Source organism: Lepidochelys olivacea, assembly GCF_965140295.1.
Source record: "Lepidochelys olivacea isolate rLepOli2 genome assembly, chromosome: 5".
In the NCBI taxonomy this organism is placed as follows: Eukaryota; Metazoa; Chordata; order Testudines; family Cheloniidae; genus Lepidochelys; species Lepidochelys olivacea.
In genome coordinates this window covers 118,554,312-118,626,400 of record NC_140415.1, presented here as the reverse complement: position 1 = coordinate 118,626,400, position 72,089 = coordinate 118,554,312, and positions in this window count along the sequence as shown.

The following is a 72,089-nucleotide window of genomic DNA, read 5'->3' as shown; positions in this document are numbered from 1 at the left end:
TGTTTTTTATCTGACAAGTCCCAAGTGTGACCTGGCGTGTACTGTATAAACTTTCTCTTTTGGATAAATGGAACTCTACAAAAGAAGAGATGGGACCAGATGTTTGCTGTTCATAACTGTTACCATCTCTGTTGAACAGTTACATTGCCACACTTTCAAGTGTTTTTATTTTGGCAGATTACATCCTACACTATATAAGCCCTGGCATAGGCTACTGCGATGACTGCCAAGATTTAACAAATGGCAATGCAGGGACACTCATCATTGCAATATAGTCATCTACCAATCTCAGGAAGGGCATCCAGTGTTAAAGTGTGAACATGGAATAGTATAATGCTAAAATGCTAAATAATAAAAAAAGCCTTACACTCAGTTTTTCTTTGTTATATTGCATACATATCTCTTTTCAATGTCTTATTAATACTACACATTATTACATTTCCAAAGGCAATATATTAAAAGCGCCAAGACATCTAGGAAATGAATTATATCATTACAAAAGCCAAAGGAAATGTAAATTGTCTGAAGAGGAATAATTGGAATTATTTTTCTTTCTGCTTCACAAGAGATTCTTTATTTTTATTACTCAGGCTACATTTCAAGGATAGGTTTCAGAGTAGCAGCCGTGTTAGTCTGTATCCGCAAAAAGAACAGGAGTACTTGTGGCACCTTAGAGACTAACCAATTTATTTGAGCATAAGCTTTTGTGGGCTACAGCGGATGCATAGAATGGAACATATAGTAAGAAGATCTATATTATACATACAGAGAAGGTGGAAGTTGCCATACAAACTGTAAGAGGCTAATTACTTAAGATGAGCTATTATCAGCAGGAGAAAAAAACTTTTGTAGTGATAATCAAGATGGCCCATCTAGATTGTTGACAAGAAGGTGTGAGGATACTTAACACAGGGAAATAGTTTCAATATGTGTAGTGACCAAGCCACTCCCAGTCTCTATTCAAACCCAAGTTAATGGTATCTAGTTTGCATACTAATTCAAGCTCAGCAGTTTCTCATTGGAGTCTGTTTTTGAAGCTTTTTTGTTGCAAAATTGCCACCCTTAAGTCTTTTACTGAGTGTACAGAGAGGTTGAAGTGTTCTACTGCTTTTTGAATGTTATGATTCCTGATGTCAGATTTGTGTCCATTTATTCTTTTGCATAGACAGGCTCAACAAAGAATATAACAGAACACCACTAGCTGTCACCTTCAGCCCCCAACTAAAACCTCTCCAGCGCATCATCAAAGATCTACAGCCTATCTTGAAAAATGATCCCTCACTCTCACAGATCTTGGGAGACAGGCCAGTCCTCGCTTACAGACAGCCCCCCAACCTGAAGCAAATACTCTCTAGCAATCACAAACCACACAACAAAAACACTAACCCAGGAACCTATCCTTGCAACAAAGTCTGATGCCAACTCTGTCCACATATTTATTCAAGTGACACCAATATAGGACCTAATCACATTAGCCATGCCATCAGGGGCTCGTCCACCTGCACATCTACCAATATGATATATGCCATCATGTGCCAGCAATGTCCCTCTGCCATGTACATTGGCCAAACCGGACAGTCTCTACGCAAAAGAATAAATGGACACAAATCTGACATCAGGAATCATAACATTCAAAAACCAGTGGGAGAACAATTCAACCTCTGGCCACTCAGTAAAAGACTTAAGGGTGGCAATTTTGCAACAGAAAAGCTTCAAAAACAGACTCCAACAAGAAATTGCTGAGCTTGAATTAATATGCAAACTAGACACCATTAACTTGGGTTTGAATAGAGACTGGGAGTGGCTGGGTCATTACACATATTGAATCTATTTCCCTGTATTAAGTATCCTCACACCTTCTTGTCAACTGTCTAGATGGCCCATCTTGATTGTCACTACAAAAGTTTTTTTCTCCTGCTGATAATAGCTTATCTTAAGTAATTAGCCTCTTACAGTTTGTATGGCAACTTCCACCTTCTCTGTATGTATATATAGATCTTCTTACTATATGTTCCATTCTATGCATCCGCTGTAGCCCACGAAAGCTTTTGCTCAAATAGATTGGTTAGACTCTAAGGTACCACAAGTACTCCTGTTCTTATTTCAAGGATAAGCATTCTTAACATTTGCTTTAAAGCAGTACTCTGATAGCACTTGTGGTAAATGAACAAATTCAATAAGTTGAAATATGCTGTGCCTGAAATGCTCTTATATGTCCAAAGTTTGGTAGTCTCAGTTATAATCTGTTGGATCAGATAAATTTAAATCATATTGTATATAGATAACATCCCCAATCTAGTCATACTGAGATGCCAAGATTTTTTTTTTTAAATTAGTTCTTAAGGTATAAATGTAAGAATCCACCTTTAAGTACCTATTTTTGAAAATCATAGGTAAAGGGCCAGGTGTAATATAATTTATATTGATATTGTGCATTTTTAACAGCTGCTTCTTAAAAGCAATTTTATGCTTAGCATTTTGTTGAATTTGCAGGCAGCATCATAGACCGGACTGGTAGCACCATCTATTAAGATTTGCCCAACATTTCCTATCTTCAGAGCTTGTTTTCAAATGCTTATAACTTTTCCAAACTCTAACTGCAGGGGCTGAAATTTTCCAGGCTGTGTGTCTGCCCCAGGCTGATTTTAAGTTCGGCTATAACAGTTCAACCATTTCTGAGAACAAGACTAGGGGAAAATGTTGCTTTGCCCATGTTACATCCTGGTGACTTTTTCTTTGAGAAGCTTTGGCATCACCCTGTTTTGAATCAGAGACTTGAAATTTTCCAGAGAGGGTGGCCTTTTGTCAAGGATGTGCCATTTTCTATCCCCTTGAATAAGTATAAAATTAGCCAAGTTACAAGCCTTTGAAAAAAATGGAGTTTGCACCTACTCAGTACACTTCCGAGATATTAACATTTGCTGTTGATTCCATGCACACTGAGCATGCTCCACCCTGGGGCTGAGCAAGACTTTCCCTGTAGTGGCTGCTGTGGACAATGCTGGGTCTGGGTACTGGAACTGAGAAGAGATTATCTCCCTTGCGATCTCAATGACCACCTCGCTGGGCCCAGCCAACATAGAGGAGGAAACTGCATAATTCAAATGCAGATGGAAAAAGAGCCAGACCAAGGGCATGGAAGTAGATTGGGACAAGTAGTAGAATCATAGAATCATAGAATATCAGGGTTGGAAGGGACCCCAAAAGGTCATCTAGTCCAACCCCCTGCTCGAAGCAGGACCAATTCCCAGTTAAATCATCCCAGCCAGGGCTTTGTCAAGCCTGACCTTAAAAACCTCTAAGGAAGGAGATTCTACCACCTCCCCAGGTAACGCATTCCAGTGTTTCACCACCCTCATAGTGAAAAAGTTTTTCCTAATATCCAATCTAAACCTCCCCCACTGCAACTTGAGACCATTACTCCTCGTTCTGTCATCTGCTACCATTGAGAACAGTCTAGAGCCATCCTCTTTGGAACCCCCTTTCAGGTAGTTGAAAGCAGTTATCAAATCCCCCCTCATTCTTCTCTTCTGCAGACTAAACAATCCCAGCTCCCTCAGCCTCTCCTCATAAGTCATGTGTTCTAGACCCCTAATCATTTTTGTTGCCCTTCGCTGGACTCTCTCCAATTTATCCACATCCTTCTTGTAGTGTGGGGCCCAAAACTGGACACAGTACTCCAGATGAGGCCTCACCAATGTCGAATAGAGGGGAACGATCACGTCCCTCGATCTGCTCGCTATGCCCCTACTTATACATCCCAAAATGCCATTGGCCTTCTTGGCAACAAGGGCACACTGCTGACTCATATCCAGCTTCTCGTCCACTGTCACCCCTAGGTCCTTTTCCGCAGAACTGCTGCCTAGCCATTCGGTCCCTAGTCTGTAGCGGTGCATTGGATTCTTCCGTCCTAAGTGCAGGACCCTGCACTTATCCTTATTGAACCTCATCAGATTTCTTTTGGCCCAATCCTCCAATTTGTCTAGGTCCTTCTGTATCCTATCCCTCCCCTCCAGTGTATCTACCACTCCTCCCAGTTTAGTATCATCCACAAATTTGCTGAGAGTGTAATCTACACCATCCTCCAGGTCATTTATGAAGATATTGAATAAAACCGGCCCCAGGACCGACCCCTGGTGCACTCCACTTGACACCGGCTGCCAACTAGACATGGAGCCATTGATCACTACCCATTGAGCCCGACAATCTAGCCAGCTTTCTACCCATCTTATAGTGCATTCATCCAGCCCATACTTCCTTAACTTGCTGACAAGAATACTGTGGGAGATTCCCTTTTTTAAAGATTGGCACTACATTAGCCTTTTTCCAGTTATCCAGGACTTCCCCCGTTCGCCACGAGTTTTCAAAGATAATGGCCAATGGCTCTGCAATCACAGCCGCCAATTCCTTCAGCACTCTCGGATGCAACTCGTCCGGCCCCATGGACTTGTGCACGTCCAGCTTTTCTAAATAGTCCCTAACCACCTCTATCTCCACAGAGGGCTGGCCATCTCTTCCCCATTTTGTGATGCCCAGCGCAGCAGTCTGGGAGCTGACCTTGTTAGTGAAGACAGAGGCAAAAAAAGCATTGAGTACATTAGCTTTTCCCACATCCTCTGTCACTAGGTTGCCTCCCTCATTCAGTAAGGGGCCCACACTTTCCTTGGCTTTCTTCTTGTTGCCAACATACCTGAAGAAACCCTTCTTGTTACTCTTGACATCTCTTGCTAGCTGCAGCTCCAGGTGCGATTTGGCCCTCCTGATATCATTCCTACATGCCCGAGCAATATTTTTATACTCTTCCCTGGTCATATGTCCAACCTTCCACTTCTTGTAGGCTTCTTTTTTATGTTTAAGATCCGCTAGGATTTCACCATTAAGCCAAGCTGGTCGCCTGCCATATTTACTATTCTTTGGACTCATCGGGATGGTTTGTCCCTGTAACCTCAACAGGGATTCCTTGAAATACAGCCAGCTCTCCTGGACTCCTTTCCCCTTCATGTTAGTCCCCCAGGGGATCCTGGCCATCCGTTCCCTGAGGGAGTCGAAGTCTGCTTTCCTGAAGTCCAGGGTCCGTATCCTGCTGCTTACCTTTAGTCTGGTGGGGAAGAAGGGGGACTGGTTCTGGAGGCTGGTGATTGAGGGTGGAGAGAGAGAAGAAAACTGGGACTTGGAGATGGAGTGGGTGCAGATACTGGGCCTAAGTGGGCAAAGAGACTGGAATAAGGAGGGAAATGGAAGAGGGAGACCAACTGGGACCAAACAGGTAGTGGGGAGTCTGTGAGCCGATGAGGGTCCAAGTTAGAGAGAGTGGGGCTGGCCCCCTTGTGAGTATGCAGTATGATGCAGTCTTTAATTACATGATCACATGCTACTTTTTTTCCACAGGACCCCTGCCTCATTTGGTGCACAGAACAGACCTGAGGAAAATAGTATGTAGTTATGTATTTAAGAAGTGGATCATAATGCATACACACAACGACAGTAAATTAAGGTTGCATATGAAACTTTACTTCTGACATTTACTAACTTTTGACCATTTGACTTTGCAACCTTCATAATACTATTGTGAACGGCATGTATAAATTTTGCAAAGATTTGTGTATGAGTGCTTTCCAAGTATAACCTAAACATCTTAAGATGCGATCAGGATTAAATCTGATGCTGTTTAAAATCCACTTCACTGACAGGGGAACAGTTTCACCCTTCTGTCCTGTTGTTCAGTTGGTTTTGATTTTTCTTTTACTGGCTCCTCCTAGTCTAGTCTAATCTAGTCTCTCACATTGTTCTTGTATCGTGCTCATTGCTGCAGTAGCTGAGCACCTGAGAAAGGAGGAACACCAAGTAGCCTTGATTCTGATGTGCACATAGGGTTTCCAAGAGATTTTTAGTCTCCCATAGAGTTACTCAATGCCAGGCATTCAGTGATAAGTACTCCATATATGGTGGTCAATGTGGTTTGATTATTTAGCTAGGCAAATCTGGGGTGGAATCTTGGTGCTGTTAAAGTCAATGGGAGATTTACCATTTGAATTCAATGGGCCAATATTATACCCTGGACACCAGTGGAACAGTATATTGCATATTAATATGACAGACCATATTATACAATAGATCAACAGAAATCAACAGAAGTCAGGAGATTGTTACTGGGAATAAAAGGGACAACCAGGTTGGCTCAAGAAATGTTTGGATTTTGGGGAGGGTTCGAGAAGAAAGAAGGAAAAGCATCTCCTAATAGTGTGTGACATACATTCTATAATTTTCTACTCCCTTACACATATTTAGTTTATAGTTCTTTTGCTTTTCAGTGGCACTATTCAAAATAAGGAGGCAGAATAGGTTAATAAAGGGTTAAGAGCAATTTTCAAAACAATGGGCCCTCAAAAATTACCAGATAGAGGTAACAGTTGATTAATTAGCTTCTGTAACTGCCTGTTCAGCCATTTCTAACTCAGGAAAATTGTAAACATTCATTTAAAAATGATTACAGATTTAAAAAAAAATCCTAAAAGCACTTTTCAATCATTTCTTTATCTCGATTGTGGACTATGTATCTCAGATAATCCCACAGCTGCTATTTGCTTTTAGGAAAATAACAAACTGCATTCTGATTCCATTCTGTTCATAATGATATGTCTTACATATTGTGTGTTAATAATGATACAATATGCAAAATACTTTCAAGTCAATGTCCAGAATTATGTGCTGAATATATGTAATGCTTTGTGATCATCCTCCCAACAGTCAACAGAATACAGTGTTGAGATGAAGACTGTTGTTTGGTTAAGCTCGGAGAGGGGCTGGAGTTTGTAATCAAACAATGTGTTTTCTTAGTTTAATATGAAAGTCTAGATCAAGGGAAGAGTGGTTTGGACTTTGCAAGATCCAGTGTAACGGTGGTATACATTGGCTCATTGTCCTAAAAAAAAGCTTTTGTTTACAAGGCTTTGAATATAGAACTGGTCAGAAAAAAATCTTTAAAAAAAACCCTTTTTTTAATTGGAAAAATTGCTACATTATTTATCCATTTTTGCCCAACTCTGTTGAGCAATAATGAGTTTTGACTTATTTACTGGACACTGGGATAGCTGGAATACATATTTAAAGTGCCTAAAAATGTATATGAAATTGTAACAATTAGTGTTTATATAACTTCAAAAGATTTTACAAAGTAAATGCGTGAGGTAGGCAAATAATTATGCCAATTTTACAGATTTGGGGTGGGGGGGAACAAGGATAAATGATTTGCTCTGGTCCATAGAAGGAGTAACTGTTAGATCTTGAACTAGAACTTAATGCTTTCCAAAATACATTAGAATTACAAGACTCATGTGGAGCCCTGGGGATAAAACCCCAGTAAAGTCAATGGGACTCTGTGTGGACTCGGGTGCACCCAGACAGCTCCTATGGCAGAATCTATTCTGAGGCCAGTAGGTCCTTTCTGAGGATGTAACCTTGTTAAGCGTTATGGTTATTTTGAGGGACTACTAGAAGGCTAACTTTCAAGCTGTGCATTGTAAGCATTCAGTCAGATGCATCTATGTGCATAAGTTGTGTTTCTTAACAGACAGAGATATTTTCATGAATACAACTTAAATGCTGAATGGAAGTGAGGATCAGGGATGTGGCAGGACCAGTCATCTGTGCAAAATATTGTTAGATTAAAAAATAAAATAGGAGGGTTTTTTGTTTTTCACACTTAAAAACCAATCCAGTGCCCCCAGGCTCATTAATACATAATGTGAACCAGCTCTTTTTCTTCTTTCATTGAAGAAAATCATGACCGGTGTAACCAAAAAACAAATTAGTAGCAGGCCAACTTTACTGTTATGGATGCTGAGATTAAAATCTTAATTAGCTGAAAATGGTGGTGGGGGAGGGGGGTTTAAATCTTCACACACCCCTTTTGATGCCAGCTACTAATTATTGTTTAGTCCAGCCTGTTCCTCTGAAGTATTTGCTCTTCTGAAAGACTGTTTTTTAACAAATAATTTACTTCTATTCCTAATCAATAGCCTAAAAATTATTTCTTAGTAATCAGCCCTTTATTACAGTACATATGATGAAATCCTATGAGATCACTGAGACTTTGACTGATTTGGCAGTTATTTCATTTTTCATTATTTATTTGGACTGTGAGAATAAAGGTGCAGTTTCTCTCCCGTGACAGAGCTCTGTTTGGTGTGAGATTTGTGGATATGGGTGGTAATTATTCTCTGTTGGAGTCATGCTATCAGTACTTTCTATGGCCACAGCCAGCTTTCTCCATGACAGAAGGGCTCTGTGGAATAGATAATAGAGCCAGGAACTGTAGGACCTTTCCCTGGGAATCTCTGTGTGGTTGATGATACACATCCCCCAACCATTCATCCTGCACAGTCCTTTCCCACCCCGTAGAACCTGATATGCTGGAGATCCCTTCTCAGATTCTCTGAATGAAGGGGAATGTGCAGGCGAAAAGAGATTTCTAGGTGGGTAGGAGTCTCTGCGTCTAGCTTTGGTCGCAGAATCTGGCCCATAGTGCTTTTCAGTTAGTCATAACAAAATGCACGTGTAAATACATGGCTGAAGTAAGTTTGTTTATTTAAGGATTTGTAAATGTCATATACTGGGTTGGCATCGGGGCCCCTCACACGGATTAAAAAAATACAAAAAGCACAGAAATTAAAATATTCTCTCATCCAGCTTCATTGGCAATCCCTCGACAGATAAGTCTTGCTCTGGTTCCCAACGCTCACCAAATCCAGTCTCTGACAGACTTCCAAACGCAGCAGGTGCCGTCTGTGGTGCCCCTCTGCTGATAATGCTTTGCCACCGGTCGCAGAGATCTCAAATCCAAGAATCTGATGGGAAAAGTGTGGGAATGGAGCTAGATAACTCCTGTGTTTCTGTTTTCTGAGCTCTGCACCATTGTGTTTACCTCAGTCTGGGGTCTGTTTGAAGGAACAGTTGCTGTTTTGTGTTATAGAACAGCCACACATGCTCTGCTATGCTCTCTTGTGGAGGTGACTTTTCTCCTTTCTTATTTTGTTCCTTTCCCTTAGTCTAAAACACATCCGTTATGCTTGATGGCCCTTCAAGTACTGAAGAAACAAAAGACAGCCACCCAAAGGATCACAAATAACATAACAGAATATAGGTAGAGAGATGATCCCTCAGGTAATTCAAACACCGCTTAGGGGTTTATAGATCGTAACCAGAACCAATATGTAGGTCCAAAAGGATAACCAGAACAAGGCCAATTTAGCCTAACAACTTAGGCCCCGATTCAAGAAAGCATTCCTACTGACAGCACTTACACTTTGAAGCCAATCGCACTTAAGCGCGTGCTCCTAAGTGCTGCTCTGAACAGCATGTTCTCCTCTCAGTTAGACTGCTAGGGTTTGATTCCCCCTCTCACTAATCGTATTCCCCAGGAGGAGTTACTCTTGAAGCTCAGAGGTGTAAGTGAAAAGAAAGACAGGTTCCTAATATTTAATGGTTCCCGGTGAGCTACATGGTACTTTTTGTGCTCTGAGGTGTTATCTATGGAAAATGTTAGAATGTATATGTAGAGAGAGGTGAATAACAGATTGTGTTGGTTTACTGTCACTTCTTATATACATTAAAAAGGCATGTTTCAGGTCAACCTGAAAACAAATGTATTTGAATTTTTGGCTCATTACAAAGACAAAACAAATTAGTTTTGGGTCAGCCAAAACAAAACATTTCATTTTGATTCTGAGCCTTTTTAATGTTTTAAAAATAAAATCAAAGGACATTTCAAAATGAGTAGTAATTTCTCATACAAAATTGAAATGTTTCATTTTCACACAAAATGAAACATTGAAAGATTTGGGGATTTTTTTTTATTGAAATAATTTGGTGAAAACCACACAAATTTGTGGAACTTTTCAGTGTTACTGTATCTGCATTTTTTGCTTGAAAAAAAGTTAGTCAAAAAATTTCACCCAGCTCTATTCCACAAGTGCAGTTGTGAGCCCACAGAGCAAGCAACTCAGGCATATCTAATGTTCTTTTAGTGCACTGTTATGCGGATGAATTGTGTGGGATTGAGAGCCCAGGAGACTGCTATTTATCTATAGATTAAGTGTATCATAGGCAAAGCAAGCTTCTCCATTTTGTTCAACCTTGATCTGGGGTAAGAAGTAACTCTAGGGAGTTAGTACAGTGGGGTCATTCTCCTCCTAGCTGTAATTGCCCCTTGGACTCGACTAATGCTACCTACAAGGGTGTCTGTCCAGTAGCAACTCACTTTTTATGGCTCCAATCAACTGCTACTTAAAATGCAATCTTAATTTGTTCTTTAATGTGTGTTTAAAATTACTACTGGGCAGCTCCAATTGGTTGCATAGCAGATATATTTTAGACTAATACTATCACTCTTGCAGAACTGCATGTTGCTTTTTAATATGGATGGGTATATCGAAAGTAGATATCTTAGGCAAAGGATTGTGCTTAGCGTATCTCCATTTTAAAATGGACATCAGTGTCAGGAGTGTTTAGATACCTTATTGTACCTTTATAAATACATGGGGCTATATTACAGTTTTTAAGACACTGCCTGAGTATGGGAGGAATTGTGATCCTAGCCCAGTGTAAAATATACAGGCCTAATTTTCTTCTCCCATGCCTCCATTTCATGCTCATGTAACTATTGACTTCAAAGGAGTAATTTGTGATTTACACCATGTAACTGAGAAGAGAATCAGGTCATGTTTCTGTACTTATTTAATATATTTAGGGCCAGATCCTCAACCAGTATAGTTCAGTGTAGCTCCATAGACTTTGGTTGAGCTTCACCAGTTAACACCGGCTGATGAGCTAGCCCTTAAAGCTTTATTTACTGAGGGTTTGGCATTAGATTTACATTGAATAAAGCTTGTAGATTTTCAATTTCATGCGGTTTCTGCTGATGTTATGCACCACACCGGCCAGGATGCCTAGGGGGAATAAAAAAAAGAATAGAGGAGCTGACTCAAAAGCCTTGCATGAAATGACTGAAGGATTAAACTCACTGTCTAAAATTAAATATTTTTATTGTGTGATCCAGCCCATAGAATCCATCTGCCAAAGAACAAATTGGAGAATGTATTAGGCCAATATAATAGTAACACAGGTATCATCTAGGTGAGGAGATGTTTTTAAATTATTTAAGGCATTCCTATTTAGAGGGAAAAGCTTTGCAAAAGAACATTAATAGGATAGACTGCGGGGAGGGGGAAATGATGAGATTATGGAAGATTGGGAACACAGTGACTTTAACCGAAAGTGGAGGTCGAAGGGAATTAATCTACTGAAAGCTGTGATGCAATTTTATGTAAAATGGGGCATGTTAGAAGCATCTTTTGACTCCGCATTCAAGGCTACATTCATCCAAAATATCTTGAGTTCAGTGATACAAAGAGTTTTAGTAGTTACAATGTAGTTTATTTTCTCCACCCCAACCCCCTAGTCTCATTCTATCCACTTTGGCAGGAGAGGGAGAATCAAACTTTTAGTAGACACAGGAGAGAGGAGAATAACAATGTTATGTGGTAATGCAGGACTTTGCCCAGTTGAGAATATGTTCCAGGGAAATTTCTCCAAATAAGCTAGTGGTTAAAGTTACAGGAATGAGAGCTCACCCATGGTGGTGGCTGCATGCCGTCATGGGGTTGACACCAAGTGGCAAAATGACACTTCATTCTTTAGTGTCATCCAATGCAGCCCAGGGAAGGGAGTGGGAACAAGGAAATAAATGTAGCTGAAAGGATTCCACATGTCCAAGCAGGCCCATAACTAGCCAAACAGGAGTGTGGAGCTGTGTAGGGGAACGTTGCTTTGTGCTCTCACTCATACTCCTCACCTTTATCTCACACCACACCACAGTGGTATAGTAAATGGCAGGGCCATTCTGTCTCCTTGGATTCTGGCAGGTCTCTTTTCCACAGGGTGGGAGGGAGAGCCGGGACGGTGCAAACTCTCCCTCGGGAGAGGAGACAGCAGGAGAGGGAGAGAGCGCCTAGTAGGAGAAAGTAGGTAGATCAAGGACTCCTGGTTTGCACAGTTCTTTCCCCACCAGGTGTCAGTGCTGCTCCGCCTACTGATTGGGAGGCTTGGAGCCTCATAAACTTCTTAGCCAAGCAACAGGTTCAAAATCTGCTCCTGCCTGGTGAGTCCTCATTCCACAAGTCCGCAAAGAGACGGGAGGAGAGAGAGTTCAGTCACACCCAGGCAGAGAGGAATTGGAACTCAACCTCTCCTGTTAAGAGGAAGGGAAGGTGCACTCCCATATGTTCCTCCATTCTTTAATTATTGCTCCGCATCTTTAGTTTGCATTGATGTCACTCTAGAACTGTCATCCTGGAACAAAACCAACAACAAGGAAAAAAAAAACAACATGATCAAAGAGCTCGTTAGTTCATGATTAAGAAAGTTATCAGATGAGGGATTTTTGCCTGTAGGAAAATAACAGACATTACTATAATCAATAGAGGTGTTGGAAAAAGAAGAAGCAACTGGGATTCATGAGGCAATTTAGGACCAACTGGTAGATTGACTGGGTTACATTAAAGATTATATTTTTGAAGCAATTACACTGCACTTCTGGCAAAATCTACTCTTCTAATAGACTAATGAATGTACATTGGCAATATTACAACCTTCTTAAGTGTTGAACTTCTTTGTAAATAGTTTAGGGTTGCCAATTTTGGTTGGATGTATTTTTTGAGGTTTTATCACATGACATAATCTTTAATTAAAGATTAATCTTTAATCCTGGAGATGCAAGGAAAATCCTGGAGGATTGGCAACCCTAAAACAGGCATTTCCAGTTTAAAAAAAGAAGAGGGGAGGAGGAAGATGAAAAGAATCAGAGTTTGCAGCTAAGGTATTTATATATATAGATGTGTTTGTGAGAGAAATCCACAGTGGTGTGGTTTAAGAAGTTAAAGGTTTCAAAAACACTCTGTGTTGTTGACCTACCTCTGCTCCCACTGGCGTGAGCAGTAAATTTAGTATTGATTTCAATGGGAGAAGAATTAAGCTAACATTGAGTGCATTGAAACCCCTCCCCTAAGTTTTTTTTTGTCATGAGTTAGAAATGGGTGCCTTACTCATCAGTGGCAAAGTTCTAACTGAGTGATTGGGCCTAATTTACTATTACTATTAATCCTAATGTAGAATATTCAGAGGGACAAACAAAAGTTAAATGTGAGCTAAAATAGTTTTATTTCTCTACAGAAAATTGCCACTAATTAAAATACATTATCTTGGGGGCCTTTCCATGGCTAAAGGTGAGTGCTGGAAATCTGCACTCACCAGTGGGATAAAGCTTCTATCTCTAGCTCCGCATAGTTGGAATATGTTACCACATGTCATTTACATTGATAACATTGTTAAGTATAGAAAAGCTGTCTTTGACCCCACTGGGGTAATTTGGGGGGAAGAAAATTCTCCTGGAGTGTTGATTTAATGGCAACTACTTGAAGCTGAGGAAAGAGTTTGGAACATTAGGAAAAAAGTCCCAAGGGAGATGGATTGGTGGGAGAGAGGTGGGAGGTGAGGTAGTTAAACACACAGGGTACATTCACAATACATAGCTCTGCATAGCACTTGGTTCTCCTTTTTATCACATGGCTTCATCGCCACATAGCATATACTTGTTAACTCAGTGTTATGAGGTATTATACCTGAGGTGACGCAGCCATTATAAAAATAGTGAAGGTGAAGGATGAGGCTCACTATACTTTATGGTGTTCTGTGCCTCTCAGGGTAAGAGAACAGTACAGCAAATGATACCTGCTTGTTTTTGAAAGTTTCATTGATTAGTTAAAAGTGAAAACGCCTTGCTCCATTTATAATCATCAGTTCAATAAAATAGTTAATTTCATTTTACTTTTTTGAAGACCCTAATACAATAAATGTGATATCTAGCTGTAAGACAAGTAATCTCTTCTGTCTAAATAGAGTCACAGATGCATAGAAATGACTTGCTAATATTTAAAGTAATATTTAAAGAAACATCACACTTTGCAATGACTGCTGTTGATGGGGATGGAAAGTTTCACTTTTTTCTAATCGCTGTCAACAGTGCCCATATAACCTGCTATAAATTTTATTCTTTTCATATGATCAGTATTCTCTCTCCCTCTCAGAAAGTGTTTCCAACAAAGTTTTTATCAAAACCAATTCATCTCTATAGAATGGTTCACTTTCTATTAAACAGCATATTTCGACAAAATTTCATTTAAATGAAAATGTTCTGACTTACTCTATTTACAGCTTTCTATCTTGTCACTGATTACCACTGTCCATGTCAGTGAATGAGATCTAAGGATAACTAGAACAGGTTTCAGACTGGATTGGCAGAGGTAGATCCTTTCATTGACAGTTAGTTGACTTTTCCACCATGTGTTATCACAAGTCCAGGCTGAGACTCTTTGCTGTTTCACTTCTACTAGAGTAATTCATCCCTTCTCTAATATTGACCAATGCTATATTAGGTAGTTCCTTTAATAAGATTTTCTTTCTCTTTCTCTCATATCGATGCTCTATATGCACATGTCCCAAAACTAACCCTTTGATTAACTTGCCTTGGAAGAAAGGATTAGCAGTTAGCAACAAATGTGAGCAAGGAAAGCTGAGCCAGACATATGGCATTAGGTTAGTTCAATCTGTGGGGGTAAACCACATCAAACTGTTGCATGGATTCCAGCCTTGTCACTCTCTTTTTAATGATCAGATCAGCTCAGTCACCAAGGCTGACATATACCATCTCCAGACTATTGCTAAATTGCTTTACTATCCCTTTCCCAGGAGGTTGTTGAATTGCTTATCCGCACCTTTGTCACAATTAGTGTGCATTATTATAATTCTCCCTCCATTTGGAAGACATCCAGCAACAGTCTATTAATCAGTTACAATGGATTCAGAATGCTCCTGGTGGGACTTTTAAACTCCCACTAAAATATATTATAATATTTTACCTGTGCTGATGATGTTACCTTGTCTCCACAGTAAAATATTGGTTTGGTTTCAAAATTCTGCTACATTTAAGGCATTTTATGGGCCCTCTATGCACCTTATCTCACCAAACTTGATTAAACATGACAAATCTGCACTGCTGTGGGGCTGGCTTGTCATCTTCAGCTAAAGTTTCATCACAAGGTAGAGGGATCTTAGACTTTAAACAAATTACAGACTCCGGTGGCTGGAATTCCATGCACATAATTAGTTCCCCACTTCTTCATCCATTTGACATATTTAAAATTAAAAGTCTTATCTTTCTAAATTAGTATTTCATTAGCAATGACATTTTTGGAGTTTTACTGCTTCTTACCAAATAACTTGAGAAATGTACAAAGGATGCTATTGAGTTCCCTTATACGGTGTGGGATTAAGTTGTTTCATTCCTACTATTAGTCTAAAATCAGTGACATTCAGGGCTGCAGATTGTAGAGCTCTTGTGCCATGAAATGAAATCACAGAGAGCCACAAAATATTGGCAACCTGATGTTCTGCCCTCAGAATGTGGTGCTGATTTTGTGACATGACCACATGTCATCGCAATACATGTCCTGATGCATGGTATTTGGGACTTGTTGGTGCTACTGAAATAGAGGTGATGATGCCATGATGTAAACATCAACCCAATTGTCAAGATGCTGCACTCTGACTTTGGTGCTTTGATTCCATTTGTCCTTTTTCTGCCTGACCTTCTCTCCCTCCCCGTCCTTTCTGGGTGCATAGTGCTCATGTAGAGCTTGACAGAGCTTATTCAGCCTCTCCCCATCCCTCTGTCTCCTAGGAGAAGCAAGAAAGGACCCTGCTAACCCCATCTGTTGACTTAGCACCCCAATGTGGTTTCTTGCAGCTGTCAGGCATCATGTAGTGTGCTGTTGTGATCAGTGCTCTGATCACACTGCCTAAGACTAGGAAGAGCTCAGAGGACGCTGAAGAACCACATGGGGCTTGAATTTCCTCTCTCGCTAGTTTCATATCAGGGTAACTCCACAGACTGCAACAGAGTCTCTCCTGATTTACCCCTGTGGAAGTAAGTATAGCATCAGGAATCTGTAAGATTTGAACACATGGTCTCAAATTGCTGCAAGCATCTATGGAGGCATGGGTTGAGTATTGCTATCCTAAATAGAATATGTAGAAGAATTGCCTGTAAGTCAGGCTTCTCCATCTTTCCAAAAGGCTGTGGTACTGTGTTTGATGCCTTTTAAAAGGGAGAATTGTACAGAGTGTGTAATTATATACACTTCCATAGTTTTTAGAAAGTTACTGTCATCACTGTAAAAGTGGTCATAGCACTTGACTGTGTCTTTTCTGAGGTCAGCTAACTTTCTTAAGTATCAGAGGGGTAGCCATGTTAGTCTGTATCCACAAAAACACTGAGGAGTCCGATGGCACCTTAAAGACTAACAGATTTATTTGGGCATAAGCTTTTGTGGGTAGAAACCACTTCTTCAGGTACATGGAGTGAAAATTACAGATACAAGCATAAATATACTGGCACATGAAGAGAAGGGAGTTACCTGACAAGTGGAGAACCAGTGATAACTTTCTTAGTAACTCTGCCTTCCTGATGGGTTACTAAGAGTCATTATGGGCCTAATGATTAGAAAGGGCAGTATTAGAGCACATCTACACTGCCCCACAGTTTGCACTACGGGGGTGTGAATAATAGTGCACACTGAAGTGCTGCACTGTAATGACTCTGTGGATGCTGAGGCATGATGTTAAAGGTTCCTGCTTTGAGTTAATATAGTCCTGTTTGAAAAGGACTAAGTTAATATGAATGAAGAACCTTTGAGTGGATGTCCACAGCATCCACATGGGGGAATGATAGCATAGCTTTTTGGTGCACAGGGCTATCCACATCGCCATAATCCAAACTGTGGGGCAGTGGACACATGGCCTTAAATGCTACTTATGGAAATGGGTTCATTTCCAGCTTGCTTTCATATTTTTCTTAACTCCTTATTTTTTCCCCAGCTGTCCCAGACTGGAGTTATTCTGAGAATAATTCCCAGAATTTTCTGGGGATCAAAATGCTTCCTGACTGCTGAGAGGCTGTTGAGAACACACCAGCCACTGGTAAGCTGGAGTGGAGTGGGGAGACTTGCTGTGCTGCTGTGAGCTTAAATACTGCTATTAGCATGTAGTAAAATAGCTGCCACCCAATGTTTATGGTCACTGTCCTATTTCAGCTTAGGTCTGCAGGAGCAATTCATTATTTATTCATGCAGCGGATATTATAAAAACCATGAAAAAGGTATTGGTGGACTATTTAAAATGAAAACCAAAAACTGCACTAATAAGCAGAGGGCAGGGGAAGAGACATGTTTCTCCTTAACCTTGAATAAGCCCCTTTTTGCTCGAAGTTCTTACAGTGCCAGGAATATCACTGCCTTACCATGCAATGATAGACATGCTGGCAGAGATTTTTGTCAAAGATTTTTGTCTCTCTTCAGACAGAGGTGCTGTTGATATTTCAACATTTAAAAATGATGGAGGTGGGTGTTTGAGCTGCTACAGAGCCAAGTTTTCGAAAGTGGGCACCTAAGCTAGCATGCCAAAGCCTGCATCTGGGTACTTCCAATTGCTATGTAGATGCATAAAATGAGTATATGGTTACCTAAGTAATAGCTGTTTGAGCACTCTAATGTGAAACTGAGAGCTCTAAGTTAGGTAGTCCTGTCTGAAAGTTGGCCCCCAATAATAATTAGAAGTAAAATGATCAAAACTCCCTGAGTGGGAACTAGTGGTAGAAACTTTCCTCTTGTAGATCAACTTAAACTGCTGTTAGCAATCGGGTGAACAGCTTATCTGCCTGAGCCACTTGGCTGGGTACTTTTTTCAAGACCTGTGCAGGTCACTACCCTACAGAGATTGACAGAAAGGAACAGGAGGAGCAGAGAAGGATGGAACACATAGTGTAACCAGCAGATCCTTCCTTGGCTCGTTAGTCCAGGATTCATGTGATGATGCTCCAAAATCTCAGAAAGAGCCAATTTCGTCTAACACTGCACCAGGAACTTTATTAGAAAAAAAAGGAAACAGCATTATTCCTAAAGCTAATCTGTATCTCCTTCTGCCTCAGTGTAGAGATTCTGCCTAATATCTTTCTCGGCACTACAGATTTAAAGACACAATATACATATTTTCATATAGGCCAAGAATTAGGGAGCAGAGTATGTAAAGATTTTCCTTCAGAAAAAGCTGCTTCAAGAGAATCAAAACGTTGTGCAATTCTGTTGAAAGGTTTAACAGGCACCTGGCAGGCTGGCCAGCCTGGGCTCTCCAACTCTGTGGGCAGCTCCTTCCCAGGACCGGCCAACCTCTGAGGCTTCCAGCTTCCTGTGGAGTCAGGTAGCACAGGGAGGTATCAAGGCAAAAATCAGGCAAGAAAGAGCAAGAAAAAAAAAAAAACGCCATGGTAGTGCTCCTGGAATAGAATTTTTCAAGTTTTTTCATCCCATGAAAAATGTCTAAGTTTTGATTTATTTATTTTTTTGGTTGTTAGCCAGGAAGGAAATTCCATTTTCTGGACAACTGTTTTGAGGAGAGCCTCTGTGATGACACTAGGTAACACAGGATGTTCAGTCTAGTTGAGGGAACATCAAAGTTTCTTCTAGTGGCAAATGCTTAGTAGCCTCAGTAAGAGTCCACATTATAGTCATTACAATAGAGCCCCTTCTTTTCCCTACAAAGAGGGGCACTACAGAATACAGAAGAGTGGAGCATCCCAGCACAGAGAAGGAGAGGGGAATGAAGAAGTATATTTTAAAAATTACAAATAGAAGGATATTTTCTTTTTATGCAAACATTTGATACCATGTATTTCAATAAGAACATATTAACTGTGTGTGTTTGTTTTGTATTTGGTAAAGAGGTGTTAGAAATCCCAGTGCTGGATGTTATTTTCATAGGTTAAACCAATCAGCTCCCACTTTTCATTCTTGCCATTTTATAAAATAGTAGAATGCCCAACTTTGTCAGCGTTCCCTACCTGTGGATCAGATCTTCACCTGGCATTAACTGACATAGGGTCAGATCCATTGAGACTTCAATGGAACTATGTGTCACTGTATGTTATTGCAGAAGCAGAGATTTGACATGGATGCCTGACATTTCCAGTTTCCCACCTATTTTCTGGGTGGACATTTGCTGTTTGTAGCTATCTAATTTATTATATAATGAAGCTTATATAATGTACACAGGGAGGAGAGATAGAAGATGATATTGAGTTTCACCCACTTATCCAGATTTGTTTCATATGATTCAGTCACTACCAAAACTATTTGAACTGATCTCTGTTTAGTTTTGAATCATTTGTTTGTAAAGAGAAGCAATGAGAAACCATTCCCTTCAGAAATACTATAGGTGTGCATGGTACTATAGTACATTTTCAGTAAAGAGAAAAGGGTTAGTGCTTTTGTATTTGAGATGCCATACTTTGCCCAATTGGATACAGACCTAGTTTGTCACAAAGGTAATATAATTTTGGGCAAACAAGAACGTTAGTCATTATTTTGACAGTATAACCCATCCCTCCCCAACACACAAATAACTATTTTTTCATTACGTGGTTGATCAGGAACTGCTTGTATGAGTTAGTGTATGACTGTAGGTTACACTCTTGTCTGTTTTAAGGAGAAAAACACTTTCCTATGTAACCCTTCTGCCAGGTGAAGCCAGCAGCAACAAGGACTGCGTTCAATATCTAGGGGTTCCTTTCCATCGATACAACACAGAACCAGCCCGAGTCTCCACCCAGTAACCTGGGAGAACTGCACACCACACCTGGGTGCCTCTGAGAGTCCCCTCTCACAAGCACAGAGTCTGAGTGTAGAAAAGAAACTTTTAATGAAAGGATAGAAGTCATCTGACATTAATTAGGGAAAATACCACAAGCGGGATTCATAATCATAAAACTGTGAGCAGGACACCCGTCCCAGAGTGGGTGGGGAAGTACCTTCTGCCTCATGTTCTTGCGTTCTACAACCAAAAGTTCATTTTCTGTGCCCCTCCTATGCTCTCTCACCATACTCCACTCACAGTGGTTGTCCTTGACCATAGAGGACCCAGGGTTCAGAGGTACATCTGTGTGAGTTCACCTCCCACCTGGGGAAGAAGGCACCTAGCTTGCTTCACCATCTGAGCACTTGCTTTGGCTGGCCGCCGTGCCGGCCACTGCTCCTCTCCACTGGCCGCCCCACCAGCTGCTGCTCCTCCCCACTGGCCGCCCCACCAGCTGCTGCTCCTCTCCACTGGCCGCCCCACCAGCTGCTGCTCCTCTCCACTGGCCCTCATTCACCAGCCAACTTTTCACCTGCCTCTCTGCTGTGACCTCTGCACATCAGTCTCTTAGTAATTTTCAGCTCTTTGCAGGCCGGGCAGAAACACTGCCCCACCACAACTGATTTCAGATCTGATTGAGCATTTAAAGTAACAAAGAGACTCCTAATTAAGCTGATTTAGCTCTTTCTTTGAACAGTGGGAAGGATCCTTGGGGAGGGTTCACAACTTGTGATTGGGATACTTGTCCCTCTTACTTTCACAGGGCTCTGGCATTCAAGCTCCTGGCTTAAAAGGTCCTTTCATCTGAGGGTGACCCCCTCATTTGGGACAGGTTAAGCACAGTCCTGCTTCCCTGTATTCATACAATAATGACAACAGTATTGGTAACAACATTTCCCTACCCCTGCATTCAGTACTAAAGTGATTTGTAACCCAACATCAGCGATAACACTGCTCTGTCTGCTGGATATCTAAGCAGAGTGGGTGTGTTCATGTAAATCCAGTTTGCTCTTGAAGTCTCTCCTGCTCCCAGTGAGCTGTCAGGGAAGAATTCACTTAGACCCTGCTCACACCTGTTTGGAGCAAAACAGCTTAGTTCTTTTTCATGTCCTGTAACTACACTATATGCTAATGGAACCACTCTTTCAATGAGAATTCCTTTTCTTGAGGAACAAAGGGTATGCCTACACTGCAATGACAGGTGTGGTTGCAGCATGTGTAGACATACCTGAGGTCATTTTAATTTAGCTAGCTCGGATACCAGACCAGCCAAGCTGTGGCACCATGGGCTTCGGGGCACACTAACCACCCAAGTAATTTTCCCAGAGTTCTAGGTGGTTTGTACATCCCATGGTGGTGTGGCTTCACTTCTCTGGTATCAGAACTAGCTACGTTAAAACTGGCTCACTTATGTATACATGAGCTGCAATGGTATCCCCTCATTGAACTGTAGACATACCCCAAAAGATCACCCAGGATGTATGACCATACAGGCATCCCTCAGGAAAACTGGTATTTCAAACCACAGCTTCCACACAATTGCTCAGGATCTGGACCAGTATGTTTTATATCATGTCAGGTTATGAAACAAAGGTTAGGTGCAGCTCTACACACCTTTCTCTTACCTTTGGTGACTGGAGCTCAGATCTGGTTTGGATCACAAGTGGAATCTTGAGATTGTGATTCTTGGCATAGCTACTAGTAACTATCCTCGAAGGAAGGTCTTGTGGTTGGATTAAGTCCTTGACCTAGAATTTGGAATGTGTGGGTCCAATTCCCAACTCTGCCATAGATAGCTTGAGTGTCTTTCAAGAAAGTCATTTAAGCTGTTAATGTATCAATTCCCCATCTGTAAATTGGGGACAATAATGCTTCCCTACTTCACAGGGGTCTTTAGAGGATAAAGTCAGCAATGCCTGAAAGACATTCAGATATTACAGTGACGAGGATCATAGAAGTACCTAGATGGATAAAGGTTGTTTTAAGAATGAGCTTACACGTTTTGCCCATCACACCACACTTGTGTGTCAATCTGTTCTGAAGAGATGTCAGGTACGTAATATAAAGAAATATGTATTGCAGATCGAAATTGCAGTGTATTAGCAAGGATGCAGGGAGCTTGCCCAGTCCTTCCCCAAATCATGCCTAGCTCCAAGAAATGTTTTAACTGGTGATCAATCTATCCAGTATCTTTAAGGAAACAAACAACTATGACTAACATTTTTATTGCATTTTTCATGTATCCTGCCATTGTGATGCAATATTTATAATGCTTGTTTTACAAATGCATCCTATGTCTCTGCATGCAATGAACTTCAACTAGTTTTTCATACTTCATCTCCTTTTTATACCTAAAGGGAAAAAATTGCAGTGTCTTCAATCCAAAAATTCGGAAAGAGGCTAAAACAATTTTAAGCTGCATATGTCTGCCTTCATGTTTGTGGGCTTTTTTTAATGTTGACAACAGAGAGAACGCCATTTAATATTCATACCAGGCTTTTAGCTATTTAAAGACAGGTATGTCATACACTTAAGCTAATCCACCATCTGCTTCTTGAAAGTGACTGGGTATAAAGGTGAAAGTTACCTGGCTGATTTAAAATGCTCTCCAAACTCTCCAGAGAAATGTATCTTTAAGGTAAAAATGTCTGTATAAAATGCTTAATGCTGTAAACAGTAAAAGCAGGGGCAGGTATAATTATATTCAGTATATAGCTATTAATAATTATATGGACATTCATATTATTAAACAAGGGCCTGGGGGGGGCATTGTAGTAAATGTGGGTATTTACATATTAAGTTAGAGAAAAGAGTGTGATGTGCGTAATTCGGGGCTTACTCGACAATTGGGTCGAGGGGAACAAGTACTGCAGTAAAGAAGTCTGTTTACACAAGCCGCTTCTGGGTCCTAATGCTCCTTTTTTCCATCTCTAACAATATTATTTTATTTGCTGATATTATCTATTATATAATTTAAATCACTGGCAGAACTCCTACTGCCTTCAATAGGAACAGAATTAGCACATACACTTTATGTTGCAAAAATTTCTCACCTATGTGTTTCAACTGTTATGATCAGAAAAGTAACTGTAAAAATGACACATTGTTTATGCTCCATATTTACTCCTATAAGTGTCTCTGAAACTCTCTGAAATGCAAGGGGTTGTGGTTTCTTTCTCTCAAGCTTCAGAAGACTAAACTCAGAAACTTTGTTTAAGGACTTTGAGCTGTGGAGTCCGGAACAACGATCCTAAGGTAAAGGTCTTTGAACTGTTTTTACAAATCCTCTGTCCGTGAGACTTTATTAATGGAAACACACATATTTTGATTACTTTGTTTTGCCCTCTGATGGCCCAGGTCCTTTACAGGTAACAATTTGATAACCCAATTATGAGAAAACAAAGCAAAGCTCACCTCCAGTGCTACACCTTGCCATGTGTAATTGTCTAGGCTACCTCTGTGCTCCCTTTGTGGATAGTGTTATGGTCATGGCATACACACTGAAAGGTTAGGCAAAATCATAAATACTGTTGCTGGAAGGTTGCAATGGAACACATCTTTATTTCTTAGAATTCAGAATACTACACAAGAACTCAAACAGCAAAACACAAAGCAGGCTACTTCCTAAACTAGAGAGAGACAAATGACCCCACCTTACTCTAGGATGGCTACTCATGTGCTTTCCTTACAGAGCCTGGGACCAGGAAACCCATGAGTCTTTACAATTATAGCTCTACCATTCCAATACAAAAAGAACAGGAGTACTTGTGGCACCTTAGAGACTAACAAATTAGAGCATAAGCTTTCGTGGGCTACAGCCCACTTCATCAGATGCATAGAATGGAAGATATAGTAAGAAGATATGTTCTCTCACACACACACACAGAGAAGGTGGAAGTTGCCATACAAACTGTAGGAGGCTAATTAATTAAGATGAGCTATTATCAGCAGGAGAAAAAAAACTTTTGTAGTGATAATCAAGATGGCCCATTTAGACAGTTGACAAGAAGGTGTGAGGATACTTAACATGGGGAAATAGATTCAATATGTGTAATGACCCAGCCTCTCCCAGTCTCTATTCAAACCCATGTTAATGGTATCTAGTTTGCTTTGTTGCAAGGATAGGTTCCTGGGTTAGTGTTTTTGTTGTGTGGTGTGTGGTTGCTGGAGAGTATTTGCTTCAGGTTGGGGGGCTGTCTGTAAGTGAGGACTGGTCTGTCTCCCAAGACCTGTGAGAGTGAGGGATCATTTTTCAGGATAGGTTGTAGATCTTTGATGATGCGTTGGAGAGGTTTTAGTTGGGGGCTGAAGGTGATGGCTAGTGGCGTTCTGTTATTTTCTTTGTTGGACCTGTCCTGTAGTAGGTGACTTCTGGGTACTCTTCTGGCTCTGTCAATCTGTTTTTTCACTTCAGTAGGTGGGTATTGTAGTTTTAAGAATGCTTGATAGAGATCTTGTAGGTGTTTGTCTCTGTCTGAGGGATTGGAGGAAATGCGGTTGTATCTTAGAGCTTGGCTGTAGACAATGGATCAGTGGTGTCCTGGATGGAAGCTGGAGGCATGTAGGTAAGTATAGCGGTCAGTAGGTTTCTGGTATAGGGTGGTGTTTATGTGACCATTGCTTATTAGCACAGTAGTGTCGAGGAAATGGACCACTTGTCCATCATAGGGCCTAATCACATCAGCCACACTATCAGAGGCTCGTTCACCTGCACATCTACCAATGTGATATATGCCATCATGTGCCAGCAGTGCCCCTCTGCCATGTACATTGGCCAAACCGGACAGTCTCTATGCAAAAGAATAAATGGACACAAATCTGACATCAGGAATCATAACATTCAAAAACCAGTGGGAGAACACTTCAACCTCTCTGGCCACTCAGTAAAAGACATAAGGGTGGCAATTTTGCAATAGAAAAGCTTCAAAAACAGACTCCAACGAGAAACTGCTGAGCTTGAATTAATATGCAAAATTAATGTGAGTTTGAATACAGACTGGGAGTGTCTGGGTCATTACACATATTGAATCTATTTCCCTGTGTTAAGTATCCTCACACCTTCTTGTCAACTGTCTAAATGGGCCATCTTGATTATCACTACAAAAGTTTTTTTCTCCTACTGATAATAGCTCATCTTAATTAATTACCCTCTTACAGTTTGTATGGCAACTTCCACCGTGTGTGTGTGTGTGTGTATATATATATATAATCTTCTTACTATATGTTCCATTCTATGCATCCGATGAAGTGGGCTGTAGCCCATGAAAGCTTATGCTCTAATAAATGTGTTCGTCTTTAAGGTGCCACAGGTACTCCTGTTCTTTTTGCAGAGACAGACTAACATGGCTGCTATTCTAAAACCTGTCATTTCAATACAATTTTCCATAAGCTACAGGTGGAAGTGGGGGAGTGATTTTACCGTTGTTTATAGCATTGGTGAGACTGCTATTGGAATACTGCATCCAGTTGTGGTGTCCATGTTTTAAGAAGGAAGCTGGGGGAGGGGAATGGAAAGGGTCCAGACAAGAATGACCAATATTTATTAGAGGACTGCAGAAAGCCTTACAGTGAGAGACCTAAAGAGCTCAATCTGGTGAGCATCTCAAAAAGATTGAGAGATGACTTAATTACTGCGTCTAAGTACCTTCACAGGGAGAAAATAGCAGATGCTAAAGGACTTTTTAAGCTAGCAGAAAAAGGCATACCAAGACTCAATGGCTGGAACCTCAAGCCAGACAAATTCAAATTGGAAATCAGGCAGAATTTTTTTAATGGTGAGAGTGATTATACCAGTGAAATAGACCACCCACGGAAGTGATGAATTCTCCATTTCTTGATGTCTTCAAATCAACACTGGGTGCCTTTCCCGAAGATGCGATTTAGACAGACACAAGGTATTGGGCTCAATACAGGATGGGTGGAACTTAACTTTCTGTGATACACAGGAGGTCAGATTAGATGATCTAATAGTTCCTTCTGGACAAAAGCTCTACAAATTTATGAGTGACTTGCAATTGTATTGTTTGGTATCATCTGTGGCATATGTACAATCTGTAGCATTGGTAAGACCCAAGGACCAGTGTGATAGTCTATTGAACTCTCTGGTATCTGCATCTTAGATCTTGAGCATAAACTTGAAAAGAAAACATTAATGATAAAAAAGGATACACTGGTGTGGCAGAAGCATGATATTTATAGGGTTAATTTCATAACTGGGAGATGAGCATTTATTGTGTTTGCCATGAAAATGCATCATGAGGTCCAATGACTATGCTACTAAAATAATTATATTTGAAATCTAATCTCTATACAAGTGTTAAGTGGTTAGAGCAAATGCTCACTGAGAAGGAAGACAGGGACTAAAGAAGGTTCTTAAAGAAACCCGTTGACTGACCGATGATGAAGGTGGATCAGTAAGCTGTAATGCTTGCCTCTAGAAGGGGAGAGAGGCTGCACTGAGCATCACGGCAAACCCTAACTGCCTAGAAGTACAGGACCCCCCCGAGGCACAATACATATATATAAATTAAACTAGTTTTATGATGCTGTAGATTTCAAAAAGTTAGTTATCCTGTACCATGCTTGCTATTAGGAAGAAGTGTGTGCGGGGAGGGTTGCGGGGTGGTGGTGGTGGTGGTTGATTTGGAGTTATGGAGTGGCCCCAATCAGCAAAGCACTGCAGGCCATGCTTAACTTTAATGTGGATATTTATATCCTCAAAGCCAAAGGGAATACTCCTGTGCTTAAAGTTAAGCATGTGCCTTAGTGCTTTGCCAAATCAGGGTCAAAGTAGCTACACTTACAAGCTGTAGCACTTATCAGTCCTGACACATCTGAGAAGATTACAGCAGCTATTAAAGCATCTGCACCCAGTGACACCTGCAGCCACACACATGTTAAGCTTGGTGCGTCCCTTGGCAGCAGCGAGGGCGCAGCCTGACAGCAGCGGTGAGGAGAAGCAGCACTGGGTGTCCCACTGCCCTCTGTCATGACAGGGCCAATATTGAATGACTGGTGTTGCAACCTGGTGCATGTGGGTCACAGCGCCACTCAGTTTTGGCCCTGCCGGCTGTCCATCATGATGGGGTGGGTGTCCAAAACTGAGTGAGTGGAATTGTGAGCTGGTGCACAGGGATCGCAATGCTGCTCAGGGTTCCTCTGGCATCATGACGGGGGCCACAGGGCCCAACTAGAGTGGTGCTGTGACCCACATGTGCCAGGTGGCAATGCCACTCACTCAGTTTTGGCCTTGCCATCCCACATCATGTTAGTGCTGCTTCTCCTCACCACTGCTGGGGGCTGGCTCCTGCACTGGGCTCACCTGCAGACCTGCCCAGCCTAGCTCCGTTCCAGCAGCCCATGTCCCCTCTCAGGACTGGGGGGTGATGCTGCTCCTATGTAGACTGGGTTGGAAGGCATGGAGCCTAGCATGGACTCAGCAAGGGAAATGCTGGAGCCAGCAGCTGCAAAGGGGATGGCTCTACAGGGATAGATGGTGTGTGCTATGGAAAAACTTCTGGAGGTGCACCTGTTTGCTCCCCCATCTGATTCTCTTGTGTTGTGGCCCCAAGCAGCACACAATTTCACTCATGCTAATATACATTAATATATGCTAATTGCTTCTATGAGCCCAATTCTGCTTATTATGAAATATACTGGCAAAAGCTACATGGGTGTAGCTGCCTGGCTAACTCTAATAGTGTCTCAAAGGTCGGTCCTCCCACTTTTGTTGCTTCTGCTCAGAGCCAACATGTCTGTTCATTGGTAGCTACTCTCCAAGTGTCTGCTTGCTCTCCCTTCCCTTGTCTTCCCCATCCCTCTTTCCTCACACCCTTTCGACAATGCCCACCTGCCACCCTTTCCCACATGTTCCTTGCTCCAGCTTCTTCCTCTTTATAACCATCATGCCAAAACCTGCCTGCCTCAGGTTAAGAGCAACCTAGGCAGTTCCAAGCTAGGCAGTGCACACCTATCCACTGGGGCCACCCGCCCTGCCTTTCCCACTTCTGTCCACCCATCCTCTAGCATGCACACACTTTGAAACATGCTCTGTCCCCCGTTTGAAAATGTTACATACTGTATATGTACCTCCTCCTTGCACCCAAGAGTGATTGCTAGGTCTGGTTGAAGATTTTTCTAACAAATCTGTTTTTGATGGAAATCTGAGTGTTCAAATTTTTTGGAACATTTTTTTGTTTCCTGCAGAAAATTCTTGAATTTTGGGGGGAAGGGAGAGGGGGGCGAAACGAAACACTCCTAACTCAAATATTTTGATTTGAAGATGCTGCCACAGTGTGTCATAGAAGTGGTAACTTGGGAGCCTTGTGCCCTAATTCTCTTCTATGGGTCCTGCTCCCTGAGACTAGATCTCTCCTGATGCATAGTGGCCAGGGACTCCAATGATGCGCAGCCTCCTCTCTCCAAGAGGAAAGGCCATAGGGTATCGAGAGCCTGCCCTACAGAAGAGAATGGCAGCATGAGGCGTCTGAAGTACAGCTCTCAGGAGCCACTGTGACAGCATTTCCACACGGAAGTATTTTAGGGGTTTTTACATTTCCCCCCCCACCTGGTGGAGGGGGACTCGGGCTGTGGGGGGGAGTAGGAAATAACCCTATTTTGGGACCAGCTCAAATGACTGCGCACATGAGGTCTTCTCCCCCATGCAAGCTTTAGAAAATTTGTCCCTAAGATTTCCACCTAAAAAGGATGGTTCCATTCCCTAACCTCCTAAAATCATTGGTGGTTGGCTGAGACTAAAATGCCTTTTTCTCCTGTCTTGTGTTAAGGTAAGTTAGAATTGTAAAACCTTCATCTTTTTCGTTGGGGTATCCTGCTTCATTTTCAGCTCTGTGGGGAACATCGCCTCCTTCAGGCTACAGTGCCTAGCTGCTATCGTTACTCTAAGTTGTCCTAATTATGGTTGGGGAGTTTAAATTTAGTCATCACTCTAAAATGAGAATGAAATTGCAATATTATCAAGCAAAGGCATGGCAGGTGGAAAACACATCTTTTGTTCCACAGCTGAAATAAGTCCCACTACAGCTGCCTGCTGGCATTCAGAATGGCACTGGCTCCAGGCTCAGAGAATCCTGTGTGCCAAGAAAGGCAATTTCACACAGAGCCGGCCTTTTTGTGCACACACCTTGGATGGCTTTTTCTAAGCCTAATCTTTTAATTAAACTCTGCATGACAATGAGGTAACTATTTGCTAGGCTGTAATGCCAGTGCTGTTTGATGTTGTGTCTGATACAAGCTTGCCTTGGACTCTCAGCTGTCAGAGTCCCTTGCAGTCTTCTCTGGTGCAAGTGGGAAGAAAAAAAAAAAGCTGCTAAAATGCACTATCCTTGAGGGGGAAAGGGGTTTAAAAGGTCATTAATGTTTCTGTTATGCTTGTCCCTCTTATACTGAGACATCTCTGAAATACCAGAAATAACTAGACTCACATTATGCTGGCAATTTTATTCACCCATCAGAAGTATACATTCAGCCAGCTTTTCTTATGCATTTTTTTTAACTCTGCCAACCTCAGCCCATATAAATGCTTTTTAATTTTAATAAATCAAGCCTGGAATCTGCATCCGATTCACTGAAAAATGCACATTTTCCCTCTACCAACTGTACATATTCTGTGACTGCTACTTACTCTGGTGATGGGCACTCTAGAATCAGCTAAGTAGACTTATTAGAATTAGATTTTATAGCCCCTCCTACCTCTTATCCATATTCTTGTTTAGCGAGAGAAACTAGAATTTACATTGAGTCCACAAGACATCTAAACACCACCCTGCTTGGAACTCTCAGATTCTTACTTCCAAAAAAGGCACGTTCCAAGTGGTCATGTCAGTTCTAGGAAGACCAGGAATTGAGGGCCTGTCAGTGGAGTAAGCAGCTGGAACTGGCAAGTCTGAGTTTGCATACAAATGTGTTAATCAGAAAGCATATTCTCAGTTTTTTTGAAAGCAGACAGGATGGCGTTCCTTTTGCTGTTTCTATGATCAATGCCTATAAATGCCATTAGAGATAATCTTACCCTTTTATATTTTTTTGTTCTTTGAGACACAGACATGTGTTTCCAGTAAGGAAATTAGGTGACAGAATAGGAAAGGTAGATGGGAAAACAAGGAGGAAAATATTTTACACTCAAAAAGAATTGTAGATAGATTTATATCACCATCAGCATAGCCTTGCGCAGCACAGACCTAGACCCATGAAGTATCATCTGCCCTGCATGGATATCCTCTACTAAGAAATGAGTTTGTGTAGGAAGATCCTTTTTGCAGGACAGCTGAAATTGTAAGGCTCCTTCCTGCGTGCCGTTTCAATGAACTAGAAAATATATATCTGATGATTTATTGAATTGCAAGCTGTTTGGGACATGGACTGTCTTTCAATACACGTTTAAGGCGCAGACTCCCTTCCACTATGTGCCGAGACAAGACTGTGACCCCATTGTGCTCACAGCTCCAGGCACTACTGTACTACAAAAAATAGAGGCAATCCCTGCACCGGGAGCTTGCAGCCTAAAGAGAGACTGAAAAAGGTGGCAGTATTGTCCCCATTTTATAGATGGAGAACTGAGGCACAGGGAGAGTGAAGTCACTATCCAAGGTCACACAGGGAGTTGATGGTGGTGCACAGAACTGAACCTAGAACTCCTGTGTCCCAATCCAATACTGCAATCCATTTCTTTCTGCCTGTTTGAGCAATTTAAGCCATACATTTTGACGTTCATCCCATGGGAACAAAGCTAAATAGTGTTAGTGTTTTGTACCATATTTAAAGTTTTTTACACTTGAGGTTACTCCATTTAACAATTATGTATTTGTGAAAGTTCTATTCTGTTTCAGAATAATCAGCTGAAATGAACAGCATTAATTTCCAAGACTTGAGTAATTACAAGCAGCTAATGAATGGTTTATTAATGGGTGAATCATACCTGTTGTGTTAATGCCCTAACAAACTGCTTATTTGCTGCAGTAATTATGTTCTTGCTCATTAACTTCTAGATTATGGTGGTTACAAACAACCATTTATTTACTAATATGCATACTTTTTGAAAAGGTGAGTTTCTTTTATTTGGCTGACGTGAGATGCAAATTGCTGAGGATCACACAACATGGTTTCAGCTACAATAAATTCTCAAGTAAGTAGCTCCCGTTTAATATTTTTTTTCCTAACTGAAAGTGGCTTCTACATACATTGTCTTTTGACAAGCTAAAGAATAGCAATATTCCCTTTTCTAACCCCTGACAGATTTCCTTTGCCACAATCCTGAAAACCTGATGAAGAATTCCAGATGTTGGCTTGACAATTCAATTAAAGGTTATCTTTATTAAAATCTGTACACTAGATTGTGACCCCTGTAATCATGTTGGAGAATAGTTACTCCCATGTACAGTTTTATTGGAGTCAATGGGAAAGTCACTGTTCACTAGAACCTGTAACCTTTTCCCTACAAAGACCATGAAAACAAATCTTTGGAAGGCTTCGAAGAGATTTTTAACTGCTGATCTCCTCTGCTACTCTAGATCCTCTGCTACTCTAGATCCCATTTTCAAAAGTGACTTAGGGACAGATTTACGAAGGCATTTAGTTGCCTTGTGGGACTTATATAAATGCCTCAGCAGGTTAGGGACCTAACATCTCTGACTTTTGATGGGATTTAGGCCCATAACTGCTCAGGCATTTCTGTAAATCCTAGTAGCCACCTAAATACCTTTATAAATCTATTCCTAGGCACTGAGTAGCCTAAGGGCAAGCCTACACTAGAAAATATTGCCAGCATAGCTATGTCAGTTAGGGAGTTTTGTTTGTTTTTGTTTCCACCATAGATATGCCTGTAAAAGCCCAAGTTTTGAAGCATTTATACTAATATAGCACATATCAGTTGGGGGAACCCGCATTAGCTAGATCAGTATTAAAATGTTTATGCTGGTATAACTGCATCTACACTTCGAAGGTTTGGCCGGTTTGACCGTACTAGATCCACAAAGACCCAGTCTATACGAGAAGATTTAAATCCCCTTGAAAGTCATTGAGATTTAGGCTAGTAAGTGCCTGCTTTGAAATCTGAGTCTTAGGTTCCTAAGTTAGTTAGGCACATCTGAAAATTGTACCCCTAATGTGGAATTAAAAATGTTTGTTAGATCAGGCAAGGCAAGAATAATTTAGCATGTCATGCTCAGCAGTGTAGGTGTATGAGAGAGATTCGTTGGACCCAGGTAAGGGGACTGAACTTATCATCCACTCCTCTGCCAATAATGAAAGGACTGATCATTCCTCCTGGAAATCCAGATAAGGGAAGACCTCTTGCAACAGAGTGAGTTCCCAACACCGTTGTAAATACTCAACACAGGAGAAGTGTTGCACCCCCACACTGAGGCTCCTGGAGATTGGTAAGAATTGCTCATTCTTTTCTGGATAGACATGTTAGGAAAATGTTTACAGATGCTATCAGCGTGAAGTTGGATATGTTGACAATAAATCAATGACTCTTTCTGACAGGACCTGTGGAGTGGGGAGAGAATGCCTGGAGTAAATCTTTTTTCCTTGATCAAAGACAGATAAGTATGAGCTGACTTTTATTAAAAAAGGTCAATGACACTGAAATTTGGCATAGAAAGATTATCAGCACAGTAGCGAAGGACAGACTGGAGTGGTTGGGTGTGTTCTGGCCACCTCACAGTGAAATGAAGAGGGGGAAAATAGTTACACAAGTTATATCCAGCACACTGGCCCATACCCAGGATTAAAATATTGGGAATGATTCTAAGCTCCATGTTTTACATCTCTTTAGTTCCACTGATAGGATGATGGTGAGGTCCAGGCTGAGGACGTCCCAGTATGTGTGGTAGAACTCCACGGTAAGCCCGTTGATGACCAGGGATTTGTTGATGGGCATCAGATGCAGGGCTTCGGAGAACTCTGCCAGAGTGAGAGGCTTCTCCAGCTGCCGGCTTGACCATCGGGAGCCTGGCCCATAGCACGCAGTGGGAATCGACATCAGTCAGATCGGGGTGTGGGGGAGAGGCTGCTGTAGAAGGCTCTGGCCCTGCCCCGCATCTCCACTGGATCCGTGAGGGTGGTGCTGTCCCCTGTCAGGAGGCAGGTGATGTGTTTCTCGCCCCCACCCCCACCCCAAAACCAGTTTCTCCTGGGCATAGAAGATGCAGGAGTCACGATCCATCTCCCAAAGGAGGCGAATGTGGGATTGAACAGACGTACCTGAGCTCGTTGGTTGTCGAGGGCCTGGAATTCCTCCCACTTTTCCTGGCACGCTCCGCAGAGGGATGGATCCCAGGGCTGGGGGCCAGATGCCTCTCCAGCTCCAAGACCTCCCGCTCCAGCTGTTCTATTCCCACATTCCTCTGCTGGCTCCCCCCATCTCCCAGGCATGGTCACAGCAGAAGAGCCAGGCATGGAACTTCCCCACATCCCACCACCTCTGCAATGAAGGAAAAGCATGTCTCTGTCCGCACCAAGCCAGCCAGAACACCCAGAGGGATGCCATGAAGCCCACGTTATCCAGCAAGCTATTATTGAAATGCCAATAGGCCAGCCCCGGCCACTCCAAGGTGAGAGAGGCAATCACGGCCACCAAATGATGGTCCGTGAATGGGGCTGGCTGCATGTCCGAGAAGTGGGCCCCCAAGAGGTGGAACCGAGGCAGAGAGTTGCGGTCGAACAGGGAGTGGTGCGACTGAGCCAAAGGTGAAGGTGGAATTGTCACACCAGACGTCCACCAGGAAGTGATGGTCTGTGATCTCCCTGAGGATATCCATAGTGGCTGGTCTATGCATGGGACCCTAAGTGGTCCCATGCATCTAGGGTATGTTAAAATCCCTTCCCCAGACCAGGCACTCACAAGGATCCAAGGAGGAAGGCTGACGCCCACTGAAAGAATCATATCCACTCCGCGCAAGGCCCAGGTGTAGCTGCATGTTAACATTTATAGCAAGTGGAGTTTTAAAAAGCAGAATCTCTTTTATTTTACTTTGCTCCTGGAGCTTTTAGTTTTGACTGCTTAAAGCAGGAGGAGGCTGCCAGTGATAAATCTGTACCATGCAGAATCAACCGTTTTAACAGAAAGGGATCGGTGAAAAGCAGCACAGATGTGGACTCGTACTAGGGCAAAGCTGTGGCTAGCAGTCTTATTTTGTTTAACTGATCAGATGGCACTGCCAAAGTTATGAAACATTACATGCCTCCTCTCCACACATCAATATTTAAGTGAACATATTTTTTTTCTTCACCTAGGAATAAATTTAAAGGTGATAAAGGCTTTAGGATCTCAGCATCTCCTCTATATTAATGGAATCCCCAAAATGTATTTAACGGGATGTTTAGTGGCTTACTCAAGGACAACATAGGGGACAGAGATTTATATATCTTAGGTACGTCTGTGGCCCCCTTATCCAAATCATTAACACATTTGTCCTCACGCTGCCCTGTGGGGTTGGGAAGTACTCCTACCACTGGGGAACTGAGGCACAGAGGCTAAATGACATGGCCAAAGTCAAACAGGATGTCTGTGGTGGGCAGGGACTTGAACCCCAGTCACCAGCCAGTGCTCAAACCACTGGACCATCCTACTTCTACAGATATGTTGGGTCTGATTTCTTCTTTGACTCATGTTTGGTGCAAATCAGGCTGGGGTATCTTCACTGAAGGTAATGGAGTTTAATATTGTTGTAAAAGTGGTTTAAATAAAAGGAGACTCCAACCTGTAAAGCAGAGGCCACAGCACTGCTTCACTCTTCATGTGTCTTGACCGTCTGAAATCTCATTCGCATCTTGACACCACTGCATAACTGCCCCTGAAAAGGCACCACAGCTTCCTACTGGTCAGCCTGTCTGGGAGAGGCAGATCTCAGAGTTTTGACTGGAAATACCTGCCGGAATGTTCCCTTGAAATGTGTGTCAATTACTTATGATAAATAATCTATTCCGTCTTGTATTTAGCTGTGACGCTGAGTAAGTTTCCCAGACCTGAAGGAGAGCGCAATGTGGGTTCAAAATTCTGTCTCTCTCACAAAAAACGATATTTCCTAACCCACCTTCTCTCTCTCTCTTATCCTGGGACTGACATGGCTACAGCAACACTGCGCGCAGGAAACTCAGCATATAATTGTCACAATAACTTCTGCTCCCATATATTGTGGAGAGTTAGTGAGTGGACACCAACTCTGGGCTGTTCGGTGTGTAAGAGAGCATTATAATTCATAGGTGCAGTACAAACCTGTCAGTTTTTTTCCGTTAAGTTTTGACTGCTATGAATCTGATGTCTGTACAGAGATGTGCAGATGAATGTCAGTTCTGATGACCTTTTATGGTGTTGCTTGCATGCCCTTTACTTCATAAACTAATTGGTCTTGTTGTCTCTGATTTTATTTGGTAAAGAATAATTGTCTGGTGCTGTGTTGTAAGAGTTCTCACGCTTGCAGAGTCGTTGTAGTATTATAAATAAAGCTGCCTATTGGAGTCTTTGTCTCTGCTTCTTGTTAATTCTACATTTAGAAATAAAAGTTAGGAAAAGTATACATAAGGCTTACAGAGTTGGGGATATTAACTTTTGCATAGCTGTTTCAGGATGTGACATGGATATTCATAAAAAACGTAAGTCAATGTTCAGATTCAAGTGCTCAGCTTTACTCAACAAATTTTTGCACTTAGCTATTGTCTGCACAACTTGTTTTTGTGCATGCTAATCAGCTACTTAAATTGCACAACTAAGTGTGCATACACGCTTACTTTGTGAGCATAAATACAAAAGTATGCAGTGGGTGCATAAGCAAATGTTATAGCTGCATCCTGTACTTTTGCAAAAAAAGGTTTTATGCAAAACTGTATTGTGTACAATGTCTACGGGCAGTGGTAAATCACAGCACATATAGGAAGACCGAAAGATACCAACTATTTAAAGAAAAAGCTTAAAAAATAAGACTTTTGTCCACTGCGCCCCTTCTCCACATTAAAAAGTACATATTAACAGAAGAATCCCACAGCTAAATTTGTGGGAATTTTTTTTTTGTTTGGATTTTAATTATATGTAGGCTTTCTTGTCACAGCTGTAGGTTTTTTTTTTTTCTCTGTGAATTTGCAATTAAAATGCTTGTTGCAAAACTACAGTGAGAAACTCAGGTTTTTCATGAACAATTAAATTATAGGCCTGTATTCTTTTCAGTGGGCTGAAAGAATACAGGCCTATAGGAAACAGGCAGAAGTTTTTCCTAATTGAAGGTGAAATTGTATTTTATTGTCTATAGATTATTGTTTGTTCAGAAAATGAAAATCCCCTCCAATTTTTTATTTATTTTTTTTTTTTTTAAAAAAAGCATTTCCCTGACCATGAAGCTCAGATGGACTTACCTGTGAACTAGGAAGACTATGTCAGCCACATGGAATAGTGATTTTGCTCTTGCTGAAGAGCTAGAAGCAGTAATAGCTAGATGAAATCACTGTGCATCAGCCCCATTCACTGATCTTTTATTACAACAGAATTGGGGTGAGGTTACATTACGGGGAGAGAGAGCCATCAGTTCAGATGTAATACAACCACAGTTGAGAGATTTGATCATGGAAGTATTTTATATCTAAAGCATAGTTATGATACAGCAGGTTCTATGAACTTTGGACAAGGCAGCTACATATCAAATGCTCTAATTGCATTGCCCAGCCAACTCAGGGAAGTTACAGCAGTAGGTTGCACAAACAGAGAAATTTGCTCCCTTTTACATAAGTAGTGGAACAATGAACCACACATAGGAAATAAGTTTGTAACATCTGTTATAGAGGCCCTAGTAGAAGCATTTTCCTATGAGCTACTTTCTGGTCCCTACTAACTTTCTATTAGGCAGGTTTGCCCTCTTCTGGGAATTTCCCCCCAGAGTGCTTTTTTAGGGCTGGCCTTTTAAATTTGATAGAGCTGCACACCTAAAGTGACCATTTTACAGATAGCAGCTGCTTGCTACATTTTTCTAAGGTAAGAACTCCCAGCTCCTGTCCCGGCTTCCCTTCCTTATTCCAGAAAAAGACGGTATATTCCAACAATTCCTAAAAATGATTTTAACAGTTTAATATTTAAGATAGCTAATGATTTGAAATGATCCCCTTTGGATTACAGTAGAAAATCTTTTACTAGTTCACACCTTTTTTCCCCCTAATCACCCCCCACATCTTTCCCTTTTCTCTTAGCAAAGAGAAGTACCAAAGTGCAGCTGGAGCTTCCACGAGAGACTAAAAAGCATACTGAAGTTAATTTAACAGCATATGGTCAAATATTATCCTATATGATTGATTAAAACTCCACTGCTATTGTCAAAATGAACAAATTGCACCTTCTGATGCATAGTCCTTGCTTATGGATGTTTGCTTACTTGCCCATTCACAATAGTCAGTAGCTGACAACAGATCTGTAACTAGTGAAATTCTGCTATGCTTTTAATTGGATCTCTCTCTCTCTAGTACTTACATGGCTTCATTACTGTAATATGAGTGGCTGACAACCTAGGATTTATTTATCCTCACAAAGGGCAGCACTATTATCCCATTTTACAGATGGAGATCTGAGGCACAGAGAGCCTTTTTAAATATTGGCACCATATTAGCTTTCTTCTGCAACATGCTAAGTGTTCCAATACTTACTGAAAATCAACAATTTTGGATGCAAGTCATCTGGACTTGCTGATTTTAAAAATATTTAACTTTACGAGCTGCTTTTTAACATATTAGTGAAACGGAAAGAGTGTCATCATCATCTGATGAGACTACATCATTTGTTTTTCCAAATACAGTAAAGAAATATTAATTGAACATTTCTGCCTTCTCTACATTATTGATTATTCTACCCTTTCCATCTAGTAATGGACCAATAGCATATTAGGATTATTTTTGTTCCTATATACTTCAAAAACACTTTTTTATTGTCCTTATTTCTGGTGGCCATAGATGTGTCCCTCTGCTTCCCTTATCAATTTTCTACAATTCCTAACTTACGTCCCCTTTGCTATGTCTTTTTTTTTTCAATACTTTTTTAAAGCTGTCTTCATTTTCCTTCTAAACCAGGGTGGGTTTTTTTAATCAATACAGCTTTCTTCCTCAGTTGTGGCTTTTGGGGTATTTAGTGAAGTGTTCTTAAACAATTCCAAATTACAATTCACATTTTTCTGATTAAACTCTTCCCTCCCAGCTGATTTGGCTCATAATTGTTTTCACTTTTGTGAAACTGGCTATTTTTTAAAGTACCAAGTGCATATATTGGTGGTCTGGACTTTATTCTGTTTGCACATTATAAATGTGATCAAGTCATGATCACTTGTATCTAAGCTACTATTTAATTTTTAGGTCCACGATCAGTTCTTCTTTATCTTTCAGGTCTAGGGCTAATATAGAGTTCCCCTGTGTTGACTGACTGCAACACTTTGGAGTTAGGAAATTGTCTTCTATAATATTTGGAAAGTCCAATGATGTTTTAGCCGTGGTAGCATTAGACCTCCAGTATATGTCACTCACTCTGAAATCTCCCATGAGCACCTGGCTTTTTTCCCCTATACATTTTAGATAAATGCATAAGGAGCTGACCATCTTGTTCCCTAGTGTGATTTGGTGGTCTGTAGCAGACACTAACTGATAAAGCATAAAATGGGCTATCAATTAGGACATTGACCCATAAACACTCAGGACCCTTTCGTTCTGAGCAGGAAACCTCATTAGAAGGGGAGGAGAAAGAGAGTTTGAAGCTTGCAGTATAATAGGCATACTACTTCTATGCATAAGGTTAACTGTGGGCATGGACACCAAGAAACATCATTACAGTTTTAGAATTCTGTCCCTATCCTGTTCCCTTTACGTTTTGCTTATTGTGAAGTCTAAAAGACTGTGTATAGATGTCAGTTTTAATGACCTTTTATTATGCTGCAGTACTAATAAACCCTTTTCTTTGTAAATGAATTGGTCTTGTTCTCTTTGATATGTATATATTTTAAAAGAATAATTACCTGCAATTGTATTGTAGCAGTTCTTTCCACTGCTGGGCCATTATTGGTGTACTAATTTAAATGAAACTGCCTGGTTGAGCCTTTGTTCATACCCACATGTTTCTTTTTTAAAAATTTAATGTGAGCCTGCAGAAGAAAAATAGGAGGTCTCGTATTTATATAAAAAGAATCAAGGAAAGTTTCTCATGTTGGACATAAAGTGCAAGAATTCAGCAGTTGAAAAGTGAACACTTTTTTTGGTAGGCACCAAATTAATGACCAGTAGAGAAGAAAAACATATTGATTAGTTCATAGAATGGGTATTTTTAATAAATATTTTTGAAGAGCAAAGGAATTATTATTAGTACATAAGGAATTTGTAATCTGAGAAATTTATATCGCATGAATCTCTTGTGGCCAGGTATGAGTTGTAACTATTATTCATTTGCTTCTTTCATCAAGGTAACAGAAATAATATGGTGAGTACTTGAAGTGAGCTGAAGAGGAGGGGGGAGGAAGAATTTTTTAAGGTCAGGATTCTTCTCAAGAAAGAAGGACAAAGGTTTTGCACAAGAAGGTCTCCCTAACGCAACACAAACAAAATCCCATACACACAGCCTATGTGGTTTTTTTGGTGTGGTGTTTTTGTTTTTTAGCACATGATGTAGTGTAATGTTAGATTTTGGGGCAGAGGGAAATATTGGGAGTCAGGTAGTACGTGTATGTTGGCCAAGTGGTGTCTCATACAAACACTGAGATTTCTAGCAGAGAAGACTGCCTGTGTTTAAATTTGTTAATGGCAGTTAACTGAATTTTGCACATGGTGTTTTCTAAAAAGGGATAGGAGAATAGGGCCTGAGAGTGGGGAAATGAACTTTCCCTAGTTCTAGAATCAATCTCAAGTTGACCATTTTAAATTTTTGACGTATCTGAGTAAGTTCCCCCCACCCCCCTTAAGATTCCAGGCTCCAGCTGCAGCTGGAGATGGAAATGTGATTTTCACAAGACGTCTCACACAGTTCTACACATAGACAATACTAGGTTGTGGTTCTCAGACTGTGGCCCATGGATTATTGATGATCTGGAGAGCACTTTCTGGGAAGTCATATAATGTTGGCTCAGTTGCCTTGCTTCCAGCTATTCTGCAGGCATCCAGATGCTCTTCATTGCAAGGAAGAGACCACATGTCTGTACAAGCAGCTGGAAAAGGAGTAGTAAGCCTAACTGCCACTGCAGAAGGCCAGGGCTATGTTGCAGAATGAAGAATGGTAATAGGTGGTGGTCTCAATGTAACAGTTCATTACAAAATAGTTTTCTAATATTATGTTCCCATGTAGATAATGGCTGTAGTGGTCACAGAGATCCTTTACAAAGGAGTGGATGTTGCACAGGAGACCCTATTAAGATATTGCTCAAACTGTGAAAACAAACCCCTTGGTTAGGTTAAGCATCTGAATAGAACCTGAACTCTGAACCTTTTGGAAGTTTGCCCATTGTTCTTTATGATATGTATGAATGCAGGCTTCACTACCTCTGCAGGCACATCTGGTTGCATTTATGCATATGTTTGTAAGGCACCTTACATGGTAGAATCCTGTTTCTGATTGAATCCTTTGGAAGATAGTGTCACATAAGCATTAATACTGTGTTGCACATTGTGCTTTTCTTGTGACTTTTTCCAAGATTGTTCTCAGTTTTCATAACTGACTCTCTTATTGTATGCGGTGGTGTTGTAGCTGTGTCAGTCCTAGGATATTAGGGAGAAGGTGGGTGAGGTCATATCTTTTTATGGGACTGTGATACAGGAGGGCCAGAGGACAGCAGGAGAGTGATAGATGGGAGGTATATAAACCCCAGGATGATCATGGCCTTATTCCCTGTGGACTGAGAAAAGGTTGCTACAGGTTAATTAGAGCACCTGGAGCCAATTAAGGCCCTGCCAGAGACTTAGTTAAAAAAACCCTGCTGCATTCAGACAGGAGGAGGGAAGGAAAGCTGACTGTAGTTTGGAGTACTGTTATTGATCAGAGTTCTAAAGGAAGGGAAACCCTCCCCTAATAGACCAGAGGGACTCCCCCACCACAGAGGACAGAGAAACCCTGCCCAAGGGGAAAGAGGGTAAGAAGACAGTGAAATTGAAGGGGCTGGGATCCGGAGTAGGGGGTGGACCCAGATCTCTTCCCTGCTCACCTTCTCTCCTCCACCAGGGCACTAGTGGAGCTGTCAGTGCCCAAAAATAGGGGCTGGGCAGTGCCCTGACCTAAGACACCAGGGAAAAGTGTGGGAGCCACCACAATAGCATTGGCCATTTGCCACATGTGGTGTGTGCAGTGGGATTCCACGCTGTGGACTTAATCCAGGATGAGCCAACGCCTCCCCAAGATGGACGATGTGGTTAAGGCGCTAGTGTAAGCCACATCAGCCCAACAGGAGGCTACCCGGGTCCAGGCAGCCACCTAACAGGAGGCGGCATGGCTGCAGCCGGAGACCAATCACCTGCTGATGAGCCAGGCTGCTCAGGACCGCGCCATGCTGCAGGAAGCAGTGAACCAGGTGAAAGCCCTTATGGAGCTAGCAACTGCCTGCAGAAAATGATGCAGGAGGATGATGTGGAGGCGTACCTCCTGGCCTTCGAGAAGGCAGCCTTGGACCTGAGATCAGTGGTCTGGCATCCTCACCCTGATCTTGTGTGGGGAGGCCCAGAAGGTCGTCTATGATTTGGCATACTAACCCCAGCTGAAAGCAGAGATCCTTGCCAGATCCAGGGTAAGGACGGTGTTGAGTCCAGAGGTACCATGAGTGGTGTTATAGTGAGGATAAGGCACCACGGTCATAACTGTTGATCTAATTCACCTGACCAGGAAGTGACTACAGCCCGAGGCCCTAAGCTTTGAGAAAATGATGGAGCTCATGGTGTTGGACCAGTATATAACGGGGCTACCCTTCGGCCTCTGAGCCTGCGTTGGCCAGAGTGACCCTTCCACCTATGACGAGTAGGTCACCCTCCTAGAGAGATGGCTGGCAGCCCGTGAACTGTTCCAGATCCCAGGACATGAGATATAGCAGGCCAGGAAGCCAGTCCCGACCCTGAGGCCCCAGATTATCAAGAACTCCAGGCGAACCGTAACTGTAAGAAAGGGCACCGAGGAATAGCCCGAGGCCCTGAGGGGACCTGGGAGGAGAGGGCTGGGGGAGCAGGCCAAATAGCCCAAGTCAGGGGGCAATAACCGGTATAAGGTATCGGTCTGACGAGTGTGGGGAACTGGGCACATAACAGTCCAGTGCCCCAACAAGGAGGAGTCCATACACTGCAATTTGGGGTATCGTGGGGAGCAATGTAGCCTAATTGGCCTGGTGTGGGGATTGCAATGACCCCACATTGGGTACACCATTTCAGTAAAAATGAATGGCATCGAGATCATAGCTTCGATGGATTCTGGGAGTGCTGTCACGCTGCTCTCAGGGAAGTTAGTGAAGCAAGACCAACTGACCCGGGCCAAAAATACAGGAGTAATGTGTCTGTGGCACCATAAATTTCTACCCCACGATCCCAGTGCAGATTGAGATCCAGGGGAATACTCCCAAGGTGACCGCAACGGTGGTCCCCAGACTCCCCTACCTGGTTTTAATGGGTTGGAACTTCCCAGGGTTTGAGAATAGAACTAGGAGAGGGTAGCAGCCCCTGGGCTGAGATCAGGGCACCCACAGATAGCCTCACCCCAATTTTCACCAGACTTCCCCCAGAATTACATTCACACCCCTGGGAAGCCCCAGAAATCTAGGCAGGAAAGGAGGACAGATAAAAGGTTAGGAACCGGGATTTTCACAGGGAACCAGAAAGCCACCCTGGTTGGTAGCCAAACCTGTCTGGGAGGCAAGGAAACAGCTCAGACCAGTGAGGACCCAGAGGCAGTCCCCAGCACCAGTAGGAGCGACTCAAGGGGTGGAGTTGGAACCGATCCAACAGAATTGTGCCAGATCGGTCCCACACGCAAGACTTTTGAGCAGGACCAAGCCTACAACCTGCTATATGCAAATGTGAGGGAATAGTGGAGGTAAACAGCGTGCCCATAGAGGGGAAAACCAAAGGCTCAGTGCCATACTATGTGGTCACATGCAATCTATTGTACCGAGTAGTGCAAATACTGGGGGAAGAAGTAGAGTAGCTCTTAGTACCACAGAAGCACACAAGGGCGGTGTTAGGGCTAGCTCACATCCATTTATTTGCGGGACATGTAGTAGTAGATAAGACCCTGGATAGAGTTCTAAGGAGGCAGAAGTCCAGCGCTATTGCTCCTCCAGCCCAGAATGCCAGTTGCATCACCCCCAACCTCGTTTATGGGCTCCATTGGTGCTCGTACTTGTTATTGAAGTCCCTTTCGAAAGGACAGCCATGGACATTGTGGGTCCACTAGAAAGAAATATCCAGGGCTACCAAAGCATACTTGTCATCCTTGGCTACGCCACATGGTACCCGGAAGCCATTCTCCTAAGAAGCCCCACATCCAAGGCAATAGCAAAAGAATTGCTCCAGGTTTATGCTAGAGTGGGCATCCCTAAGGAGATCCTGACTGACCAATGAACTTCGTTCATGTTAGAATTAATGAGGGACTTATGTATCCTGCTCCGCATCCAGGCCTTGCGGACCTCAGCCCACCATCCTCAAACAGATGGCCTGGTCGAGCGATTTAATCATACCCTCAAAAGCATGATCCAGAAGATGGTGGCCTGTGACGGAAAAGACCGGGATACCCTTCTACTGTACCTGATGTTTGCGATACTGGAGGTTCCCCAGGCATCTACAGGATTCTCCCCCTTTGAGCTGTCATAAATATAAAGGGAAGGGTAACCACCTTTCTGTATACAGTGCTATAAAATCCCTCCTGGCCAGAGGCAACATCCTATTACCTGTAGAGGGTTAAGAAGCTCAGCTAACCTGACTGGCACCTGACCCAAAGGACCAATAAGGGGACAAGATACTTTCAAATCTTGGGGGGTGGGGAGGAGGGTTTTGTTTGTGCTGTTTGTTTACATGTTGTTCTCTCTTGGGACTGAGAGAGGCCAGACAGAAATCCATCTTCTCCAACCCATGCTAATTCAAGTCTCCAATATTGCAACCAGTATAGGTAAGCCAGGCAAGGCGGATTAGTTTATGTTTTGTTTTACGTGAATTTTCCCTGTGTTAAGAGGGAGGTTTATTCCTGTTTTCTGTAACTTTAAGGTTTTTCCCAGAGGGGGATCCTCTGTGTTTTGAATCTGAATACCCTGTAAAGTATTTTCCATCCTGATTTTACAGAGATGATTTTTACCTTTCTTTTTTTTTTTTTTAATAAAATCCTTCTTTTAAGAACCTTATTGATTTTTCCATTGTTCCAAGACACAGGAGTTTGGGTCTTTGATGATTTTGTAACCAATTGGTTAGGATATTATTCTCAAGCCTCCCCAGGAAAGGGGGTGTGTAGGGCTTGGGGGGATAATTTGGAGGGAAGACATCTCCAAGTGGTCTCTTTCCCTGTTCTTTGTTTAAAATGATTGGTGGTGGCAACATACAGTTCAAGGCCAAGGCAAAGTTTGTACCTTGGGGAAGTTTTTAAGCTAAGCTGGTAAGACTTAGCTTATGGGGTCTTTCATGCGGATCCCCACATCTGTACCCTAGAGTTCAGAGTGGGGAAGGAACCCTGATGGAGCTACTATACGGACACCACTCACATGGCATATTAGATATCGCCAAGAAGGCTTGGGAAGAACAACCCAACTGAGGGAAGAACGTCATTGAGCATGTGGCTCAAATGAGAGAGTGAATAGCCTTAGTGACCCCCATAGTACGAGAGCATTTGGAGAAAGCACAAGAGACCCAGCAGACCTATTACAGCTGCCAGGAAAAGACATGGAGTTTTCAGCCAGGAGAACAGGTGATAGGGCTGGTACCAACAGCAGAAAGCACGCTCCTGGCCAGCTGGCATGGGCTATATGAGATAGTGGAAGTCATTGGGGAGGTGGACCACAAGGTCAAGCAACCAGACTGCTGAAGGCCAGAGCAGATCTACCACATTAACTTACTGAAACCTTGGCGTGATCAGGAGATGTGCCTGGTCACCCAGGGAGCTGCACCCCAGGCAGACAGCCCGCAAGGGCAAGTGAGGATATCCTCTGAATTAACCCAGAGCAAGAGTAATGGTAAAACCATACTGAATACCGGAGGCCAAAAAGGAAGAAATTAGGACAGAGGTGAGGAGGATACTGGAATTCGGGGTTATTGAAGAATCCCACAAGCAGTGGTCTATCCCTATCGTCCTAATCCCCAAGCTTGACCTCACCTTGAGGTTATGTAATGACTTCTGGAAGTTGAATGAAATATCCCAATTCGATGCCTACCCGATACCACTCATCGATGAGCTAGGTGATCAGTTAGGCAAAGTCCAATACTTGACCAAAGGCTATTGGGAAGTCCCCATGGCCAAGGATGCCAAGGAGAAGACCGCCTTCTCTTCACCTGGTAGCCTCTTCCAATACACCGTCCTTCCTTTTGGACTCCATGGAGCCCCCGCAACATTCCAACAACTAATGGACAAATTACTACAACTCCACATCAAGTATGATACCGCCTATTTAGACAACGTAGTGATCCATAGCCCTGACTGGGAGACATACGTAGGAAAAGTAGAAGCAGTGCTAGACACCCTTAGACAGACCTGCTTCACTGCTAACCCTCCCAAGTGTGTAGTAGGGCTAGCCAAGGCCAGATACCTTGGGTATGTAGTAGGAGGGACTTGGTGAAACCCCAGTGGAACAAAGTAGAGACAATAGAGGGCTGGCCCCAACCAATTGAAAAAAAGTAAGTCAGAGTCTTGCTAGGGGTAGTGGGGTACTATCACAGATTCATTCCTCACTTCACCATGAGGGCATGGCCATTGATGGACCTGATAAAAGCTTGGGGCCCAGATACAGTAAAGTGGACTGATGCAGTGGAAGGGGCATTTACAGATTTAAGGATGGCCCTTTGCAGTCATCCAGTGCTCATAGCCCCAGACTTTGAGAAGAAATTCATCCTATAGACAAAAAAAAAGGAGTACTTGTGGCACCTTAGAGACAAACCAATTTATTTGAGCATAAGCTTTCGTGAGCTACGGATGCATCCGATGAAGTGAGCTGTAGCTCACGAAAACTTATGCTCAAATAAATTGGTTAGTCTCTAAGGTGCCACAAGTACTCCTTTTCTTTTTGCAAATACAGACTAACACAGCTGTTACTCTGAACCCTACAGACAGATGCCTCGGCGGTAGGGCTAGGGGCCATCCTTTTGCAGATGGTGGGGGAGGAGGAGCACCGAATCCTGTACCTCAGTTAGAAACTCCTCTCTGGGGAGCAGCTGTACGCCACCGTCAAAAAGGTATGTCTGGTGGTTAAATGGGTTATGGAGACTCTCCAATACTACCTACGGTGATGGACCATGCTCCGCTCCAGTGGATACACAGAAACGAGGAGAAGAATGTGAGAGTGACTATATGGTTCCTATCCCTGCAACCCTTCCACTTCTGGGTACATCATAGGTCTGGAAGACAACAGGGCAATGCTGACGGCCTGTCATGACAGCACTGCCTCTCCACCCAAGTAGCTCAACCCCATGGTGTTGAGTAGGGTGGGGGATATGTGATGCAGCAGGAGAGTGATTGATGGGAGATATATAAGCCCCAGGATGATGAGGGCCTTATTCCCTGTGGACTGAGGAGAGGCTACTACATGCTAATTAGAGCACCTGAAGCCAATTAAGCCTTTCCAGAGACCTAACTAACACCCCCCCCCTCGATACACACACACACCCTGCTTCGGTCAGACAGAAGGAGATCTGACTGTAGTTTGGAGGGAGGATCAGAGTAACAGGGGAAGGGAAACACTGCCCAAGCAGAACAGAGGGACTTCCCTGGCACAAAGGGAAAGAGCGAAAGAAGACTGCGAAGTTGACGGGGCTGGGGCTGGGACCCGGAGTAGGGGGCTGATCCAGATCCCTTCCCCAATCTCCTTCTCTCCCCCACCAGGGCACTAGCGGAGCCATCGATACCCAAGAATAGGGGGCAGGGGTGGTGCCCTGACCCTCACACCAAGGAAAAGTGAGGGACCAACCACAATAGCGTCGGCCATTTGCCACAGGGACCAACTTCAGTTGTTGAGAGAGAGAAACTTTCAAGCTACATGGAGCTTATTGGTCGTTTGTATCCCAAATGGAAATTGCCAGCATGTAAACCCTCCCTTTCACAAGTGTTTTGGGAGACTGCAGTCACTATATAGTTATTCTTTGTTTCATATTTAACATTGTTTATATGAAACAATCAATGGAGAACATACAAATGGAATTTGAGTGTTTGAGATAGTTACCCCTCTCCTTCTTTTCTTTCTTTTTTTTCTCCTATTAGTGTTATCTCAAATAAACTGACCTCCAACAGCCCAGGTTACTGGAGATGCCTAGCGGTAGAATCCCTGCTCACATATCTGAACTATGAAACTTTCAGTCTCCGCTTTTTCATTTGGAATGAATTAAATGAATTTCCTGTGATATCTTGACAAGGTTTGTGATTTTTGGAGGCTGAGTACTTCTCTGTGCGCTCAGCCTCTAGAGTGGATCTCCTATTATCATGTTTAAAATCATGCCTGGCTTACAGCTGTAGCTCAGCAGAGAAGGCACACAGTACGTGGTTCGTATTAGGATAGGAGCTTTCAGTAAAAGCTATATTTAATAAGACCGCTGTTTTAAAAGATTAAAGATGGGGTAATTCTTGCCATTAAAGGTAGAGTGTATGCATTTGGCTCTTTAAATGATCTTACAGGGATCAAAATGGTCTTTCTCTCAAGCCTTTATCTTGATTTCATTCCTCTGTGATGGCTAGACGGAAATCACTACTAGGGCTAAAACGGGATTTCTGAAGTATGTCTATATCTCAGTTTGCCCCGATGGGACAGTGCCTTCTGATTCCCCCTGAGGGTACTTCTCCTGAATCAAACCCTTAGCGGCAGTGTGACGGATCATGAGAGTCATTAGAAGCATCCTTACTGTAATTTAGACACTCCTCTGAGCTTTCTCTAACTCTTCTCAGTCAAGGATTTCACCTGTCTACGAATGGAATGGGGGAATGGAAGCTGCACACGTTTTCTTCTACGAAGATTAAATTTTCACAGGAGTGGGGCCTGATTCTACTCTTGCTTACACCATTGTGAATCAGGAGCTGTTCGAATCAAGCTAATTTGTGGAATTGCACTGGTTTAATGGGGTTGCAAAGTTTTGAGGGTCCATGTATACTACAGTTGGGAATGTGCTTCCCAGCTTGGGTAGACAGACATGTACTAGCTCCGCTCCAGTTAGCGCACTAAAAATAGCAGTCTAGACATCTCAGCATGGGCTAGCCACCCAAATACAAACCCAAGGGGTAGGGCCGGCTTACACTCAAGTGGTTAGCTCGTGCTGCCATGTGTGCCACAATCTTCATGGCAGTGTACACATATCATTAGGGTTGGCAATACTGAAGTTAATCTTTTTAAATATATTCTTTTATTTTTTTTACATCAAAAGTGCAGTGTAAATTATTCTAATTCTTTGCATGTGTCATAAATATAAAGGGAAGGGTAAACCCCTTTGAAATCCCTTCTGGCCAGGGGAAAGCTCCTCTCACCTGTAAAGGGTTAAGAAGCTAAAGGTAACCTCACTGGCACCTGACCAAAATGACCAATGAGGAGACAAGATACTTTCAAAAGCTGGGAGGAGGGAGAGAAAGAAAGGGTCTGGGTCTGTCTGTATGCTGGTTTCTGCCAGGGATAGACCAGGAATGGAGCCTTAGAACTTTTAGTAAGTAATCTAGCTAGGTATGTGTTAGATTATGATTTCTTTAAATGGCTGAGAAAAGAATTGTGCTGAATAGAATAACTATTTCTGTCTGTGTATCTTTTTTGTAACTTAAGGTTTTGCCTAGAGGGGTTCTCTATGTTTTTGAATCTAATTACCCTGTAAGATATCTACCATCCTGATTTTACAGGGGGGATTTCTTTATTTCTATTTACTTCTATTTTTTTATTAAAAGTCTTCTTGTAAAACACTGAATGCTTTTTCATTGTTCTCAGATCCAAGGGTTTGGGTCTGTGGTCACCTATGCAAATTGGTGAGGCTTTTTATCCAACATTTCCCAGGAAAGGGAGGGTGCAAGTGTTGGGAGGATTGTTCATTGTTCTTAAGATCCAAGGGTCTGGGTCTGTAGTCACCTAGGCAAATTGGTGAGGCTTTTTATCAAACCTTGTCCAGGAAGTGGGGTGCAAGGTTTTGGGAAGTATTTTGGGGGGAAGGACGCATCCAAACAGCTCTTCCCCAGTAACCAGTATTAGTTTGGTGGTGGTAGCGGCCAGTCCAAGGACAACGGGGGGAATAATTTGTCCCTTGGGGAAGTTTTGACCTAAGCTGGTGAAGATAAGCTTAGGAGGTTTTTCATGCAGGTCCCCACATCTGTACCCTAGAGTTCAGAGTGGGGGAGGAACCTTGACAGCATGGCATCTTGAGTGCCTAATCCCTGTTTTCTACACATGCAACATGAGAAGGCTACTCAAAAAATAGTAAGTCATAAAACTTTAGTTGCTTCAATAACACTTGGAAGCTGCTTTAAATTCATTTATTTTCTGCTGTACCATTATAAAACTTATCTCATTGAAGAGACTGTTATCTCCTGACAGTTAACAATTGTCCATCAATTGCAATGTAGTTGGATATGCTCTGTTAGGTTTGTAGCGTGAATTAGGAATCATTGCCATTAATGCACATTTAATTGAAGTACCTTCTGAAACGAGACACCATATTAAATATGAATCATGACAAATGTTTTCTATAAGTATTCTTGATCAAGAAAGAGTTGGTTTTTCCACTGTTTAAACTTCATTTCATGCCTTGACATGACAAGTAAAGCAGGTCATTTATTCTGTACTCCTCTGGTTATGGAAAGATAATTGCAGTTTCACAGGAGCGATATAAGCCATCTAAAAATCTTTCCTTTTACTAACAACTCCTCCTCAGCTGCGGTCATAGTGTTTCCCATTGCACCAAGGAAAAAAAATCAGACCCTTGCCACAAGGAAGTTAAATATTAAAGTTGAAGGTCCTTTAGGAAGGAACTGTATTTCTAAATACTTCTTTGCAGAGGATTCTAGCCTTAAAATTTCATCTTATACATGTCACTGTTAAAAGGCTCAGTCTCAATGTGTGTTTTTTTTCTTACTGAGGTATTTTGGATTGTCTCTTCTGCACTGTAAATCAAATGAACCATCCCTTCAAGAAGACAGTGATTCAGTGGACAGGGCATGGGCTTGGGGGTCAGGAGACCTTTTGGTTCTATGCCTGGCTCTCAGTGATGTGAAGCAACCTGAAGCAAGTCATTTCACATCTCAGTTCCCCAACTATCAGAAGAGGTTAGTAATGCTCCTCTCTTTCCTCCACCCTTTGTCTTGTCTATAGAACTGGTCAAAATCGTGTTGTCAAACCATTTTATTGGCCCCCCCAAAAAATTGCTTTTCAACCAAATTGAAACTTTTCATGAAATGTTTCTGTTTGTTTGGTAGGAACTTTCCAATTATTTTTAAATGGGGGCGGGGGGGGGGAATCAACATTCCTCCCCACTCTTTCTCTCCGTTTTCCAGTGGAAAAAGGGGAAAGGGAGAACAAGCCGTGTGCGTCGGGGGGGGAGGGGGGGAATTTATTTTGTAGCCATGGGTTTTGTTTTGTGTGTTTGTTTTTTTAAACCTGAAATTCCACAAAGTGATGTCCCATCACTTGTCATGTGAACTCCCTGGTTGGATTGTCAGTAATGGGGATTGGACCTAGGACTTCTGGATCCAGAGAATGAGCTCTACTGCCTGAAATAGTTCAGGTCTGTTAGCTCAAAACCAGCAGCAGACTTACATCTGTTTGATCCAGCCAGTAGATTGGGACAGAGAGCCACTCTTGGGTAAACATGGGTCACTTTAGAACTAATGTAGCTCCTGAAAAGGAGCAGTTTTGATAAGAGAACTGATCCTCAACTGGGCAGAGGTGGGTAGAAACAAAATAAACACAAAAAATGAATAATGTTTAACTATGCTGATAAGATTAAAAGTAAATGGAAGATTTGGCTTATGCATTTAGGATTTAAGAGCAATTGTGCACTGGAGTCCATGTGAGTTTTGCTAACTCACTAACTTAAGCAGGAGCAGGCTGTCAACCTGTGAATAGAATGCCGAAATATGTTACATAATGAGTCACCACATCCAGAGCTCTGTAGAAAAAGCATACATCATTGGGCAGACCAATAGGGAGGGAAGGAGAATCACTTTTTTCCCCTGGGGTGGGGAGCATGTATACTGTTTTTCTATCTTGCACAAAAATGTAAAGCAGTGCTCATCACTGGCAAACATGGTTTTAACTCAGGAAATGCAAGAGTTTGTTTGCAAAGATGGTAAATCTTAACTCTAACTCTAGGCAAACGTGAAGAGTTGTGATTTGGATAGAATTTACCCTGCCACCCTTCCCAAGCAGAAATGATGATGTCCCAGCCATGTGATCCTGTGGAAATTTCAGTCTTTGTGTGTGAAATTGAGCCTTTCAAGTAGCTCTGATGCTGACCTAAGAATGGCATGATAACAACCTTAACTTGAATACCCCTTGCTCTTGAACTATTTAAGCCAGACTCTTCAGGATGCTATTCTCAATGATCAGATCATTAATACTGTGTTTCTGTACACAAGAAGCATTGAAAACAAGGGCTCAATCCTGGAGTCCCTCTACCCAGGTTTAATTCCCGGTAAAATCAATAGGAGTTTTGCCTCAGTAAGAAGTGTAGTATTGAGTATTATTGTAATAGTCCCAACTCCTGTGAATTTTAATCATTATATGGTGTTGGATAACAGGCTTAACTGGAATTTATTATGAAAGATTAACACAGCACAAGACAGACAGAAATGTTTTACATACCAAACTAGTCTGGGGAGCAGACAGCAGGATTGGATGGTTCCAAATAGGATTGCATCCCTTTATATGCTATGCGTGTTTACAGAAAAGAAACCAAGAAAATGACCTGTTGACCTGTGGAACTCATTTCATGGTATCTGATTTACATAACTGATGAGCTAAAGACACCTGTTCAGCAATCCATTATTTTATCAATCACAAAAGATATCTTCAACCAAGTCGTTGTGACAAAACCATCTGTTAGAGTAGTTCCTGATAAGCTAAAACCCTTTCTTGATAGATCATTATCTTATTGATCCCAGGAAACACCTGCTCCTTATCAGTTATCTGTCTTGCCATTTGGATGCATTTCCTAAGGATCAGTGGGTTAGAGTAACAGGATTCACAATCCAGTATTAACATGCTAAGGTCCAGCTAAAACTATAAACACAAGGTATGATAGGACTTTGGCTCACCTGCAAAGAATAAAATGTTGATGGAAGTTTGCTTCATTTGCTAACATAAAATCATAGGGCTAGAAGAAACCGCAAGGATCATCTAGTCTATTCCCCTGCCAAGATGCAGGATTTGTTGTGTTGAAATCATCCAAGACAGATGGCTATCCAGCCTCCAGCGTTGCTAATACGACTGGTAGCCCTAGCTTGCGAATATATACTGTAATTATCATAGGAGATTTTCTATTCTGTTACTGGAATGTCCTAGTTTGTTGCTAGGCACAAAGACAGTTAATACTTAGAGACAAGACCCAGGAGGTTCTAACAAATAGAGCTTTATTGCAGCCTCTCAGAGACAACCTAGCTTGCATGCTAACTGGGACCAATCAGTGCTGCCCCCTGTTGTGTGCCACTGGTGACCAGTTCTCTTAAAGGCACAACCCACAATTGTTTATATCAACATGACTCCACTGATTTATGCCAATTACTCCTGGGGGAATTGTGCACCACAAAATTAAAATTTCTGCACACAATATTTTAAAATTCTGCATATTTTATTTGTCAGAATAACACAATATAGTGGGTCGGGCTTCCATTGTGAGCCTGCCCTCCCCCCCCCCTCCCCCCCGCTGGAAAAACCGGATAAAGGAAGCATTTTGGTAGAAATCATAAATTCTGAGTGATTTCTTTTATATTTGCCTAGTTTTACAACAGGTTATATAAAAAGCACTAGCAAAGTCAGTACAAACAAATTTCATACAGACAATGATTTCTTTATACTGCTCTATATTACTAGACACAGAAATGTAAGTACAATATTTATATTCCAATTGATTTATTTTACAACTATAGGGTAAAAATGATAGTAAGCAATTTTCAGTAATAGTGTGCTGTGACACTTCTGTATTTTTATGTTTCAATTTGTAAGCAAGTTGTTTTTAAGTGAGGTGAAACTTGGGGATATGCAAGACAAATCAGACTCCTGAAAGGGGTACCGTAGTCAGGGAAAGATTGAGAGCTACTGATCTAGCCAGTACACACCCTTAATAGTGCCTCTCCGTAATCTAACAATGGTTACTTGTAAGTAAGGCTGTGAGGCAGACCTAGTCCAGAGAGAAAATCTCAAGAGCTGTGGAAAGATGGCTCCCAAAGGAAGGCTGTTACTTACCATAAGAGATCAGAAATACACTTGAAACTTGCCACTATTATGACTCAGCCTACCTCAGCAAGCACTTTCCTCAATAGGAACCTGATCTAGCTCCCTGCGTGGAGAACTTTAATCCATTGAATCACATTCTGCTTCTCTCAATTATGTCTACGACTTAGTTGGAGAATTAGGGAAAGGAAGAGGATTTCATTATTTATTTTTTTTCCTCCCCTTCCATTTTGTGTAGAAATTACCTTTTAAGACTTCCACCACCAGCTGCAGCTTTATAGCTGGGGAGGGAGGGATGGGGGGCAAAAATCTGGGGAGGATAAAAACCCCAAATGCTGGGATTTTAATATTAGGAAAAAATGTTTTGATAGAATTTATCAGCTCTATGTATGATACTAGATATATATTAAGGGGATGAGCCTATTATGAACAAATTGATATGCAGACAAATTATGAAATGCAAAAGTTATTTTAACTTCCCCTTTTCCACTAATTTTCCGTTGGTTTGGGCCAGGGTTTATCTTTTGTATATTTATGAAATAAGTCTATATAGCCATCCTTGTTCCCTTCCAACTGTTTACTGATATTTCCCTGATTATATCACTTTAGATGTTACTAAAATAAGACATCAAAGCTTTATTTTAGTGCAGATCAATGTGCTCTCAAAGGAGGCATGCTATCTTTATTTTTCTCTTTTTTTCCCCCTGTCCTGTGGTGCTTATCTTGGAATAATGGGTAAAATATTACAGATAACTAAATAAAACCTTACACTGAGTGCCCAGGGGGGAGGGAAATCAATAACTTTTTCATACAGGCAGAAATGGAATGGGTGCATGTGTTAATATGGAGGTTAGAACTTTATTATATTAGTCCTAAATTAACATTTTGGGAAATGATTTGGCATTGGGGAAGTTGTATTTTCTCCTCTAACGGTGTAAAAGAAATACAAGAAACCTACAGGAGGTCAGAATAGATTATCAGTGGTTTCTTCCGGCCTTAAAATCTGAGTCTATAAATAAAGGAGAACTCTCACAATGAATCAATAACTTGAACAAATAGAACATTATTTTGCAAACAAATATTTTATTACTGTTTGTTTTACTTGTGACTTGCAACCTTCAGTCTAACTTCTTTGATTTGTTCTTCCAGTGAGATTCTAACTCTGGGCTGAATTGTCACTAGTCCTAATGAAACCACACAAAACAGTACATGGGAGTAAGGACTCCCATGCCATTTTGCACAGCCACATTAAGGGTGGTACCACATCGCAGGCCAGGGCTTAGGGGAAATGCAGGGGTTGTGTGCCAGACGCTACGCTCCGGAGAGGAGGTGGATATGGACCGGGTTCTGCCTCTGCCTGCAGAAGGGAGGAATATGCTGCAATCACTTAAGAGCTACCGCAAAATGCTCCTTGCTCCCTCCCCACTTGGGGAGGATTGTACCTTAGAGGGATGCTTTGAGCACAGTGCCTCTCAGTATTCTGGGCTGTGCTGAGCCTAGCTTAGCCCTGTGTGTTTATAATTTCACTGCTTGTTTCTATAGAAGTGATTGGTGATAGCACTAGTCCAGCATTGACTTTCAGTCCCAATAAGTGATGCGGCAGGCAGAATTGTAGGAAAAAGATTTATTAAGAGTTCTTGGCAGCCAGCACTCCATGCTGAAGCTCTAGAATTTGAGTGCAAGCAAGTCTGTACTGAGCTTTCATTCCAAATCTCCCCAGAGCAATACCAGACTGGGTCTCTCCTGAAAGCTGACCTTTTTTACCCAGTTCTGCTGATCATATTACAGTAGCTACTCTGTAGAATTAAACAGGAAGAGACCAAGATTTTCTTCACATTTAAATAGTTTTTGTAATTAAGAAAGCTATTGAAATTACCGAGGATTCAGTTCACTGGTACTGCTGCTAGAAGCTATTACATTTTTTTGTCTGTGATGTCCTGGATGTTGAACCCTGGCATGGGAGTCCCCTCGCTAGCTGCCACAGCCTGGCCTCCACCCAATGGCTACTGAAACCACCTGGGTTGAGAAGCTACTAGGGCTAACTCCAGCCAAGGCACCACCCATGGGAACTCTGACTGGAGGATTGACCAGCTCCATTGATTGTTCCAACTACAGTATTTAAGTCAAGTAGAGGAACAGGAAGTTTGTCTGAGCAACAAGGTGGTTTCCTTTTCTAGCAGTCTTACACCCGGCTTGTGCCTGCCTCCTGCACCCAAACCTGTTCTTGGCTCCTACCTTGTTCCTCCCTTTGCTCCTGTCCCCACCATGCTTGATCCTTGCCTCTTCGCCTGCCCTTACACCTCACCACCAATCCTCAGTGGTCAGTCTTGGTCCGACCCCAGCCTCTGACTTCTGATCTGACTCTGGGTTAATCCTGGGCTCTGGCATTTGACCTCAGCTCTGACGCTCTGCTTCAGTTCCTGGTTCTGAGTCTGGTTTGAGCCCTGTCTCTAGTGCTGACCTTTGGCTTTGTTTCCCAACCTGCTCTGCCCACTCCACCTGATTCCCTACGTCACAGACCTTAACTGCCTCAAGAAAAAGGATTTTTGGCTGTTTTTTGGAAAAATAACTCAGCATTGTCAAGATGTGAGAATAGGAACAAGACTTTCTGTAACACATCCAATTGAGTTTTTCATCAAAATCATTATTGGAATAATCTGTTTACTGAACCTGGTTACTCCTGGAAGAAATTTGCAGCACTGCGCATGCACAGAATTTATGTCCCCCACAGATTTCTTTCCTTCCCCACAGAAAAATGACTTTCTGACAGGGAAGCAAAGGGAATCTGCAAGAACAGTCATGCACCACCCCAGAGCAGTGCAGGTACATTGTGTCAGGCACCCGGAGCAGCCGGCAGAGAGGTAAATCACTATGAGACTGGGGACACCCCAACCTGTGACTCCTACCCTGAGCTGGGTTCAGCTGCTAGTCCCAGCTGGGCTGGAGGCAGGAGAGGATGGGACTTCCTCTTCCCCTGCCAAGGAGTGGCTGGGGCTGTGTTAGCCCCACCCACAGAAACCTCCCTCAGCTCCAGGAAGCTCAGCATCTTCCCCTGCCCCCATCGCTCCTTAGCTGTGGGGGGAGCTGCTCCCCCATCCACCCAATTCCTGTGCACCCGGGCCTCCCATACCCAGACACCCCTGCCAAGCCTCACCCCATACACCAAGAACCCCCCTAGCCCTCCATATCTGAACACCACCCCACTGAACCTCAACCCCTACCAAGCCTCACCCCATATACCCAGAGCCCCCCTACTCCTCCATTCCCAAACCCCATTCCACTGAACCTCAGCCCCTGCATCTGGAGCCCCCCTGCAACCAGACCCCCTGCCTCAGGATCCCCACCCCTGCAGCCAGGCCACCCCCCACTGAGCTCCCTTCACTCCACCACTGAGAAGCCCCATCTCCCCCCTGCATCACACTGAGCCCCCACATCCAGACCCCCCTGCTACTGACCCCCAACTAGCTGCACCCAGACCCCCACTCCCCCAGCACCCAGACTCCCTGGCTGAGACTCCCACAAGCAGACCCCTCTGCTGAGTCCCAACCACATTCACCAGGAAGCTCCTGCAGGTGCTGGGAGTGTGGGTCTGCTAAGGAATGCTCTGCCCATCTCTTCTTAATCTGTTCTGTCTGAATTATAAACAGTTTTGCTAGCCCAGTTATGGTTTTTGGAATTTCCACATAGGATTTTAGTCATTTGGTAAATCACTCTTTGGGTTTCCTATCATAGCAGTAGTTTTAACTTCATCTGCTAGGTCTTCATCATATCTCCATTTATCTTTTTCACTGCTTTGTCTGCTTTCTTGTATTCCCCCCCCCCCCACACCCTTTGTCTTTTTGCACTATTTTGTTGGTCTTATCATTCAGGAGTTTTCCTTTTAGTGCTTTCCATTCCTCAATGAGACACCATGTCTTTTGGCTTATCTCATTCTTGCTCTGTTTATGTTGATATCCAACTGTGACTGCCGCATCTTGAATCACATTCTCTCTAACCTCTGTGCAGCACTCTTTAGGTCCAGTCTATCTCTTGCCTTCCTCTGTGTTTTGGCAGGGCTTCAAAACTATTCCTTAGTTAAGATAGAATTTCTCACAATAGTCTTTCAATTTCAGTTTTCATTATTAACCAGAAAGCAGCAAAAAAAAAAACAAAAAAAAACTCTCTCATTTTTAATTTCAGTTTAGCAATGTGAAGATGGTGGTTAGTCACTGTTGACATGAGCTGCTTAATATGCCCTTTCATCTTGGACAGATGACCTGAATCTCTAGCTGATGTAGATGTGGTTGATGTTGGGTTTTTTTGTTTTTGTTTTTTTTGACCATCTGGGAAACTACATGTTTCTTTGTATATGTCTTTGAGGGATCAGGATGCTTTAAAGAACTAGGTTGTACAGCAAGGACAGTCCAATAAATCTTTTGCCATTTGGATTGATATTTCCTAACCCATGCTTCCCCATTGTTCCTTCCATTCCTTGGTTGTCAAATTCCTACTACAGTGTTAAAATTGCCTATCAAAAGGAGTAAGTCATGTTTTGTCATTCTGTCAGTCACCCTCATCTTTATCCTTGTTGTTCTGTTCCTTTTGTTGGAACATAGCACTGTATGATTGACCTATTTAGGAATATCTGGTTTGGAGTCCGTCATATATGATGTGTTGGTTGATAGGTTCCCAACTGATGAATAAGTCTTCCACAAAGTTTGGCCTAATGAGCACTATTCCCTCTGAGTATGAATTTGTCACTACAACCTGAATAGATGAGATGTTTCTTCTCCTGCTTGAGGCACTTAATATCCACATCTGTCAATCTGCTCGCATTGATACCCAGAATTTCAAGTCCATGGTTGTCCATCTCCCTCAAAATTTTTGTTTGAAACCATGTTCTTACTTTCCAATAATTAACTTTGAAGTGTTGTGGTTTTTGTTGTTGTTGTTGTTTTTTGTTTGTTTTTTACTGCCAGCATCAGACCTTACAAGGTCCTGGCTCTCACCAGAAACCTTCATGCAGCTGAAGGGTTGGTAGCCATTTTTACTGGATTGGTAGCCTGGTTCCATTTCTATAACCAGTGAGGTGTATTGTCCTGTGGTGTTTTTTTAAATAAAGCTAGGTGGTTAGCCTTGAGCTTAACCTTTATCACCTTATCCAGGCTTGGGACTGGCAGCCCCATCAAGGTGCACAAGAAAGGGCTTATATATCATCCTGGAACCCTAAAATTCTACCTGTCCTACAGAAAAGGGAGTGTTTGTTTCTTTTGTAAAACAGGTGTTAGTCAGTGGAGTTCTCTTTAGAGGGCAGGAAATCCTCTGCTAGACAAGTGGAACTTTAAGGCTTCAATAATGTCTATAACATAAATGTAGTGTCTAAGAACTATCAAAGTGCTCTTCTGAGTGAAGGTCCCACTGACATGACATTTTGCGTGTTGGAATTGATTGTATAAATTGAGGTTCAGCAACATCTTCTATGGATGGAAAATTTCTGACTCTACTCTTAGTTATGCTTTTTACAAGGCAATGATGTAATGAGCAGGGTGAACAGGATGTATCCAGAGGCTTTTTCGTTAATTGGTCATATCAAGCAAACCTGATTTTGTTCTTTGAAACCACAAATTTGGTTGGTAAATGTAACTGTTGTATACTTCTAAAATGTGTAGATGATTTGAAGCTGGAGGGGTTTCAAGCATTTTTGAGGACAGGTTTAAAATTCAAAATGACCTTGACTAATTAGAGAATTGGTATGAAATTCAATAAAGACACAGGTGCAAAGTACCATACTTAGGAAGGAATGATAAAATGCACAATTACAAAAACGAGGAATAACTGGCTATGAGGTAGTGCTTCTGAACAGGATTAAGGGTTAGTGATCACAAAGTGAATGTGGGTCAACAATATGATGCACTTGTGAAAAAGGCTAATCTCATTCAAGGGGGTATTAACAGAAGTGTCTTAGGTAAGACGCTGGAGGTAATGGTCATGCTTTACTTGGCACTGGTGATGACTCACCAGGAGTACTTGGTTGAGTCCTGGGTGCCACACTTGAAGAAAGATGTGATCAAATTGGAGAGAGTCCGGAGGAAAATGAGCAAAAATAAGTGCTCTAAAAAACCTGACCAATTAGAAAATGCTAAAAGAATGGGGCATGTTTTATTACTTAGAAAAGAAAACTGGGGGGAGGGATAGCTCAGTGGGGGGGGAGGGATAGCTCAGTGGTTTGAGCATAGGCCTGCTAAACCCAGGGTTGTGAGTTCAATCCTTGAGGGGGCCATTTAGGGATCCAGGGCAAAAATTGGGGATTGGTCCTGCTTTGAGCAGGGGGTTGGACTAGATGACCTCCTGAGGTCCCTTCCAACCCTGATATTCTATGATTCTAAGTCTTCAAATATGTTAAGGGGGATTTCAAAGATGATGGTAGTCAATTGTTCTCCATGTCCACTAAAGGTAGGACAAGAAGTAGTTGGTTTACTATGCAGCAAGGAGACTTAGGTTAAATATTAGGGAAAAGCTTTCTAACTATACGGATGGTTAAGCACTGGAATAGTCTTCCAGGAGAGGTGGTGGAATCCCTATGATTGGAGGTTTTTAAAAACAGATTAGACCATCACCTGTCTATTTGGGATGGTCTACTTGGACCTGCCTCACCTGTCAGGGGTGGTTAAGGTGTACTAAGTCCTGCCTCTTGAGGTCCCTTTGAGCCCTTCATTTCTTTGATGCTATGTGATCTACTTACTCTTCTGTAAGGCATTTGATTTGGTATCATATGGCATTCTGTTTTTGTTTTGTTTTTTTGTTTGTTTTTTTAAACTACCACTATGTAAAATCAACATGGCACATATTGAATGGATTAAAAATTGGCTAAATGGTAGATCTTAATTTCCTGTTAATGGCTACATTTTATCAACAAGGAGAGGGGGTTTCTAGTGGAGACTTTTGGGTATGTGTTAATTCCTGAAATGTGTAATAGCTTTGGGCTGAGACCTCAGAAGAAATTAATTATAAATCACTTTTGAACAGTTCTGCAGATAACTCAGATTGATGGAGAGATAAATAACAACAAGGACAGGTCACTTTTATTCAGAGCCATCCGGTCACTCGGTAAACCGGACATAATCAAACATGCAAATAATACAGCCAAATGCAAAGACCTTCATCTAGGAACAAAGAATGTATCCCATGCTTTAAAGATGGGGCACTATGTCCTGGAAAGCACTGATTTTGAAAAGACATAGGGAAGACGGTTGGTAACCAGTTGAATGCAAGGTCTCAGTGCAATGCTGTAGATAAAAGGGCCAACATGGTCTTTGGATATATAGACAAATGAATATTGAGAGAGCAGGAAGAAGAATTGGTATTACCTCTGTACAGGACACTTGTGAGATCATTATTAGAACGCTGTTTCCACATTTGATGTCCACACCTTGAAAAGGATGTTGAAGATCAGAGAGGGTTCAGAAAAGAGCTACAAGAATGATGGAAAACATACCTTACAGCAAGAGACTTAGGGCATGTCTACATAGTGGGGCAATGAGCTCTACAAGAGTGTGATTTCTAAAGTGCATTACTATATTGTGCATTAATTGGTCCATGTGTACTAAACTTGTAAAACACACTAGGGAACAATCAGTGTGCGCCAGTAGAGTCTATGCAGACCAATAAATGTGCAACATATGTGTGTGCTTTAGAAGTCACGCCCCTAAAGAGCTGATCATTTCACCATGTAGACAAGCCCTTAAGCAGCTCATCTGTATAGCTTATGAAAGAGATGGTTAAGAGGTGACCTGATCATAGTCTATAGACACAGAGAGATGTTAATTGGTACTTCATGGCTATTTAATCTAGCAGACAAAGGTCAAGCAAAATTCAGCAGCTGTAAATTGGAACTTGACAACTTCAAAATAAAACAAAGTCCTTTTAATGGGTAATTGATCATTTGGAATAGTTTACCAAACTGATGATTGAATTTTCTGTCACTCTAGGCCTTTAAGATTGGCCGTTTCTCAGATATCTTCTAGGTAAACCATGTGTGGTTTGGCTTGATGCAGAAATCAGTGGCTGAATTTCTATTGCTTGTGTTAGGCAGTCTAGGTGATCATAAATGTCCCTTCCTGGGTTTAAAAATCCTTAAAGTTATTTGCCCAAAATCTCACAGTTTTTTTGTTTGGTATCCTTCTTAAAGAAAATTGACATTCACAAACTTGTAGTAATTTTTGTAAATTCATAATTTATAAACAGCCCTGTACTCCAGAGAGATTGGCATTATTGTGTGTCCATTGTCAGGGTGTCTAACCCTTAGATTCTTTGGTGATGGGCTCCGTAGAAAAAAGAAAGGCGGGCAGAGAAATGCACTAATGAATATTCAGAAAACACTGCTCAGTGCCCATAGGACGTTTTTTTTATTCCTCTACACTGTACAGTTGTTTTATAACACTTGTACTTATTTATTTTCACTTGTTGAAACAAACTTGCTGATGGCTTGACTCATTGCAGAAAATGACTTCTCTATTGATGAAAAAATGGGGTGTTTAATTTTAGTATTCAGGAGAACTGAAATTGAATTTCAGCTTAGTATCCTATGGTTTTCTAACAGAAATAACTAGGAGAAACAAATAGTAATGATGGCCAAAACAAAATTAAGTGGTGGTGGTGATGTGTGTGTTTGTTTGTTTTGTAAGTCCAGGGGGAATAGGGGGAGGTCTACCAGAAACAAACGTTGCAACATTAAAACAGACAGTTCTTAAAAAAACATTATTACAGTGAAACAAAGGGACTTTCTCAGTACTAAGAAAATTAGGTTAAATTACTGTGCAGCTGTAGCTGAATAAAAGTTATTTTGGGATTGTCTAGATAATTCCATCACCATAGTATGCAAGTTAAAATTCCATGGCAAGGCCTGTGGGGCCCATTTTACTTGTTGGCAAAATTTCCATTGACTTCAATGGGCATTGGAACAATGAATGTCACGACTCCTCCTTCAGCTCTTTTCCCTTCCTAGAAGACCCAGGTCTCCTTGGGATAAATGCAGATGGTTACTGTCAAGGTTCCTCCACCACTCTGAACTCTTAGGGTACAGATGTGGGGACCTGCATGAAAACCTCCTAAGCTTACTTTTACCAGCTTAGATTAAAACTTCCCCAAGGTACAAATTAATTTTATCCTTTGTCCTTGGAATATCCACTGCCACCACCAAACTCTAACTGGGTTTACTGGGAAACGTAGTTTGGACACGTCTTTCCCTCCAAAATCCTCCCAACCCTTGCACGCCACTTCCTGGGAAAAGTTTGGTAAAAATCCTCACCAATTTGCATAGGTGACCACACACCCAAACCCTTGGATCTGAGAACAATGAAAAAGCAATCAGTTTTCTTACAAGAAGACTTTTAATAGAAGTAGAAGTAAATAGAAATAAAGGAATCACCTCTGTAAAATCAGGATGGTAGATACCTTACAGGGTAATTAGATTCAAAACATAGAGAATCCCTCTAGGCAAAACCTTAAGTTACAAAAAAGACACACAGACAGAAATATTCATTCTATTCAGCACAGTTCTTTTCTCAGCCATTTAAAGAAATCATAATCTAACACATACCTAGCTAGATTACTTACTAAAAGTTCTAAGACTCCATTCCTGTTCTATCCCCGGCAAAAGCAGCATATAGACAGACACAGACCCTTTGTTTCTCTCTCCCTCTTCCCAGCTTTTGAATGTATCTTGTCTCCTCATTGGTCATTTTGGTCAGGTGCCAGCGAGGCTACCTTTAGCTTCTTAACCCTTTACAGGTGAGAGGATTTTTCCTCTGGCCAGGAGGGATTTTAAAGGGTTTTACCCTTCCCTTTATATTTATGACAGTTCCCACCAACTCTTCTCTTTTCTTTTCTTCTCTTCAATATTTTCAGACAAAATCTGTCTCGTGTAGTGTTCAGCAACAAGAGTTTAGTCTGTTTAGTCTGCAGAAGAGAAGAATGAGGGGGGATTTGATAGCTGCTTTCAACTACCTGAAAGAGGGTTCCAAAGAGGATGGATCTAGACTGTTCTCAGTGGTAGCAGATGACAGAATGAGGAGTAATGGTCTCAAGTTGCAGTGGGGGAGGTTTAGGTTGGATATTAGGAAAAACTTGTTCACTAATTTTTGCAGTGGTGAAACACTGGAATGTGTTACCTAGGGAGGTGGTGGAATCTCCTTCCTTAGAAGTTTTTAAGGTCAGGCTTGACAAAGCCCTGGCTGGGATGATTTAGTTGGGGATTGGTCCTGCTTTGAGCAGGGGGTTGGACTAGATGACCTCCTGAGGTCCCTTCCAACCCTGATATTCTATGATTCTAAGAGGGAACTAATATGAAGAAAATAGCAAAGACAATTTTGCATAATAGTTTTTAGGATCACGTGGTCTGATTTGATTTCACTTAGTTTGGAGCTTATGTTCACTTAGATAAGGACTCCAAAGTCTGTGAGAATTTGGTTTTTAATGAATTTAAGGTCTCAACACAGGACATTACTACCATAGAATGGAATGGCAAGGCATGGGAAGATTTTCCTACACTTGTACTGTGTGTGTGATTGTGTATTAATGATCCCTATGCAACATGTTCTGTGATTATATAATGAGAGATTTTGTGTCAAAAGTAGCAAAATGTAGTGCTTATCAATTTACCAATCTCCACTAGTGGGTGGGCAATCCAGTGTGGGATTTTCAGATTAGTGGAGATATGGGGCCAGTGGAAGTGACATCATGTATCTTTGAAGGGCAAAGGAAGCAACCCTCGTCACTCACTGGCCCCACTCAGTAATGCCCTGGAATGGAGAGAGTGCACTGAATGCTAGTCTGTCTGCTGGTGGTGATGATGCAGCTCAGAAGGGGTGGGGTCAAGTTGTCAATTACCTCCTGCAGCTCGGATAGGGCCCTGGGAGTGAAAAGGAACCCTTTGGACAAGAAAGAGAGTGGAGCAGGGAAGCCTTAGAAAAGATGTTGCTCTGCTCCTCTGTTTTTCAGCTGTGGGTCTTAGCTGTCAACTCTGTGGCCCCAGCTCAGCTGCAGCACTGAGCAAAGATGGCATCCACTGCATTGTTTTGTGAGGCAGAGGCCATGGTTCCAGCTCTGGCCCTTCCTTTCCTTTCCTTTCACTGGGGAGCAGAAGAGGGTATAATTCAACCTAAGCAAAATTTATCTTGCTTCTTTCTGTTGCCGTGTGTGAGAGAGAACCGTGATTTGTATTCCAGGATTGGTTTCAGGCTTCAGCCATCTTCTTTTTCTTTTGCTTCCATCTGTGACATTTTGGGGTTGAACCCAGGCCAGCAAAGGATTGTGTCACTGCCTGACCTGCAATTCCGTGTGCCTGAAATGCTATGTTGTTATGATTCATACCCTGGACACCCACAGCCAGCATACAAGCATGCAGGTTACACTCTGGCTTTCACCACCAGTTATTGTTTGCAGAGTGGCCCCAACACTTTTCCTAAGTCCTGAATTTTCCCAAACTGTCTCCCTGAAGCATCCAGCCCTCTCCTGGAACAATGACAAAAGTTAAGTTTGCTGCTTCTTTAAAGAAACAGAAACAGCAGCTCGTTATCTTGACTGGAATTAACAATCACTTCAGTTCAACCAAAGCACTGAACTAGCTTAGATAAAATGTAAAGTAAGTTTATTCAATCAAAAAGAGAGGTTTCAAGTGATACTAAGTATAAGGAACAAAGATAAAAATGGTTACAAGCAAACAAAAGTAAAAATACACTTCTAAGACTAAAACTTAATTTCAGCAACTTACAATCTTTGCCTAAGTAAGTTTCTTACCTAAACTTAGTTCAGAGATGCCAAACCCCTTTGTTGAAGGACCCAACACTCTGCGATTTCAAGAGCTCCAGCCCCTTGAATCCCCCAAGTGATGGATAGCTATGGGGTTCTCTCTTCTTTTTATAGTTCAGTAAATCTTTTTGAAATATATTCTTTGAAATGTAAGCCCAGACACTTGGCTTCTACATGCCAGCTGGGGTATAGATGCCATGCCATCTTCTTCCCTGCTTGGTAACTGTGTACCTATGTGTACCATTATCTCTGCCTGATCAGATTAGTCAGACAATCAAATATACGTTGCTTTGGCTAGGGCAGACTGGTTTTATGCCAAACTGGTTTGCTTGCCAAACACATGTTAAAAAACTTAATTCTAGCACAGATTTATAACTTTGTACACATCTTGTACATGCACCATGCAATGATTTTTCGGGGCCAGCATGTTATGAGTTTGTATATGATACAGATTGTGACAACAGTGTGTTAGGTGTAGTGAGTATGTCAGGCCTGAAAAGAGTTGTTAACTGAGTAGTGAAGGACTAATGAGCCTCTGTGTCACACTCTGGTCTCAGCACTAACTTAAAAATCAAAGCTCTTAAGTGTTTTCTTTTATGAAAATTTGATGAAATTCTTCAGTGTAACATATTTTGGGTCCATTCCTAAAGAAAGCAAAGCCCCCATTGAGGTCCTATGATGATGATATGGGAGAGAATTCCTTTTTGGATATAGTTCACAGTCTGAAAGCATATGAGGATCATTGCTACAGTGCATAGACAGGTTTACAGCTTTTGACTCTGTACTGTAGCCTCACCTACACCATTTACTCCAACATTGATATCATAGTCCATCGCTTCTAAAAGTCAATGTACCATCCTTCATGTAAAGTGTTAAGGTTCCTCTCTAGACTAATATTGCCAAAGGTTAAATGACATTAGTATTGGAGTTTGTGACTGTGTAATATGCTGGTATAATCCTCAGGACATACTATAATGGCAGTCATAGTTCCCTGAATAGGTCGACTATGCTATAGGTATAAAATTTTTTCTGATGGAAAATTGTATTTTAGTGTTAATAATTGAAAATACCGCAAGAGGTGGGAAGAGGGAGAGGATGCACAACACATTCAGTTTAAATATGTACACCCTAAGGTATAGTCTACAATGGAGAGGTTTTTTTATAAATGTGCATTTTTGTTCTTAATGATTTTTAGGAATATGTTATAAAAATGTTGTCCCGTAGCATCTGGGTATGTGACATGAATTAAAAATAAAGCAACACCTTATGTTGTACTGTCCATAGTACAGAGAGGAAAAGCATCCCCCTGCTCGTTTTCTTACCATATATACAGCATGCCTCCTGTGGCACGTGACCAGGATTAATCAGCGAATTTGGTCCACTTGTTGGATCATTCATTTCCCCGGCTTGGGAGGGGTACTGACTGAGAGTGTGACATGAACGCTGATCCATGCCCATATCCCTCTGGTTGAAACATCCTCTACCCCAGTTATCATAGTACCATGAAAACTTCCCATGCATGTAGATAGAGAAATCTCTAATAATATTAGAGAGAGAAATACTGTTGGGGATTTTTTATAATGGAAGACTTGAACCACCTCAGATATAGATTGAAAATAAATGCTACTAATTCTGGTAGAGTCCAGTTACTCGTGGGTATGATAAATAATTTTATTGATTGACGTGCCACTGAACCAATAACAGGTGATGGCATTTTAGACTTGGTTTTGGTAAGCAGTAAGGACATCCTAGAATAGCTGGTGATAAGAAATAAACCATGCAGTGTGGATGGGGAGGAGATTAAAGGTAATCTAGGTATGGCCCAAAACCTAAATGAATTCCATGTGCCTTGGTTTTCAATAAGGATGACAATATGGGATGTGGGCATGAAGACAGGATGGCTGATGGGAATGAGTGTATAGATATGGAAATTTCCACATCTGAGGTGGAAGAAAAGCTTACAGTTTAGCACTCAAATCGGGGGGACCAGCTAATTTCCATCCCAGAAGATTGAAAGAACTGGCACAGGAGATTGCTAGTCTGATAGATTTATTATAAATCCTTGCTATTTGGTGTTAATACCTCATGACTGGAGAATAAATAACAGCATATGTCACGTTTCAGAGTAGCAGCCGTGTTAGTCTGTATTCGCAAAAAGAAAAGGAGTACTTGTGGCACCTTAGAGACTAACCAATTTATTTGAGCATAAGCTTTCGTGAGCTACAGCTCACTTCATCGAATGCATCTGATGAAGTGAGCTATAGCTCACGAAAGCTTATGCTCAAATAAATTGGTTAGTCTCTAAGGTGCCACAAGTACTCCTTTGCAAACAGCATATGTATATTTTAAAAAGGGTGGGAAAAAGTGATCCAGCCAATTACAGACCTTATAGTCTGATTTTAGTGCTATGCAAGGCTTTAGAACAAATTTTGAGGTAAAGAATAGTTCAGTTTGTGGAGGTAAATGGAAAAGGGGGTGTCATGAAAAATGGGTTTATCAAAAGTAGATAATACCAGACTAACCTGATTTCTTTCTTTGAGAAAATAACTGATTTTTGTTAAGATAAAGGAAATGCAGTAGATCTAATATAACTGGACTTGAGTAAAGCATTTGGCATGGTACTAGGTGGGAAATTATTAGTTAAATTAGAGAAGATGGCAATTAGTAAAAAAAAAAAAAAATCCCTAAGGTGGAGAGGGAACTGTTAAAGGGGAGAAGGCAACAGGTTGTGCTGAAAGGTGAAGTGTTGGACTAGAGGGAGGTTACTAGTGGAATTCCTCAAGAAATGGTCTTGATACCAATCTTAGTATTTCTATTAATGACCTTGACACACAAAGTTGGAGAGTGCCAATGAAATGTGCTGCTGATCCAAAGTTGGGAGGCAGCATCAATACAGAGAAGGATCGGAATATTATACAGGAAGATCTGGATGATCTTGAAAACTGGAGTGATAGAAATGGGATGAAATTCAATAGTACAAAGGGCAAGGTCGCACTTAAGGTCTAATTACTATAATTTCTGCTACAAGCTGTGGGCTCATCAGTTGGAAGCAACAGAGGAGGTCAGAGCCCTGTGTGTGTGGGTTGATCACTGGACAACTGGATGAGTATGAGCCACAAATACGATGCAGCTGTGAAAAAGGCACATGACATCCTAGAATATATTCAATGAGGCATTTCTGGTGGAGATCGAGATGTATTAATAACATTGTACAAAGCACTGGTAGAACTTTATTTTGAATACTGTATACAATTCTGATCACCTGTGTGCAAGAAAGGTTAATTGAGATTGGAACAAATGCAGAGAAGAGCTACAAAGATGGTCAGGGGAATGGAGAGACTATATCCATCCTTAGAGGTTTCTAAGGCCTGGCTTGACAAAGCCCTGGCTTGGATAATTTAGTTGGGGTTGGTCCTGCTTTGAGCAGGGCGTTGGATTAGATGACCTCCTGTGGTCTCTGCTAACCCTAATCTTCTATGATTCTATTTTATGAGAGGAGATTGAAACAGCTTGACTTGTTTAGCCTAGTGAAAAGAAAGCTGAGAAGGGATATGATTGTTCTCTGTAAATACGTCAGGGTGGGTAAACACCAGGGACGGTGAAGAGCTATTTAACATAGAGGACAATTTTAACAAGGTCAAATGAGCATAAACTGGCCACGAACAAATTTTAGGCTGGAAGTTAGGAGGTATTTATCTATCAGAGGAGTGTGGTTCTGGAACAGCATAACAATAGGCTGAATTAGTTTTAAGAAAGGGCTGAACAAATTGGTGAGTAGGATTGCATGACGGGCTTACTTGTGATTCGATGGAAGAAGAGTGAGAGTTCAGCAGCCTTGGAGGTTGCTTCTGGGTTATATCTTATGTTCCCAAAGGCTCATGTTTCAGGGCTTCAGTCAGTCACCTCCAGCAGCTAGGAAGGAATTCCTCCTGCCCTCCCAATGTATTCTGGGTAGTTTTGGGGTCTCCTTCCTCTGAAGCATCAGAGATGGCCATGGCTGGAGATGGGGCTCTGGGCTGGGAGGTCCAGTGCTCTGTGGCAGCACTGGCAATTCTTTCTTTGGCCTGCTTTGCTCTTACTCCAATACTCAGATCTGACTGAGCACCGTATCTGGGGTTGGGAAGGAGTTTTGTAATTGTCAGTGACTGTGTATAGTTTTTCATTTCCCTCCGCAGCCTGGAGTGCAGAGGACATACCAGGATTATTTGGGTTTCTCATTTAATCAACTCCTTGCTATTTCAGGGGCCTCAAGCTTTGATGCCCCTTGGTCTCACCTATCCTCTGTATGTGGCACATAAGAGTTCAGTTTCCTGTGGGCTGTAATAATTTCATCTAATTTCAGTTGTTGGGTATATTGTGCAGGTGCTGGGTCATGTTGGGGGCCTATGGTATGCAGGAAATCAGACTAGATGATCTGGTGGTCCCTTCTCATCTTAATCTCTCTGTAGTGATCCATAGCTTTACATAGTTGATCAACAGATAAGACTTTTCTGTGCTCTAAAAAACAGAAAACTGTTTTTCAGGTTCTGGCATGCTCTGAATGGGAGCAAATTTCATAGTCCCTCATTGGACTAGATCTCAGCAGAAGACTCTGGGTCTGATTCCTCCCCCCAACCCCCAAAGTCTTGCAGCTTAAATACACACTGATTTCCCCCCCCCCCACCCAATGTCTTGCACCTTAAATACCCACCTTAAATACCCATTCTGCAAAATGGGAGTAGAAGGCTACCATTCTGATTGTCACATGTTGTATCCACTTCACTCTCACTCTGGCAGGTGTAAATGATGACACAGTGTGAATGTAATCCACTGTTCAGCGTGTGTTATGCATCCTTCTCAGTGCCAGCTACCAGACCTATTCCTTTAGCTCAAGCTGTGGAGGCTCTTGCTTCCAGTGCTGGGGAGGCTCAATTCAGTTTCTGAAAATGATCACCCTCCAGAGACAGAGGGGCTGTGGAATGGAAGCCTGCAGGGAGCAGGACTTTAGAAAGCTTACAGCATCACAGCTGTACCGATGCACCTATGGTGCTGTAAAACCCCTCATCTCGCTGCTCTATGCTGACGGGGGACAGCTCTCTACCGTTGGCATTAATTAAACCACCCTCAAAGAGCAGTGCTAGCTATGCCAGTGGGAGAAGGACTTCTGCTGACATAGTGCTGGTGCACACTACCATTTATGTTGCTCGGGGGTGGAATATTCACAACTCTGAGTGATATAAATTTTGCTAACATAAATGGTAGTGAAGATATGGCCTAAGATCTCTTCACCAATGCTTGGGACCCAGCAGAAATCAGGGTGGAAGATTTCAGTTTATTTGAACTTTATTAATAAAATCAATCTCCCAGGACATTTATTGTGAAACCATCTATATGAGGGATGTGAATAGCCTGGCATAAAGACCATTGTCATATTACTGGAAATCTTAAGACTGTAAGAAAGGAAGGGAGGATAGGAACTGGTGTCATTCTAAGACTATCGACTGTGACAAAGTTCCTGCTCTACCTTGGTGGGTCTTGCGCTTATTGGTGGATTTGCTCACCTTGGAGCTTCACGGCAGCCCTCAGCTTGGCCGTTTTTCTGAACCCACAGTCCTGGTCAACTCCTCCTGTGTCTGACCAGGAGTTGGGAGGATTTGGGGGGAACCCGGGCTCGCCCTCTACTCCGGGTTCCAGCCCAGGGCCCTGTGGAATCAGCTGTCTAGAGTGCCTCCTGGAACAGCTGTTGGGCTACAACTCCCTGGACTACTTCCCCATGGCCTCCTCCCAACACCTTCTTTATCCTCACCATAGGACCCTCCTCCTGGTATCTGATAATGCTTGTACTCCTCAGTCCTCCAACAGCCCGCGTTCTCACTCTAAGCTCCTAGTGCCTCTTGCTCCCAACTCCTCACATGCACACCACAAACTGAAGTGAGCTCCTTTTTAAAACCCAGGTGCCTTAATTGATTCTAGCAGCTTCTTGATTGGCTTCAGGTGTTCTAATCAGCCTGTCTTAATTGTCTCCAGAAGGTTCCTGATTGTTCTGGAACCTTCCCTGTTACCTTACTCAGGGAAAAGGGACCTACTTAGCCTGGGGCTAATATATCTGCCTTCTATTACTCTCCTTTTGCCATCTGGCCCGACCCTGTCATGCAACATAGGTAGAAACGGATGCTTCTCATGCGCTCCCTATCATAAAAGAACTCTCAGACACTTAATGTAACTAAACAGTGACAAATTTACAACTTAGTTTTAAAAAGTCTTTGTACAGACTATAGACAACTTTTCTGGGTAACTGAGACAAAATGTGCGGTGGAATTAAAGGGCTGAATATAGAACAAAAGAAGTTGAATTAAGTGGGGGAGTTGTTGCGCGGAAGGTTTCAGTGATAATATACAATCCACAGGTATAAAGAAGCAATTCACTCTTCTTCCCCCACCCTCTTTGCCAACAGTAAAAGCTTTGTACCAATGGGAAGGCACATATCTGTGTGTGGTTTGGTTTGGGGTTTTTTGTTCTGTTTTTGATATCCTCTAAAGCATAAGATAAGAAAATAGTCTGCTCCATTATTACCATTCCTGGAAACGTATACTATGTTTGCGATGCTATTTAAGCGTGGTTTAGTCTCATTGAGTCAGTATTTCATTCCACTGTATCATAACAAGCTAACTTCAATTCTAGGGAAAACAAAAGTCAGTTCGAACTTACAGCAGTGAGCTATCGGAATGACTCTGCAGAGCGAGTAATGTGAACTAAACTTACATGCCAGATACGTAAAGCCAGACATTTGCGGGAGCTAATCTGTCTATGCTTCTGTCACACAGAGATGCACTCATGGGAGCATATGCAATGAAGTATGGTCGCAAATGCTACTCTCTCTCATGTGGTGCTTAAACTTCTTTATCTCCCACTAACTTTCTGCTGATGAATTAGAAATATTTGAGCAGCACTGTATTTCTTTTTCACCGGATGGAGACTTAAATCCCTAGAAAG